This window comes from Adiantum capillus-veneris, chromosome 20 (genome assembly GCF_014529385.1).
Source record: "Adiantum capillus-veneris isolate H3 chromosome 20, ASM1452938v2, whole genome shotgun sequence".
In the NCBI taxonomy this organism is placed as follows: Eukaryota; Viridiplantae; Streptophyta; class Polypodiopsida; order Polypodiales; family Pteridaceae; genus Adiantum; species Adiantum capillus-veneris.
In genome coordinates, this window is record NC_140950.1 from 43118461 (window position 1) to 43190549 (window position 72089).

General features: G+C 42.4%; 1 protein-coding gene across 3 annotated transcripts; it reads left to right on the plus strand.

Moving 5' to 3' along the window:
- The first annotated feature begins 5756 nt into the window (after nucleotides 1-5756).
- Nucleotides 5757-48810, plus strand: MTA (mRNAadenosine methylase). 3 transcript variants are annotated; one of them, XM_086492396.1, is made up of 9 exons: nucleotides 5757-7129; nucleotides 7211-7309; nucleotides 7637-7720; nucleotides 7885-8234; nucleotides 33062-33278; nucleotides 48045-48124; nucleotides 48203-48265; nucleotides 48421-48438; nucleotides 48528-48810. In XM_086492396.1, exons 1-9 carry the CDS (start codon nucleotides 5882-5884, stop codon nucleotides 48637-48639), a joined length of 2271 nt encoding a protein of 756 aa, XP_086348522.1. In that variant the 5' UTR covers nucleotides 5757-5881; the 3' UTR covers nucleotides 48640-48810. The 3 variants fall into 3 exon arrangements, with proteins under 3 accessions (XP_086348522.1, XP_086348521.1, XP_086348520.1); XM_086492395.1 differs by having other exon boundaries at nucleotides 5768-7129; nucleotides 48203-48438; XM_086492394.1 differs by having other exon boundaries at nucleotides 5771-7129; nucleotides 48203-48569.
- The last annotated feature ends 23279 nt before the right edge of the window (nucleotides 48811-72089 follow it).

Here is a 72089-nt window from a genome sequence, read left to right on the forward strand (position 1 = left end):
GAGTGAGATCATTCATTGCCATTTTGTATTCCATCTCTATCTCCTATCCCTTTTACATACCCCTTGCTACAGATGGATGCGTGTTGTGTCATCTCTCTCAAGTCTTTCCTTCTTGCAAACTCTAATCAAGGTATTCTTAACACTTTTGAGAAAGTTTCTCACCCTGCTTAACTCCCATTAGATCTCACGGAGTGAGATCATTCATTACCATTTTGTATTCCATCTCTATCTCCTATCCCTTATACATACCCCTTGCTATAGAAGGATGCGTGGTTGCCCTGCAAAATACCCGAAACAACATACTGCTAATAAATGAACGAATCAGAATATCTGATGCCTTGCATGGCACATAGTCAATGACGCGCGAAAAGGGCGTGACAGCGAGAGAGAGAGAGGAAGAGAACATGTGCATGCGCACCTCCTAGAGCGGAGTGCTACTCCTGGCACGACGAGAGGGAAGAGAGGAGAGGAGAGAGAAGAGCAACACAAACACTGGGTGCAATCTCCCCCTGTGCAAGAGTGAGCATTTCCATCTTGCACGTATTTATTTATAAATTCTTTAATGCTAAAAAATGAATACACATTGGCCGGCCGGACTTAAATGGCCTTAGCTCATAAAGAGCATTTAAATAATGAAATGTCCATAAAGATGATATCCTTTAGCATAATCCTTAGCCTTTTCCACCTGTCACCTGCACTAGATAATAAAATATCAATTCCATTACATACCTCTCCATTGGAAAGCAACTGTCCTCAGTTGCAAAGATAAGAAATTTGCAAACGATACTTGCCAAAAACAGTGATTAGAAATCTTTGTCACAAATATCACAGAGTAAAAGAAAAAAATAAAAGTAAACAACATTGATTTATATGCATGCTGTCATCCACATACTACATATTCTAGTGTCCCATACCACTAGAATAAGGAGTATATGTCATATCTTGATGAATCAGGATATCATTGGTCACACTCATTATTTCTCATCAATCTCAAGTACAATTTCACAAATACTGTCGCGACACAAGAATCATCATATATCCATTCAAATTCCAAATCCAATTCCTATGCAAAATATATGCCAACATATACCCATTTCACATCCAAATCCAAATATCCTTCATTTTGTATACCTGGGTAACAAAATCATACCAGTTGCAGTGGTGGCCAGTCACTGCAGCATGATTTGTGATCGGTGTTGCCTAAATCGGCGAATCGACACCAATAAGACGTGTTGCCTGAATCGGCGAATCTCCATTTGGTATAAGTTTAAAAATCTTGAATCTGCAATTTATCAATGTGCTGCCTAAATCGACGGATCTGCACCGAGATGAGTATCTACACACTGCCTAAATCGATGATTCTGTGTGGACCAATGGACTAGACAAGGCATAACAGACAAAACATTTACTAGTTGTCTGACACAAAATTAGAGTATGCTTTGGTGCCAAAGTACTTACAAAATGCTTTTCACTTTCCAAAAGCATCTCAACTCTTGTATGCGATTGTATGGCAGCTTGATGATAAATCATTCAGATTGTCCAATGGTATTATCATTGTTGGAAACCGCTTGACTTTGTGCTTTGAAATATATATACTCAGAAAGCAACTTACAAGGAAGTGGAGAAGGTAAGTATTATCATAATAGTATATTAAGCCATTGTGTTACAGTATAATCAGATGAGAGACGAATCATAACGACGAGATCTTAAGACTAATGATAACAAGAGATACATTTAGGAACTGACTCATTAAAGGGAATTAAAATGCTTTAGAGAATATTGAGAAATTACGTACGTGGGGGTGGTTCGAAGAAATGGCTAGGAGTCAACAAGTTCTTAAAAATAAAGGTCAACAGCAAAATTATCATTCGGTTAATGTCAATCAAGATAGACAATTGGATTATCTAAAAATCTTTAGATTAAACTAAAGTACAAATGTTAAACCTGGTTTTTTCTTTTTTAATCAACGACACTGAGAAAAATATAAGAATGAGTTATTTAAATATGATAGAATGAATAAAAAGTTGCACAGATTTGTAAATGCCATAAAATTTAAGTCCTATAGATGCATTTCATGATACTTTATACCATCAGCTGAATGAAGGAGTGATGCAAAAACTAGGTAGTGTAGGTCATCATAGATATGAAACTACAAGGAAAGGTCACAAGACCAAGCTTATAGTGGGGGTTTTTGAAGATATGATCAATTACAAATATTTGCTTCTTTGGCCAATTTGTACTTTCAATTGACCCCTTTTTTTTAATCTACATATGATAAAGACAAAGTATGTAGAAATAAATTTTATTTTTCAAAAAGAAAAAAAAACACCCATGAGTTCCATGAGTTAGAAGTGACACAACTTAAGTTTTGTTTATTGATATTGAATTTTGATACATTGATGAAGCTCAACCATGTACAAACGGCAATCTGCAACTCCATGTGAGTTTAATATTTCAAGAGTTGCATCTCAACTTTGCTATGTGAAACAACGATGTGACATTCTTCAGGAGAAGAGAAATTACACAGAGCCACTGGGGCAAACTAGCATGGGGAGACTAACTGCATTCTAAATTACAACTTCTTTGCATACATTAAACTGAACATAAGTAACCCATGTGCAATGGATACGAATAAATACACATCCATGAGCAGTCAACCTACCTCAAACCTATGCAGACGGGCTTCCCATACGACTCCTACTCCCATTTTGTTGGTAGTAAGGTGCGTCTTATACTGCCACATCTCTCTGGAGAATTTCGCAAGAGGGTCCTTATTTCCCATAATATACGGCATATTTCGCTTTCTGTCCTTGCATATGTACCTTAGCCTCTTGAGCAGGACTTGTCACTTGACCAAGCAAGAAGTTTGATTAGGAAGATAGCTACAAGAAGTTTGTGCTTGAGGCTAATCCTGATTTGGGTGGCACTAATTGGTTGATCAGAGCCCCCAATGAAGGGGAGGAAACTTCCACCACCTCTTTGAGTTCCACATTTGAGAATTCAATCTTGTGGAGCTGGCTCCATGGTGTTTCACCCCACATTGCATCACCACAAGAGGGACTTTTTGTTGCCAATTCTACCCCTCTTGCATGAGGTGGCGAGATCAATTTCAGCTTTTTCCAAAGCTTACAGTCCAAGGTTAATGAGATGCAGAGATGGACCATATTAGAAACTAGAGGAGGTGTGGCAAGCCCAAGTCCTACTGAAATGCTCCTATGTGATGTGTTCAGGACTTTTAGGTTAGCAAATGTCCTTGTAGGAGATGGAAAGCTAGGAGGTATTTCCAGTACCATCACAACATATGAAAGCTTGAGAAACAGAGGTTGACGCTATTTTATTTTATTTTGATTGATCACCATCTTGGAGCTGGAGACGATCTTGGCACAGGCTCCCTATTGTGGTCTTTGCAGGTATACCCAAAGATTGAGAGGAGGAGGGAGTGGAATTCAAGGTCCTGTTTGAAACCAAATGTTTGCCCCCTTTCTCCATCGGACCATCTGCCGAAATCAAACCGAGGGGGTGAAAACTCTGGACACTGACTAGCTAGGCATTGCTAGTTGAGAAAGCGAGAGAGAGACTGAAAAAGTGGGTTGATAGTGATGCGCTGACCAGCTGCCGATAAGGGAGATAAAGAGAGAGAAAAAAATGTTCGTTGGCGATGCCACAGGTAAAAGAGAAGTGTATGTGTTTGTGTGAGTGAGCGGCTTGCAATGATTAGAGCCGAAACAAACCCCAGTTAAACGTGAAGAAAAAAGGGTGGCATAGAATTGGCGCCATCATGTCGTCATCATGTCTGGTGAGGTGCGCAACAATTTGCTACATGGCAGCCTATAAGTGGGTGGAAGTTGGTTGCTTGACGGCGCAACCATGCAATGAGTGAGCTCCACTATTTTTATGTTTTCTATTTATTTGGCCATGCGTCGATTACTAGAGATGCTGGCGGCTCTGTCACCTGTGTGCCCTCCCATGCAAGCGAGTGGCTGCATGCGCACTTTTAGTGCAGTTGGTCAAGCGGCTACTCGTTGAAAGGATAGCATGTGAGGGAGAGAGAGGTTGGGAAAGGGCTGAGCAAAGCTGGACGCTCAGGCCAGTGCTCGTGATATGGAGAACGACTTCCAGTAGGCTGCCTGTAGTGCAAACCAAATACAAGCCATAGGAGCTCGAGGGTGGCTTGTGCAGGAAGCCCCTTGTTTTGTGTTAGGGATTTGTCCATAGTCAGTGAGCGGGCATTGCACGATGGAGTAAGTAGAAAGTCACCTGGAGAAGAAAATGAAGGAGCAAAAACAAAACTCGTTGGTTGCAGAGGAGGCGCCATGGTGATAGCGAGCTTTTAGCCGCTGCCCTAAGGTCGGCCCCGGAGGTGCTATACCTAGTTATTTATTTTTAAAACTCGTTCCTGCTGTAAAAACCTACAACCCAAGATCCTTTGCTTTTCAAGTCTTGAGTACAAATTTTATCAAAGAGATCTATGAGGTCTTTTATGATTGTTCTGGCGATGCTGCAATACCCAAGTCCCTCCTGAGTATCAGATCTTCAGTTTTAGACTCATCCAAAAAGTCATTGAGGTCGCCTCAGAATTGTTTATACGATGTGAAAATTCTCTTTTCTTTTCATCTCTCGTTCCCTGAGTGCTATTTCTCCATGTTTATCTCTCTCTCTCTCTCTATATATATATATGTGTGTGTGTATATATATATATATATATATATATATATATATATATATATATATATATATATATATATATATTTGTTCGTATTATATAATTATATCCAAAGCACGCACTTAATATATAATCTCTTATGCATACTGTGGATGAAGCTAAGCAAGTTTAAATTCCCGTCTTAAACAAGAGATTATTTTAGTCTACTAATTCAAGGTATAAATACATAATTAAGGAAACATACATGCACTGGCTACGTAGTACTTACATTAATATTTCTCTATAACAAGACCTCTCTTCTAATATTTCTAACAAAAAAAATAAACAAAAGAAAAAAATAGAATGAACCGTTCATATTCTGCTGCACATGGAGGCCTTTGTTGATATGATAAAAACAACCCCTGCGCTCTGATACCACTGCTACAGACGGATGAATGGTTGCCCTGCAAAATACCCGAAACAACATATTGCTAATCATAAATGAACGAATCAGCATACGTGACACCTCGCATAGCACATAATCAACGACGCGCGAATAGGGAGAGACAGCGTGTGAGAGAGAGGAAGAGAACATGTGCAAGCGCACCTCCTAGAGCGGAGTGCTACGCCTGGCACGACGAGAGGGAAGAGAGGAGAGGAGAGAGAAGAGCAACACAAACACTGGGTGCAATTTCCCCCCGTGCAAGAGTGAGCATTTCCCTCTTGCACGTATTTATTTATAGATTCTTTAATGATAAAAAATGAATACACATTGGCCGACCGGACTTAAATGGCCTTAGCTCATAAAGAGCATTTAAATAATGAAATGTCCATAAAAATGATATCCTTTAGCATAATCCTTAGCTTTTTCCACCTGTCACCCTCCACTAGATAATAAAATATCAATTCCAGTACACCCCTTGCTATGTGCTAGTTTTGATAATAGGAATGTCTTAAACTAAAACTTTTCACCAATAAACTCACAAATAGTGGCATTTGAGTCTATAAACAATGATCACGGGGGCACAATATACCATCAAAGTTCTCGTTCTATCATCTTCTATCAAACAAGAACCAATCTTCCTATGAAGAGCTGCAAAGGTTTTTGCAAGATTGATAAGGGATTTAATCAAATTTTAGGGCATTTTGGGAAATTATGTGAAATTTGTAAAAAATGAGGAACATTTTGAGAATTTGAGTGCAACACTGGTGCTACTTGACAGCGATTCTTCAGCAGCGATGGAGGGAGACGAAGAAACGGAGGAGCTCATTGTGATGCGAGAGCAGAGGAGGCAACTGAGGGAGCAGTTGGCTAGCCAGCGGAAGGCACGCTTGGAGCTTATAAATAGCCTGCAACACCTCGTCCCCGAGCTCGTCTCGTCTCTAGAGCTATCGCTCAAGGTTGTTTCTTCTTTTAGCGGTAAAGAAAGCCATAGTTCTCACAGTTCAGGCAAACAGAGCATCGCTTCCCAACTTGATGGTTTGCCTCTCCCTCCCGATTCCACCCTTCCAGGCCTCGCTGCCTCCCTTTCAACCCCTCGGTCTACCAAACCTGATCCCTCTTCTACTCAGCATGGGCGTGGGGACTCTGAAACCGTGCATATGGCTGCCCCTGCAGGAAAGGCGGAGGAAAAGTGGGAGCTTGACAAGGATTTTGGGAGTGATAACAAAGGACCAGATGCAGCTCTTGCCGTGGTCAAAAAACTTATTGCTAGCTGTCTTCTCTCTCCGTCTACATCTGTGCCTATTGATTCCGCTGGTCTCCATCGTCGTTTGCCCAAGGATCTTAGCTCTGCAGCAAAGAGCGCTCTTTTGGAAATTGGTGGTGACAGAGGCGGGATTGCTGCTGTCGAAGCTGCTCTTCAAGCCTTTGCTGACGAGAATGCTGGTGTTGAACTGGAGGAATTTACTGTCAGCGGTAAAACTAGGTTGATGGTGCTTGGCATTGATAGAAATCGCCTAGCAAAGGAGCTTCCTGCCCCCTCCAGCCAGCCAAAAGCAAGTGATGAGCTTGCTCATAATTCAGGAGCCACAGGTTTGGAAATTAGTGGGGGTTCTTTCGCTATGAGCCCAATGCCTGCTCGATCTGCGGATGTGTGGGGACTTGGTGGCGACATTCATATGCATGCTCCACCTTTACCAGGTTCAGGGCCCCATATTTATCCTGGTGGAGGAGCTCCTCCAATGATGGGTCCCAGAGTGGGGCCTAGGATGATTGGGATGCATGGAATTCCACCCGCTCATCCTGCAATGGGTTTGGGATATGGAGGTATGCCTGGGAACATGCAAAGGCCAGCACTAGGTGCACCGCAGGTTCCTGCGACAGGAGGCAAAGTAAGAGGTAGCAGTGAAGAGGACATAACCAAGGACTTAGAAGCAATGCTTGCAAAGAAGTCATTTAGAGAGCTACAGAAATCTAAAACCGGAGAGGAGTTGCTCGATCTTCTTCACAGACCAACAGCCAAAGAGACTGCAGTCGCAGAAAAGGTTGGCATATTTCTGCTGTTATAAGGTTTTTGATCTATCCTGGTTTGAAATATAATTATTGTGGACCAATTTTGTGTGCAGTTCAAGACAAAAGGAGGGTCTGTCTTGAAGGAATACTGCCCCAATCTTACTAAAGAGGATTGTCGACGTCAGCGGAACTCTTACATAGCTTGTGACAAGGTTGTGTTTTGTTTCATTCACATTCCCAAGAGCAAGTGAGAAAGCTGGTTTAGCTTGCCTGTGCTATAATTCATTGTTCATAGTGTGGGCATTAAAAAAGCCAATCTTTAAAATACTATTTAAAAATTTGCGACATAAATTAGTTCTATTCATCTGTTGACAAGGTTCCATATATATCCAAAAGGTAATACAGGAGGAGTTTGCATAGTTGCTCTAGATTAGTTTAAGGCTTCTTGTATTGTTCATGAATTGTAGCTTTGACTTGTCTAGTATTATGCTTAGAAGTCTGCACTTTTCATTAGGTTTCACACTTGCGATGTTGTGCAGGTTCACTTTCGAAGAATTATTGCTGTTCACACTGATGTCAATCTAGGTGATTGCTCTTTTCTAGACACATGTCGTCACATGAAGGTGATGCCTTTGATTCTTATAAGATGTGATTAGCAGTTGGACTTGAGCTTTTCATATCAAGTAGTGGTGGCTGCCCTTTTATGAAACATTTTGGGCAGCCACTAGTTTTCATATATATGAAGGCAGATTAAAAAAGTTTAATGACTAATTATTTGCTATTTCAGACTTGTAAATATGTACATTATGAGCTAGATCCAACTCCGGATGTTCCTGGCATAGGGCCTGTAATGCCACCACGCAAACCATTATCTAAGACTTCTCGTGTCGAGTATTGTTCAGAGGTGGAACTGGGAGAGCCTCAGTGGATTAATTGTGACATACGAACTTTTCGAATGGACATACTGGGGCAATTTGGTGTTATCATGGCAGACCCTCCATGGGATATTCATATGGAGTTACCTTATGGTACTATGGCAGATGATGAGATGCGCAGCCTCAATGTACCTGCCCTTCAAACGGATGGCCTTATCTTTTTATGGGTTACAGGTCGTGCAATGGAGCTAGGTAGAGAATGGTATCTTTCTTAATTTTTCATTTTATCAATACATTGGCTCTAAAAATTATTTTATTTTCAGGTATTATATTGTGAAGAATCTTGATTGCATTTTTGGGGTTGCCAACTGATTCTCAAGTATTTGATCTTTAACTAGATGAAAATTGCTCTTTATATGAATTTGGGAGCCTTCACGAGGCAATGGTTTATCTTGGCTTAGATGTCTACATACAGACTTCAGTCAGAAGTTGAAATCAGGAGGATGTACCTCTGATTGAACAGATTTGATTTTGGGGATTGTCACCTTTTCTGGGGGGGCGGAAAGAAAGTTCTATCAATATACTGTAGATAGGCGGAAGTCGACGTATCGGACAACCTGATACATCATTTGTAGTACATTCCACTTTGGTGGGCAAAGAAAGTTATACAGTAGTCAAGACTGAGCTATCATTTTCAAAAGAGATATCACATTCTTCTTTTAAGAGAGACAGACATCCTTTGTGATTTGATGTATTGAAAATCTGGCTACTTTGGTGGCCCCTCCGTGATGGAATCTGATATGGTAGGTTGTCCTTCTCTACATATTGCCCACTTCCCTTTCTTCCTTGCTTCTCCAACTTTTGCTAACATTGATGCTCGTTTTTTTAGTGCAATGGTGTGAGCTTGTCTTGCAAATTCTTCTTTCTGATCTTCTTTGTGTATTTCTTCATCTCTTGCTGGTCCATTTGTCCGCCACGTGGACAAGCAATAAGCTGGGTTTAGGTACATCTGAATCTCTCTGGCTCATGTTCGCGGCCTCAGAAGGTGCTACCCTGTTAGGTCCATCATCGCTATCAGTTTTCAGCTCGCAATAGGTGCACGGTTGGCTGCGTTCTTACATCTCAGATCTGCGTTTAGATACCGGATCCACCATCGGACAGGAGTTGGAACTCTTGAACACCCCCTCTTAGCCTTTAAATGTGGAATCAATGTTGGAGCGAAGGGATAAAGTGGCTTGTGGAAGAGGTTTGGTGAATATGCTAGCAAGATTATCAATTATAGATGAGGGTTATCAGAGGTGGATCACTATGCAAGCGAATGATACCATCAAGGGTCTTCTCTCGAACAAAGTGGTAATGTATCTCTATATGCTTGGTCTTGGCATGAAACATGGGGTTTCTTGTAATTGCTATATAACTGTGGTTGAATGTATACATTATGGTGGCCTGCTATAGAAAACCAATTTCCAAAGGTAACCTCCAAAGCCAGACAGACTTGCATGTAGCACTACAAGTACCACGATACTTGGCCTCTATGGAAGACAAGGCAGTGAGCTGCTGCTTATTGCTCCATGGAATCGATCCTAAATGAGACGAAAAGGTGTAACGCATAGTTGATCGTTGTGAAGTTGGATCTCCACCCCAATCTGAATCACTTTATCCTCAAAGAGTAATCTTGGAGTCTGTACCTCAAGCGCCATATCAAATGCCCAACGACTTTCACTGTTTGAGATAGTGCAAGGTCCGAAGAGCTTGTTGAAGTTGTGATTGGGCGGGCTTCTACATAAAGCTTTTGAGTAGTCCCGTAAGGAAATTGTGGTCAGAATGGGTGTTCAACAATCAGATAAGAGAGTCGACTAGTTTTCGATACTTCATAGCATCAACCACATGTTGGATCCATAGGAGTAGAGATAGTTGTACAATGGATCATTCCAAAAGTCTCCAACAATTTTTGGACGTAGTGCGTTAGAGAGAGGAAAATACCTCCCCTCTTTCTACCAAATCCCGAGTTCGACGAGATAATCTCAAACTCCTTGGCTAAGGTCTCCATAGTCAAGCGGTGTCGGGAGTTTTTTGAAGCAAGGAATTGCGCATATGTACATACACATGCATGGTGCATCAAATAAAGGATTGCCCATTTTCCAGAGCTAGGTGGTTACGTGGGGGCCACGTGTACAGGTAGGACATCACGTACATAGTGCACCGATTTTCACTATCACCAGTACCAGTGTGGTTTTTCTATAATAATGAGGAGTTGGTAATGCGTAAAACTTCTCGAGGAAGCTATCCGCGGGCCGACGACATGAGGTAAGCAGGTGTGTCAGATGACATCTAGTGGCGTCAGGAGGTCGAATGGGATCAATACTTGCACGTGGATAAGTACGGGCACAACGCGGGTGTTTTCTTGTGATAATTATACAGAAAGGTCATCATGAGGACCATCTTTTGGGGCCACTTCATGTGGTGCCGGGATGCATTATTGGAAAAAGCTGAGTGCCAGGTGTACGGATGGATGCAGCAGGGTGACAACTATGCACTACGAGGCCACTTTTTGGCCTGTTCGGGGTCCGTTTGAGGTCAACTAAAAGGCCAAGGGTGCCCAAGTAATAAAGCTAAGTGTGGTAACTGAAAAACTTGAGAGAAGACCAGGAAAAAAATGTGGAGAGAAGAGGAGGAACAGCCGCAACTGTGTTTTTGCTGTTTTTGGAGTCTGTTTTGGCCATAAACTGCTCATCGGAGGTCGGATTTGAGCACTTTGACATTGTAGACTGGAGTTTTGGGCCGTTCCGGATGCGATGGGCTGTCCATTTTGCCAAATTGCTCACTATTTTTTTGCTGTTTTGGCTGTGTAAGTTTCTCCTATGAGCGAAGCTTCTGCTTCAATTTGTGATTGTATATGGCATATCTTATCCATATTGTGGGAGCTATTTGCCCCCTTGGTATTGGCCCAAGTTTAATTATATCTAAACATTAGAAATTCTCCTCTTTTGAGCTGAGTTTTTTGGGTGTGTGTGTGCGTCTCTGTGTGGAGTGGATAAATGGGTAGGCTCTCTTCTCTCACTCCATAGGTGTGTTCCTTGTCTCGGCCAGGTGGGTTGTGTAAGCCGAGTGGTGCCCCATAGTGTGTGTGTATATCATCCCAAGAGTGTGTGTCGGGTCATTATAGAGGCGTTGTGTGTGTTTTCATCCCGCTCACATTCTTTTGGCGTCCCTACGGAGGATCTTCTTCGAGTACCTTCTGCTTCGAGATTCGGGATTACAGGTTGCAGATTACAGGTTACAGGTTACAAGGACAGGTACAGGTGAATCACACAGGTACAGGTAGCTGGAGTACACTGATATACTAGCAGTGCGAGTCACTTGTAGTTGCCGTGGGTATGCATCATTTGGCGCCTGTTTGAGCGCATTGTCTGTTGATATTGTACGTTACCTGTGGAAACTGCCATTGTACGCCTTTGTGGAGCCGTACTTGGTTTTATTTGGCAGTCCCAGCCATTTCTGAGACTTGGTCTGGAAGATAGTCATTTCTGAGACTTGACTGTACGAGATTTGCATAAGCCTTCGTGTGAGGGTCGATAGCGTGAGGTTTTATTGAACTGGGGGATTCTTAAATGTGAGATCCTTTCGGTGATACAAGTAGCTGGAGCACCCTTTTCGTGACCTCACCATAGGCTATGTACTAGTGATTCCTACTTGATGCTCGGGTTCTATTGTTGGCAGTTTATGCATATATTTACACTCTATATTTTGGGTTCTTACTGCTCTACTTTTGGGGAAACTCTGTCAAAAATTTTTCAAGTTATGATGGCTGGTTTTTTGGTCTTTTAAGACATTTATGTTGTTATGTTGCTGAAATTTTGGCAAAATAAGAGGATAAGTTAGGTGTGCCTTCTTGAGAGCTGCATGGTTGGCTTTAATGGATGATCAAAATGGACCTCAATTTACTCCTTTTCATTTAACTCAAAGAATCTAGATAAATGTTCATGTGTCCAGAAAGATTTTTTTTTTTTAGCAGTGCATAGTCTTTATGTTCGGGCCAAGAAGATTAAGAGAGATACTGTAATGCCCTTTGCCTGTTGTAATTCCGATGATTAACTATGAAAACCCATCCGATGTGCATGTGTTTGTCTTTATCTAAAGACAAGCTCCATTGAAGTTTCTGGGGATTGAGTCAGTCAAAAGTTTTGGGTTCTTGCACATGTGTTTGAAGGGGTTCTCAAAGCATGGTACCTTGGGTAGCCATGGCTTTCTCTTATCCGGAGTTTCATGGAAGAAGCGATGAAGATGTCGAAGACTTTTTGGAAAAGATGGAGGTTGCTTGTATTAGCAACCAGATTCATGACCTGGCGCAAATGTTACGTCTTCTCCAAGTTTGTTTGAAGAGTGATGCACGAGTTTGGTCCAAAGCATTTGAAGAGGAGTAGCGTGTGGCTGATCCACCTGTAAGATTGAGTTGGGACAATCTAAGACATGGATTGGAAGTGGAGTTTGCGAAGATAGAAGATCCTGACAAAGTATGGCAAGAAGTACAAGGTTTGGTGCAGAAGGAAGGTGAGCCAGTAGATGCTTAAGTTTTCATTGGCATGGGAGCGGATGTGTAAGGCCTTAGCACCACAAGTACCCCCACTTGACATGATGAAGAAGGACAGATTCTTGGCTGGTCTTTGGGAGAATATACGTTGGAGAGTGGAGCTAAAGAAGCTTAGGACATATGAAGATGCACTAGAGGTAGCAAGGAACAAAGAGTGAAAGTTGAGGAAAATGAGCCAGTTAGGGGTGGAGTCTTTTCCCATGAGGTCTGAATTTCAGCCTATGGACTCTTTACAAGGTCGCATGCCAGATGAACCAGTGGTTTCTGTTACTCCTCAAGTTATGCAAGCAGTGGTTACTACAGCTGTGCAAGATGATGGGCCAAGGCAAGACATGAGGCAAGTGGTAGATTCAATGAAGAATCTCAGCCTAAACATGCTAGGTCAAGTGGGAAATAATTGAGGTCGAGGGAGGTTTGCAAATTAGCCAGGAGGTGAAGAAAGACCCAAGAATGGTGTTGGACAAAGCAATGGTAGGTTTTGGAGGCAGACGTCCACATGTTATAATTGCGGAGAGTTGGGTCACATCAGCTCGCTATGGGATAAGCCACCAAGGATGGGTGGAGACATGTATTCATTGCCAAGACAAGTGCTAACTAGGTCAAATGATTATGGCATCGAAATTAAGGGAGAGGAAGGAACCAGTGGATTAACCCAAGAGGAAAAGGGAAAGACAAAAGTGATTAGTGTAGTCACCTTGGAGAAGGCATCAAAGCTAGAGGATACATTAGTGATGCCTATTGGAAAGAGGACAACAGAGGACAAGGAAGGAAGAAGTACCCCAGGTCCTAGTAAGAAGATGGGAAAGAGCCATGAAGGCGAGGATGTCAAGGCCAAGAGGAAAAGAAGGGCTCGTCGCAAGTTTTATGTTTTAGATTTTCCACTAGGGGATGGGCAATTAAGCTATGACTTGATGGAGGATCTGACAAGCAGGAAAGCAGATGTTACTCTTGGGCAGCTTATAGAGATGGTGCCTAAGCTAAAGCGACAGTGGAAGAGGATGGTTAACCCAATGGAGAAAGAGCCAGAGAGAGGTTTAGTAAAGGTGTTGGTGATGGATAAGCTACCAAGACATTTGTCCAATAGTAGATGTGTGGCATAAAAGAAAAAATCTAGAACAAGGTTATATTGATGGCGGAGCCCAAATATGTCATAACACACTCATGCGTTGAGAAGATGGGTCTTACAGTGACTGGGGTGTCAGGCTTTCGGATCAGATTGGCAAACCGTCAAAAAGTAAAATGTTTGGGTGTTGTAAAGAGCTTAGAAGTGGAGGCATATGATGCAAAGGCAGTGGTTGATTTTCATGTGATGCCAGCGGGGTTGGGAGCATATCCTATTATACTGGGAAGACCATGGTTACGTGCAGTGGGAGCTATTCAAGATTAGAGACGTGGTACGATTAGCCTCTATGGAAAGACAGGCGCCAAGAAGCTATATAATATGGACACAAGGAAACAATTGGAGGAGCTTTATGAAGATGAAGATGAGTCTAGTGATGAAGACTATTCCAGAGTGACTGATGAGGACAATGATAGTACTACCAACAGTGATGAGGATGTTGATGTTGCATTTCTTTTGATGGACAAAAGAATCCAGGAGTCTGGTTTAGTTGCAATTGCAAATGAGGTTGAAGATGAAAGTGAAGGGCCTTATGAAGTGATTGAAGGGCTGATGCAAACCAAGGTTGAATCGTCAAAGAAGCAAGAATTGATGACACAAATGATTAGTGGAGACATCTCAGCTATGAAAAAGGAGATATATTTGCACATGCTGGCTAGTTTTCCTGATTTGTTCATTACTTCATATGAAGAGATCAGAGGGTTCAAGGGTGAAGAGATGCATATAGAGCTGAAAGAGGGTGCTAAGCCAGTGAGGCAAAGGCTAAGAAAGATGGGTCAAGAGCAAATGGAAGCCTTGAGGGAAGAGGCGGACAAGTTATTGAAGGCAGGGTTCATAGTCCCTGTGGAGACCACAGAATGGGTGAGTCCAGTAGTAGTCAGTCCAAAGAAGGATGGAAAGTGGAGGATTTGTGTAGATTTTAAACCCTTAAATGCAGCCACTAAGAAGAACCCATATCCTCTTCCATTCATCGATCAGATCTTGGATTCAGTGGCAGGTTATGAGAGGTACAGTGTGTGTGATGGTTTTTCAGGCTATTTTCAATTGAAGATTGCTCTTAAAGACCGAACAAAGACAACTTTCATTACGCCATGGGGCTGCTATTGCTACACGGTATTGCCATTTGGGTTGTCAAATGGACCATCTTTCTATCAAGAGAGAGCAAATTGGGTATTGGCACCGTTCATTGGTAGTTGTGTTAAAGCTTTTATGGACGACTTTTGTGTCTACAGCAGAAGGGCTGAACATCATGAGAAGCTGTAGATGGGTTTTGCTCGATATGATGAATGTGGAGGACAACTAAATCCCAAGAAATGTCATCTAGCGCAGCCAAGGGTGAAGTTATTGGGCTATATGGTGTCAGAAAATGGCATTGAGGCTGATCCAGACAAGGTTAAGTCTATTATTCTTCTTCCATCGCCTACGAGTACAAAGCAATTGGCAACCTTTATACACAAAGTGAAGTACAATGCGAGGTTTATTCCATTGTCTTCACAGCTCCTTTATCCAATTATGTAATGTAAGACGCTTTGTAGATGATCTTTTTGTCCCTGACGTTCCTTCTTTTCAAGATTTTATGTACTTGAATTCGAGTTCTTTAGGCGGAGGAATTTATCCCAAGGAGTTTTGTGAACTTAACTGTACCGCAAATAGTGATTGTTGTGCCTTTTTAGACCTTAAGATTTTTCAGACTCCCTTGGGATTAGAAGTAGATATCTATGATAAGCGCCTTGAACCAGAATATGCCAATCTAAAAATCATCCGTATGCCTCACATTTCTTCGAACATTTCTCTTTTAGCTAAGTACGGTGTCATTTGCTCTCAACTATTTAGATTTTCTCGTCTTTGTTCTAGTAAATCTACTTTTGTTGCTCAATCTTGCCATCTTATTTCTTTACTAGTTGAAAAAGGATACTCATTCAAAAGAATAATGAAAAACGTTCGTTCATTTTTGTATCGTAGTAACTTTATTTTTAATGTTTCTTCCTTTGGAATGTTCAAGATAATCAATAGTAAATTCAATAGAAGTGGGGAGCTAAAAAGCCCACTTATTGTTTGACTTAATAACACCTTATGTTGTTGTTTTGATCTTTAGCGCTTCTAGTATTTTTAATATAGCTTGACAAATGCTAGCCTTTATCATGGCTGAGTATGCCCATCACCTCTGGAGGGTGATAGAAACTCAGCTCGTTGGTTTTGTAGAGTACGTTCAAAGCATGAATGACCTCTATATAAACCTGCACCTACTCTTGGGCATTGACGACGTGAGTAGGGATGTCATAGCTGTTGTCCAAGCTATGCATGATAAAGGTGATAATCTTATTCTTCCTGTTTGGATAAGCAGCGAAGCTGAGATCACATATTGTCAAGTTTGGTTCTTTGCTCTTCGTAGGTTTGTAGTAGTATTCATTTTTCGATTTCGTATTTAGCTTACGTGAGGACTTAAGAATGTGTTTCGTTAGAAGTTGTTGTGTGAAGTTTGATTTCTAGGATTAAGTTTTTAAAATGTCTTATTCTTTTTTTGCTTAAAGTTTAGTACTTGTTTGAAACCAAATACGTTGCGTCAACTTATTTTACACATGCCTTTTCTAAAAACATTTTTAAGTTAACAGTGTTTTGTTTTATCTAGTTTTGTTTCGTAGCAAACAAAGTGATTTAGTTTGTTTGTTTCTTTGTTTTTGTTTTTCTTTTCTTTTCTTGTGTCCCTTGCTTTTATAGTTTTGTGAGTGCTTTATTCTCTCTTATAATTCGTGAGTTCAGACTATTCTGAACTTATGAAGGTATATGTTAGAGAAGTTGCTTGGGCCGCCTAGTGATGCATTCAAAGAGAGGCTCTTACAATTACAAGAAGTTCAGCTGGATAGGATGCGTGCATTGGAACATTATGGGCAGATGCATGATAAGGCTTTGGCAAAGATAAATGAAAAGGTCAAAAGTAAGGGTATCAAGAAGAATGACTTGGTTTTGCGCTACAACAGTAAGCTGGACAATACCTTCCAAAAGAAGTTTCAAATTAAGTGGGAAGGCCCTTTCAAGGTAGTGGAGTGTTTTTCGAATAGTACATATCAGTTGGCTAACCTGGATGGGATTCTACATAAGTCAAGGGTAAATGGATTGCGTCTTAAATTATATCATGTCAGGTTAATGATGGTGGAGCAAGATGAGCTGTCTGCAGAACAAGTAAAGTCTGTGAGCAATGAGAAGACTTGTGACGCGGCGAGTCTCATATCTCTTTTTGTTGCTGTTGATCATGAATGATCTAGCAGGCTAGGGGATGGACAAATTATGTCAGGAGTTTTTTAGAGCAAGGGATTGTGCATATGTACATACACATGCATGGTGCATCAAATAAAGGATAGCCCATTTTCCAGAGCTAGGTGGTTACGTGGGTCCCACATGTGTACAAGTAGGACAACATGTACAAAGTGCATCGATTTTCACTATCACCAGTACCAGTGTGGTTTTTCTATAATAACGAGGAGTTGGTAGCGCGTAAAATTTCTCGAGAAAGCTATCCACGGGTCGACGACATGAGGTAAGCAGGTGTGTCAGATGGCATCTAGTGGCGTTAGGAGGTCGAATGGGGTCAATACTTGCACGTGGATAAGTACGGGCACAACATGGGTGTTTTCTTGTGATAATTATGCAGAAAGGTCATCATGAGGACCATCTTTTGGGGCCACTTCACGCGGTGGCGGGATGCATTATTGGAAAAAGCTGAGTGCCAGGTGTGCGGATGGATGCAGCAGGGTGACAACTATGCACTGCGAGGCCACTTTTTGGCCTGTTCGGGGTCCGTTTGAGGTCAACTAAAAGGCCAAGGGTGCCCAAGTAATAAAGCTAAGTGTGGCAACTGAAAAACCTGAGAGAAGACCAGAAAAAAAGTGGAGAGAAGAGAAGGAACAGCCGCAACTGTGTTTTTGCTGTTTTTGGAGCCTGTTTTGGCCATAAACTGTTCATCTGAGGTCGGATTTGAGCACTTTGACATTGCAGACTGGGGTTTTGGGCCGTTCTGGACGCGATGGCGTTGTCCATTTTGCCAAATTCCTCACTATTTTTCTGCTGTTTTGGTTGTGTAAATTCTCCTATGAGCGAAGCTTCTGCTCCAATTTGTGATGGTATCTGGCATATCTTACCCATATTGTGGGAGCTATTTGCCCCCTTGGTGTTGGCCCAAGCTCAATTATAACTAAACATAAGAAATTCTTCTCTTTTGAGTTGAGTTTTTTGGGTGTGTGTGTGTGTCTCTCTGTGTGGAGTGGGTAAATGGGTAGTCTCTCTTCTCTCACTCCATTGGTGTGTTCCCTGTCTCGGCCAGGTGGGTTGTGTAAGCCGAGTGGTGCCCCATAGTGTGTGTATATCATCCCAAGAGTGTGTCGGGTCATTATAGAGGCGTTCTGTGTGTTTTCATCCCGCTCACAGCGGATATGCTTGACATGGTTGCTTGTGATAACAAGATCATCCACATAGAGGATAACAAGTGTCATTAAGCTTCCCTCTCTGAAAAGGTATCAAGGTATGCAAAAAAACAATGAAAAGTATGTTGCATCTATCCTCTAGTACCAAGGATGATGAACTTGCTGAGAGCGGTTACTTTGCCAAATGCCACTATTTCTAATTTTCCACCAGAATGGCATTCTCTATGTACCATGAGGCGGTCTTGACGATTGCAAAAAGTTGAGACAAGTGGAACACTTTTATAAGTGAGCTATGCCTTGATGTCTTGCCAAAGATAGAGAATCCGGCTCGAAACCCTAAAAGACAGAAGCTTGAACCCTGAGGGAGATTTTGGTAAAATGTGCCGACATGCTGACGTGGCAGTTTGTACGAATGATGACATGGCAAGATTTACGGATTTTCCGTTGCTATGCTGACTTGGCAGTTTGTACGGATTTCCAGAAATTACGTTTGGCTGCTTTTGGGAGTCCCCAGCTTAACTTTTAAGAGCAGATGCCTTTAAGGGAAAGTGCTTTTGAACCGATTGTTTTGGTAATAGAAGAGGAAAGTTTCAGAAAAAGAGAACTTCAGGCCCTCAGATGTCACTAGAACAACTAGCTGAGTATTGCAAAGAGGGAAAGAGTTTCGGTTGTGAAGAGCACGAACGTGTGCTGGCCCGGTGTCCACACAAGGCACCCAGAGGACAACTAGATGACAAGCCAGAGAGTTCCTGAGCAGCAGACAAGCGCGCACGAAAAGGGAAGACGAAAGCAGGACTGGTACCAGATTTTGTGGGGACCGACCCTGACCAAATGGACAAGCATGGGGCAAAGTGCGAGACCAAGAAGCCCTTATTTTCTTGGACGGAGGAGCCAAGGCCAACTTCATCTCAACGGAATTGGTGGCTCGATTCGGAATTACATTCGAGGAAATGAGACTACCGGCTGAGGCAGTTATAGCGGCACTCGGACGAGATGTTGCCATCACACGTATCATTGGCAAACTACGGTTACATTGTCAGAGGTATTTAGGGCACGATGTCACAAAGTGATGACGAGAGAAATGGCTGAGTGGACAAGAGAAATTGAAGTGACAAACTTGAAGAACCTATGAGCATCGGTTGTGGGGCCTTGAACCCTAAAAGACAAAAGCTTGCACTCTGAAAGAGATTTTCGTAAATCGCGCTGATATGCTGACGTGGCAAATCGTACGGATGCCGACGTGGGAGGGTTGAACGGAATTCTGCGATTTGCGCTATCTTTTGGGAGGAGATGCTTTTGGGGTTCAGTGCTTTTGAACTTGATGCTTTTGGGACTCTGCTTTTGGGCATCCCTTGTACTGTTTATAAGAGCCACTGGAGCCTCACTCTGCAGAGTATTTGGATGCAGAGTCTTAGAGCAGAGGACCCTCGGGAGTTGTACTTTGCAGAGATCAATAATAAAGAAATACTGAAAGGTGCGCCAGTCTTTGGGGCCAGTGCTTCTGGGCGCGGAACTCCGCTGTGCTCTCTCTCTCTCTCTCTCTCTCTCTCTTATAAAGTTCAATGATTTTGAAGTTTCCGTCCGTGTGTTGCTATTGATTTCTCGCTTGGAGTGTCCAAGCCTGTAACAGTGGTATCAGAGCTTAGAACGATTCTTCTTCTACAAAGGATTCGATCCCTTCTGTAGCACACGCATGTTCTCGAGGAGAATCTAACAGAGCGGACAAGATTTTTATTTGTGAAAGAATCCTTGTGTCTTGACCCCGGACTTAATAGCCACTCCCACCCTTTGTCCATCGTGCATCGCGCGCGCTCCTGTCTTAATCTCTCTGTCTTAAAGGGCATAAGCCTTAAAGAACCTCAGATTACACATGGGCTCTTGCGGAGAATCTGACAGAGACCACCTCTCAGGGGGGAGGCGAAGAAGAGTTGAAATCCGACGCGGGAAATGAAGAAAAGAACGAAGATTTGGGCAAATTTTGTAAGGGCAGAGTACAAACGTCGACACACGTGTGAAAAGACTGATCAAGTACTCTAGAGACCCGAGATTTGCAAAACACCTGAGAATCACCCGATCGATGAGATTCACTCGAGATGGCGTGAGGCCATTGATTCTCCTCTCAGGTAGGGAAGAAAGCTGAAAGGACTGGAAACTATACTCGCAGAAAGAGCTAGACATAGCTCTTGAATCCAAGAAGAGTGCTTGTTTCGAGGATGACTTAGATTTTTCTTCGTCTTGAGAGAGTTTTAACACTTTGTCATCCTCTAGTTCCAAAGAGGATGAGAAAAGGCGGAAGAAGCGGAGAAAAAGTAAGAAAAGCAGATTTTTGAAAAAGTCTAGAAGGCAAGGGAGGCCATCTAGCAGTTTAGAGGAGGAGAGCTCCTCCTTTTCTGACAATCAACAGATGAGCATGAAGACCAATGAGTTCAAGGAAGGGGGTAAGCCGTCAGGTTCGAGACATTTTCAGGCTACCAGAACACCCACCGAGCCCTTGAGTTGGTACAACAATTTGACGTTGCCTTCTCTGGAGGTCGGTCCATAGAACACTTCAAGTACGAAGGGCGGCATCTTACTTGATAAGAACGGCACAGACAATGTGGTCTACTTTGTTGTTACGTAGAGAAGCACCTGCTACGTGGTTAAAATTGAAGGAAATTTTCACATCAACTTGGATATTAGATATTAGACTAATATGAAAGAGATGTCATCACGGCTTGGCATCACTTCAGAATGACTAAGAAAGATACATTGGATGACTACTACCAGAGGTTTTGAGATACTTATTTGCTAGTGTCTTCGTTTCGGAAGATTACATTGAGAGACGAGATTGAGCGGTTTTGCTGTGAATTGCCAAAAGAGATCTGAGACTATTGTCTAAACCAAAAGTCTGACTCTATTCAGAGACTTATGGGACGTGCTAAGCAAGGATTTGGAATGCATGCCGGCTCATTGACTTATCCTAGAGACCGGATAGTATCCACCTCACTAGGGCAAGAGTCTTCCAATGAAGAGAATGAATCAAGGGAAACGGATGACAGCTCATCACAGTATTCTGGAGCAGTGAGAGAATTAGATGGTAGCACATCCGAGGGTTCCGACGAACTAAGGGAACCAGATACAAGTCCATCAGAGGATTCCGGAGAAGGAAGGGGATCAGATGATAGTGCGTCTCAGGGTTTCGATGATTGAGACTGACGCGCCAACGGATATGGGAGGCTAGTGAGGCTACCCACAGGTCCCAATACACAAGGAAAGAAAAGTGAAAGGTAAAGTGATAAGATGGTTCTTAGTTTTAAGGACTATCCGACATTGGATGCGAAGTGGATGGAGGGAGTCTCAGATTTTGGAACTTTACCTTGAGGCTTTTGGTCTTGCTTCGACCATTCGAAGAGTTCCCGATGATCAACGGGTTGAATCTGTGTCACAGATTACCTAGATGGAATAAAGTCAGTGACTTTCTTTGTGATTTCAGGGATATTGATGGGCTGACAGTATTTTGTAGGATGACTTTATGAAAGTACTTCGAAATGGAAATTTTTGAAATGATTTGTTATCTGTGCTCTCATGTGAGTAGTGTTTTGAGTGCATGTTTGAAAGACGAAATGAGTGCAACCTTTTGGTCTTGTTCTCTTGAGAGATGAGGTGGACATAATAGTAACAAGTTTCAGTCAATCAAGACATCCGCGAGCGATCAATCAGATCTAGATGTGATTACAATAGATCATGATTCTCATCCAAGATCTCGATGGGGATAGTGATGTGAATGTTTAGTAACTATTGTCTTTGTGCTAGTGCTGGATATGTGTTGTGACTTGTCTAGTGCGTCGGTACTTAAAGTCAATATCTATCGAACTAGTTTTTTGGCTGATGTTGGTTTTGCAGGCGTAGTCGAGGGCAAATGTCACGAAGTGATAATGTGGCATGCCCAACTGGAAGAGAAATGGCCCAGTGGACAATAGAATTTTAATCGACAAACTTGAAGAACTTACGAGCACCGGTCGTGGGGCCCAAAACCCTAAAAGACAAAAGCTTGCACTCTAAGCGAGATTTTCATAAATCGCATTGACATGCTGACGTGGTAGGGCTGTACGGATTTTCCGTGCTTTGCGTTGACTGTGCCACGTGGCAGGTTGTACGGAATTCTATGATTTGTGCTAGCTTTTGGGATCAGAGGCTTTTGATGTTCAGTGCTTTTAAACTTGATGCTTTTGGGACTCTGCTTTTGCCATTTGGGCAATCCTTGTACTGTTTATAAGAGCCCTTGGGGCCTCACTCTGTAGAGCATCTGGACTTTTGAGTTTGAGAGCAGAGGACTCTCGGGAGTTGTACTTTGTTTACGTGATCTTCTTGAAAGAATTGAATGACAATCAAAGGTCAAATATGTCCGACCTAGAAAAGGAATAATAAGATTTTTTTGCAAGCTTAGACTGACTGTTCTTTGAAGGCTTATCGAGAGAGTTACCTCCTTCACGTCCCGAAGATCACACGATTGACTTGATTCCAGGCATTATACCATCGAATTGGCCACCCTACCGAGTTAGCCGAGCCTAAGATGAAGAAATAATGAACTAGGTAAGAGAACTTCTTGATAAGGGTCTCATCCAACCCAGTACTTCACCATTCTGTTTGCTTGTGTTGTTGGTTTTAGAGAAAGATGGATCTTGGAGAATGTGCATTGACTATAGAGCTCTCAATAAAATCACCATCAAGAATAGATTCCCTATTTCGAGGATCGATGATATACTAGACAGACTTTAGGGCTCTACTTGCTGTAGCAGAATTGATCCAAAGAGTGGCTATCATTAAATCCGAATTGCTCCTAGAGATGTCTACAAGACAGCTTTCAGGACGTCTTTTGGTTTGTACAAGTATTTGGTGATTCTTTTTGGTCTCACGAATGCTCCGGCTACAGACATATTGTCTCAACGGAAGGTGTAAAGATGGACCTCGCCAAAGTTGAGACCATTCGTGATTGGCTAGATTTGAAAATTTTTCATGAAGCTTTTTGGATTTGTGCTCTTATTATCGGCGGTTTATTCGAAAGTTTGCAGAGATAGCTTCTTCTTTGCAAGTGTTGACTCAAAAAGGGGTACCTTTACCTTGGGGACTGTCGGAGATTGTAGCCTTCTAGATTCTCAAGGAAAAGTTGACAACGGTTTGAGTGTTGGCTTTGCCAGACTTGCAAAAGCCCTTTGAGGTTTATTGTGATGCTTGTGGTCGCAGCTTGGGAGCAGTCTTGATGCAAGAGGGCCATGTTATAGCTTATGAGAGTAGGATGTTCTCACGTCCTGAATGGGTTGCATAGATTTATGAGAAAGAGCTTTTGGTAGTTATTCATGCTTTTACTCAGTGGTGACATTTTCTACTTGGAGCCGATTTTACTGTGTTCACCGATCATCAGAGTTTAAACTACTTCCTGTTCATAAGCAACTTTCAGAAAAGCAGATGCAGTGGGCTAATATTTTGTCATTGTTGCATTTCTAGATTGTTTATGTCTAGAGACAAAAGAAGTTAGTGGGAGGGGTGTTGTCTAGCCATTGGTTTTGGCTATTTTGGCGGCTCATCATAGAAGCTTCGAGGATATGGTAGATCAGTACACCACCAATCTTGATTTTGCAGACATCTTTAATCGGATACAGAGTGGGGAGACGTTTGTAGGCTATTCCATAGGGAGGTTATCTCATGTGGAAAACGATGTTGTGTGTTACACAGCCATTGAGGGTAAAGGTTATGACACAGTGCGATTGTCCGCCTTTTTCAGGTCACCGTGGCATAGATACCATCTAGAAAGGTGTCTAGTGTTATTTCTATTGGCCGAGACTCAAGACGGCTGTGAATGAGTGAGTTTGCAGTTGTTTAGTATGTCAATAGGGCAAGTTTGACAGGCATGAGGCACCTGGTCTCCTTCAGCCTCTATCCATATCCTCCTGACCTTGGGAAACCATAGCAATGGACTTTATTTTTGTCTACCCAAGATTGAGAGTGGGCATGATGCCATTTGGACGGTCATCCACAAATTCAATAAGGAGGCTGTCTTCACTTCGGTAAAGAAGATAGTTAAGCCCGATCATTTGGCAAAACTGTTTGTCTCGCAGATTTTCCGATTACATGGTAGAGTCTATTGTTTCGAGCAGAGATCCCCGATTCACTAGTTTGTTTTGGAGGGCAATCTGAGAGAACATTGGCATACGATTGTAGTTCTCGTCCTCATTCCACCCACAAATAGAAAGGCAATCTGAGATAGCCAATTGAGTGGTTTTGGGTTTGTTGAAGTCTTATATTTTGGATCAGAAGACTCAATGGGAAAAGTATTTGCCCTTGGTGGAGTTTGCCTACAACAACACATTTCATTCGTTGGCGGAGAAGGCACCATTTGAGGTAATCGAGGGTGCTAAGAAGATTCCACCATTTCTAAGCACCAAAGATAAGATTTTTGAAGCAGATCAGTACATTCAAGGTTTGGACACTGCTTTTGCTAGGGTGCATGAGGCTCTTGAGAAGTCCCAAGCACGGCATAAGAAGCAGACAAGCATTGACACGACTTGCAGCTGAAGGAGAATGATTGGATGCTTTTATGGTTTGAGAAGGCACGCCTACGAAATCAAAGGGTAAGGAGCGTCTTTTTCCAAAGCTAAGTATGTGATACTAAGGCGCTTTCCAGATTCAAGAGAAGATCAATGATATATCCTTAAGATTGAAGCTGCCAGATACTTGGAAGATTCATACTGCATTTCTTGTGAGTCTGTTGAAACCTTTCAAAGGTGAGGTGCTCCCTGAGGAGCAACCTGAAGTTGAAGAGACCGAGAAGATTCTCGTTTAGAATACAGGCTCACAACGAAAAGAGTCTGGAAGGTAAAGTGATACGGCGGTTCTTAGTTAAGTTAAAGAACTATCCGACATTGGATGCGAACTGGATGCGAACTGGATGGAGGAGGACCTAGCAGATTCTCCTGAGATATTGGAACTTTACCTTGAGTCTTTCGGTCTAGCTTTGACTATTTTGGGAGTTCCCGGAGATGAGCGGGTTGAGTATGGTGTTGTCGAGATTACACAAGAGGGGAGTTACTCCGCTCCTTTGTCATAGGTTACCTAGATGGAATAAAGTTACTGACTTCCTTTGTGATTTAAGGCATACCAATGGGGTTGACAATATTCTACTGTATGACTTTATGAAAGAAGTAGTTCGAAATGGGAATTCCTGAAATGAATCTGTTAGATGTGCTCTCTCATGTAAGTAGTGTTGCATGTTTGAAAGACGAAATGACTGCAGCATTTTGGTCTTGTTCTCCGGAGACATGCGGAACCACTTAATGTACAAAAGTTTAGAGACTACAAAACGACGAGTAAATTGAGATTGTTGAATGAACAAATTGCTATCATTAACTTCTTGAGAGATCGAATTGTCCATGCCTTTAAAAAACCTCTACACCCGGAGGGTGCGAATAGGAGAAGTTTGAAGACGTGCACGTTTCTTATGACATCATGAGAACTTCCAAAATCAAACAACACAAGTTTTGACGATTCACATGCCCATAACATTTTATGAGTTCATCCTCTTCAAAAGTGTCCTCATGCTTTGCTTCTTGCTCTACCATACTCATAGCATTCACTTGAGGGGTAGAGTTAGAAGTTGACGCAGTAGAGGTTTCCTTTTTAGATTCTTTCTTAGGACACTCCTTTTTCATGTGACCTACGACTGAACAATGGAAGCACCTACGTTCCTTTGCATACAATGCATGTTCTTCTCTACTTGATTGACCACCTAAAACTCCTTGAGCAATCTTTTTATCAGGTGTGAGTTGAGGTTTATCAGATTTTCCTTTATCCTTATCCTTAGATTTATCGCTCTTTGCTTGAGATTGAGATGGAGAATTAGATTGAGAAGAAGAACTGGAAGAGTTCTTTTTATTATTACCAATCCCATTAGAATTCTTGTCCTTTTCCTTAGAGGAGTCATGAGAGGAAGAGTTACTATTACCTGAGGCTGTTTTGAGCTTACCCTTGTTGTGCTTCATCTCTTGGAGTTGAGCCTAGCGTATAGCTTCTTGCAATGTTTTCGGATCACTAGCTTCCACATCAAACTTGATCTAGTGGTCCAATCCAAGAGAAAGGCTTTGATTTCTGCAATTGTCGACCTAACTGAGAGGCATGGTTAGCATACGACATCATAGGTTTACCTTGTTTAGACAAAGCTTGAAAATCCTCCTTCAATCGCTTCAGGTACTATGGAGGCAAGAAGTGAGTCTTTAGATCCTCCTTGAACTCCGCTCGAGAGGGGGAATGAGGAGAGACTTGGAATGGGCCCCCTTGTGGGCTTCTTCCTTCTTCTCCATCCACTCATCCATCCAGGTGATGGCATCATGCGTGAGATGCATGGAAGCCAAGAGAACTTTGTTATTATCATACTTTTCAGCAATTGCAAAATAGGATGTGAATTGATGCAACCAAGAATAAATGACAATAGCATCCATCTTACCGTTATACTTAGTGAATGTGATCTTCTCGGGAATTGGTTCATTAGTCATCCATGTAGCATTGGTCGCCTCTGCAATGGTCTTGGAAAGCTTTTCATAATCGGGCATTGAAGAAGAGGTATTGGATCGCACCGCCAAAGTGGTGATGAGATAACGCACAGTTTCCCTTTCTTGTCGACGCGCCTCGGCTTCAGCCTTGCGCTTCTGTCTACGGGCCTCGACTTCAGCTGCCAATCGACATTCTTGGCTCTGCCGCTTTCGCACGCTTGATGCAACGTGCTACTTCTTGTTGCATCATCTCCATCATCATCTGCATCATAGAATCCATGGGATTTGGTGTTGAGGGAGGGGTAGGGGGAGGGCTAATGGATCGGTGGGTGGAACTTGCTCGCCTTCTTGATTGGTGGAGGTCTCCATATCTCTATGAGTCTTGACCATGGAAGGATTCCCGCTCTTGGTTCAAGAAAGGTTGCAGACTAATCGTCGGGGGTCTATCTACCCCCTTGTCGGCGGCCTTGGTGCACCTTGCATGCAACATGTCACGTGACACATCCAACCCTATGTGCGCGTGGACAAGCTACAGCATGATCAGGGTTCAGTCAGTCCAGTCAGTCTAGATTAGAAGTGATCTGGCACTTTTGTGAGTCTATTCGTAGACCGTGCATGCCCAGTCACTTAGTGTAGATGCATATCCTCTGGTTGCACACAACATGATCATCAGTATTCCCTTCAGAATCCATCAGATTCAGTCAGGGGAATTTTCCAGTGCATTTAGCCTATTTTCCCTATTTTTGGTATTTTTCACTTATTATTTTTAAGTGACTTCCCAAAAAAAGTAGGTAGGGCAATTTTGCTAAGTTAATATATAAGCAAACCCAAGTTAGCACTAAATGGCAGAAGAGGCAGCAGGAGCACATGCTTAACAGGCACCTTCTTAGCAGAACCCCAACAGTACCCCCAGCGTTTTGGGTTTGCCATCGCTAGACTCCACCTCTGCCTGGCGTTTTCAGCAGTCCTTGACCGCAGCAGATCCCTATCCTCTAGCGTTTCTGGATTGCCATCAAGCCTTGCAGATTTGCTTATCAGCACTCAACCCTAGCGTTTTTCCAGACCATCGCCAACAGTACCAGGTTTGCAGCATTTTTACTAACGCTAGGGAAAGCAGCAGCGTTTTTGGTTTTCAGCCCAATTTGCAGCAGAAGACTCAATGTTTTCAGCATGCATAGGAGGTAGCAGATTCAGCCCCATTGGTTGTAGATACACCCCCATTTTCAGCCCTCGAAAACGCAGCCAAAACAGTCATTTTCAGCCACCGAAACAGTCCCGAAATTCAGCAGATAGAAGACCACAGATTTCAGCCCTAAGGTCGTCGTCGTCATCACCGTCGTCGTCACCGGCATAGTCCCAAGTTGCATCAGTCCATTGCATCCGCATTGTACCATTTTGTGCAATAAAAAAGTAGACCACTCTCGACGACGAGAGTGGGGCCTTCGGAGGAGGGTTCTACAACGTCTCTAGTGTCGTATCTCTCTTCTCTCTCTATCTCTCAGTCTCATACACTTGCACACACAGTGTCCATTCATTATAGCATTCTCTCATTAAGAACGGAAGGCTCTACCTTCCATAAGAACAAAAGGAACCTTGAGCACAGTTCGGAGCACTCATCTTGAGCAAAGCGCAAACAATCATTCCGCTGCACCTAACACAACACCCGATATACAATTGGTTGCTATTTTCTGACGCTCAAGGCGCACGGTCCTACGCACAGTGGCAAGCCTGCAGTTCCAAGAGAGGGAGGAGTATACACTGAAGGGTTGCCAACACAACCTAAAACACAAGAGGAAAAAAAACTTTTTGGGGATTAGCGGATCAGTGCAAAATCTTCAAATCTTGATACCAATGTCAGGTGCAGCGGAATTGAAATGGTGAAGATCTAGGTTTTATAATTCTACAAATCTCTTACCTCTTTCCTTGCGTTAATGATTGCTTTTAGCTTGAATGATGGTTTCCTTTACTTTTCTTTGAAGAGTGGGAATGAGAGACTGCGGTGGAGATGTGTAGAGGGAGAGAGGAAGAGAGAGGAGGAGAATCACACCCGATGGGGTCCCAACCAACTCTCTCAAGGGCCCCCCGCACCGTTGCCGATGTGGTATTTGCTTTTGATTGCGTAAATGGAATGTACACACATGCAATACTTCAAGTGCAGACTCTATTGACTTGAATGGTGAATGTCCCTACGGTAACTCCTCAAGACGAGGCACTTCCGGGGCTGATTTGATGCACCTTTGGTTTCTTCTCGATGTGGGGTTACGGATGGCCACCAAGGGGAAGATCTGGGGCTGAATTGCTCTGGGGCTGAAGGTTGCAGACTGGTAGCGCTAGGCTTGGAAATGACTAACGTTGGCTGATGTGCTGCTCGGAAGAAAACGCTCGGCTCCTGTGGAAGGAAACGCCAGGGATGGTTTTGGAACTGCTGGCGCTATGTGCAACTTGTCCCAATGGTTAGTTGAAGTTCTCCCTTTATAGGCATGATTTTTGACTTATAAATCTCCTTAGGCTTAGGTAGGGCAAACTATCCACGACACCCAACAAAATAAATCATAAAAATGATTCATAAATAAATTGGACAAGGGGGACAATTTCTGCGTGAGACTGTCGCACATCTGTCCACCCCAGAATTTGATCGAGACGGGGAATGGCTCGTTGGATTCCTCTAACCTAAAACTTTATGCACGTCATGCCAGATGCCCACGGTAGTGTAATAACATTTGTCAAACCGCGTGTCCAAACCATTCATGCAAGAGGGTTCCAAAACTGGAAAACCTAATCTAATGGACTCATCCGGACATGCAAGTCGTACGAACAGTCTCCCAAAATTGCTGATACTATTCCTCCTAGGATTCTAGATACTCCTATCTAGGAAGAGGGGAAAACTGGCTCTGGAAGTTGATGAAGCATGTTCACGTGGCACAACCTCCGAGCACCTTTACCTTTCATCTTCACCTGCAATGTTTTCACGACAGGACTATTGGAGTGGTAGTACTTGCTCGCAAGGCAGAGTTAGCATCAAGGTTGTTATTTTGCGACAATAGTAAGGCTACCCAGTAACTGGTATGGTCGGTTTTTACATCACAGCAGCATCACCTACATCCACAAGTTTGGAGGAGTATTCATCGGCTTATGCATCCACAAGCATCAAAAGCATCAACATCAGAAGTACAGAAAGGAAGAAGTTCGGCAGTTGTGTCTCACCTTTAACGGGGGGGGGGGGGGATGTCACGTGCGCATTGCACTTACGCCACGTTGACAAGGTTCTGCTACAGTCTAGCGTCAATGTAGTCTAGCTTAGGATCTAGCCTGGCACTTTGTGAGCCTCTAGCAGGATGTGCATGCCCAGGCAGGTCGTAGTTGCATGCCCTCTCTTGCACAATACATTCAGTTCAGCACGTGAATCACCTCATATTAGTAGACTCTCAACTTATTATTAGGTGACATTTTAACCCATTTTTATCAAGGTCATGAGTGTCAGAATTGGCTGCTCGACCCAGATTTGCTTGCATATATAGGTGGCGTGGGGGTGTTTCTCTCAAGGCAAGGAGGAAGAAGCAGAGGAAGTAGAAGTCAGCACCGCAGCGCAAGTACCTTAGGTCCTCAACGTTTTCAGCAATCAGAAAATCGCCATGTAGCAGCAAGCACTCTAGCGTTTTCCACTTCAGTACCTCAGCGTTTCCAGCCCATAGTAGACCAACGTTTTGAAGCATGAAGCCTTAGTACATTCAGCCAGCAGATCAGTATTTGAAGATTTCAGCCTTCATCGCCAAGTAACTTCCAGATTCCAGCCTAAGGACCACTAGCGTTTACAGCATTCAGCACTTAGTCTCGCAGTACCAAGCATCTTCACCAAGTACCCACAAGCATCTACAACAATATCCTCATCTTCGTCGTACGAAGCATCTCTAGCAAGTACCCATCAGCATGTCAGCATCTAGGATCATTGTAACAGCATTGCGCAAGTAAATAAAGCAAGTACTTGATCTGGCAACAGAGCAAGGGGGCCCTTGAGGGTGGTTGGGACCCGACATGCCGTCTCTCTCTCTCTCTCTCTCTCTCTCTCTCTCTCTCTCTCTCTCTCTCTCTCTCTCTCTCTCCCCCCTTCATTGTCTTCAGTTCAGTTTCTCTTTTCAAGTGAAGTAAAGTAACCTTGTGTTTGTGCGGAGTACTTGATCCGAGCTTAATACTTAAACACTTCTGCTGCACTTGACACATATATAATCTGTTGTACATCCTCCTTATAGTTTTTGGCCTGAAAAGAGTCATCAGCATAGGCTTGTCCTATAAATTTATTCCCAGAAGTTAGAGGCAGACCATGCAAACGGCATGAGGAATTGAGAGCCTCAAGATGCAACAGCAAGGGGTACGAAGCAATTGCATAAAGCGAAGCACTAAGAGGACAGACACCCTTGTCTGACTGAATGTCCTAGAGCCCAAGCACTTGTGAGAGAACCACCCAGCAAACCTGCAGAAGTGCTCTGAGCATATAGGAGAAAGACCACCTGTGAGATTTTCGGTCCAAAACCTAGCCTCTTCATTGTTTCTGCAATATAATCCCAAAACACAGTATCAAAGGCCTTTTCAATGTCAACTTGCATGACCAATTTATCTTCCTTAGTGTATTTCCATATTCCATGCCAAAGATGACATTGCCAAATTGTTAGTAATGTGCCGTCGAGGTATAAAACCATATTGCGATTGATGAAGTCCTTGATGCAGGTAATCTTCAATACGGTTGACTTTCATTTCCATCAATTTGTAAACCACCGGCATAAGAGTGACGTGCTGCGAGTGGGAAAACTGCTCTCTCTCTCTCTCTCTCTCTCTCTCTCTCTCACACACCCCCCCCCCCCCCCAAAAGGTTTTAGGAGCATATATTAGTTGTACACCCACGACATGTGGAGCTTCCCAGACTAACTGGTGACCACATCACCAGGACAGCTCAGAAGCTGAACCCCCATCCACAACTTGAGTAACTGATACTGAAGATATTGTGGACAGAGGAGAGAGAAGCCTTCCACCATCTCCAGCAGCAATGTAGAGCTATGGTAACTGCAACCTGTAAGATATGTTAAGGAGGATGGGGCAAAAAGTTGCAAGGTGATGCTGAAACCCCTCCAAATCCACCACCCAACCCAATGAAAAACAAGCAGAACAAGCAACCACAACACACACCACACATGCACACAAGCAGCGCGCACAACCTGCAAGCACAAAAAATCTCCACCATGCAGACATGCAAGGCAAATAAAGGAAACATAAGCCACATGCAAGAAACTTCCAGAAACCAAAGAGAACGAAGGATAAACACGTGCAAAGAAAAACAAAGAAACAATAGAAGCAAACGAAAATTGCAGGCACACGTGCAGCAAGGAAAAAAGGCGGGGGGGGGGGGGGGAACGGCATTGTGGAGCACAGAGCAGTCAGAACAGAGGCGCCCGACGACAGCAAGGAGACCCCTGACGGAGCAGGGGGAGGATCATCTGGCGAGAGGAAGCCCACCATGCCAGTGATGGGCATGACAGGTTCAGCGCATCAGGAGCAGTCTCCCCCCCCTCTGTGTGTGTGTGCATTCCCACCATGCCAGTGATGGGCATGACAGGTTCAGCGCGTCAGGAGCAGTTCCCCCCCTCTGTGTGTGTGTGTGTGTGTGTGTGTGTGTTAACTTTTAAGGCTGACGAGGTCATGTTAGCATACAAAGTAACATCTGGTTTTCAAAATGATGGCCCTTGGGACCTTTCTTTTTGTCTTTTGTGCCATTGTCATCACCAAGCATGACTTTTTTGCTTTCACTAGCCATTTTGACCACACATCCACAAACTGAGCAGATCTTTGTCTTTATCCATTTTTCAAAGATCTTCATAATCACAAGAAACAAACGTCACTCGTCATAAAACTGACACGTTCTGGGTTGAAGATATACACCCAGTAATAGCATTCAACTGCTCTCTGTCAACTTCAAACCTTGCAAGGCATCTTCAATGCCTATCATTTTCACCTTTGTGTGTGCATGCGTATGTATAAGATTTCTAAAAGTTTGGAGGTGTGAGTCATGAAGACCTCATAGAAACTAGATGAATGTAGGAAATTAGAAACCATTGGTAAATCAGGAGATGGAGGCGTGGTAGTCTTTATGCCTTATTATTGCTTGTTCCCGGTAAGGTTGCCAGGTGGTAAGCGGAAGTGGATACTTTATCAAAGTATGAAAGTTTTATGCCCATCTTCCTGACATATCTGCATCTGTATGCTGGATCTTGCATGTATTTCATGTACACAGGTAAGAATATATTTTTTCTGATTTCTGAACACAGCCTTCACTTTAGCACGTCAACAATAATTTTTGGTCTTTTTGGGCCCTAAACGCATAGCTATATGTAAAATTCATGGAATTATTTCTCTCCGTCGTGCTGAATTACACTTTTTTCTCTCTTGTAGTCTTGAGCTATGGGGCTATCGGAGAGTAGAAGAGCTTATTTGGGTTAAGACCAATCAGCTTCAGCGCATTATCAGAACGGGTCGAACAGGTCATTGGCTAAATCATAGCAAGGAACACTGCCTAGTGGGCATCAAAGGACAGCCAGAAGTGAACCGCAATATTGACACTGATGTTCTTGTGGCTGAGGTTCGAGAGACAAGCCGAAAGCCTGATGAGGTAAACGTCATTGGCTTTAGAATGTTCTCCTTTTCTTGTGCTTTTCTTTCCAGTTGATTGTCTTTGGCATGTTTCATATTGTTCTTTGCATATGTTGCTGCAATGCAGCAGTTTTGTATGGTCATGTGCCATTTGTGGCCCTTTGAACTCACTGCAGCGGGAAGTCAAAACCAGGAAATCTTAGATTGCAGTCTACCTTTATTTTGCAGAAAAATTGGTGGAGCATGTGCATTTAAATCTTGAACAATCTGGAGGGCTCAAATGCTTTTATGTCAGCCTCTTCTGAATCTGGTCCATGCAAGAGAAACATTTGGATATACTAGCACAGCATTTGCGTTAAGTTACTCCATGCAAACTGGTCGAGGGTCCATCACCCCCAAAAGAAGAAAAGAAAAAAGAAACCCCAAAGAAAACATTGAAGGTCTGTTCACCACAGGGTTTTGGGCTTTCCCACCCTTTTCTAGTGAAATCAGAACATGTATTGATCTGTATAATCACGGGAAACAGCTCTACACACACACACACACATACCAAAAGGGGCGCCAGTCTTTGGAGCCAATCTCTCTAGGCACGGAACTATGCTGGGCCGTGTCGATCAAATTGAACTGTGATTTTAAAGTTGTGAAGTATTTTAAGTGATTCTCTCTCGTGTCGCAATAGAATCTAGACTTGGGGTCCCCAAGTTTGTTACAGTGGTATCAGAGCACGACCGATTTCTCTTCTACCGATCCTTTTCTCGCGACACTTATGGATTCCAACAGAGATCAGTCGACTTCTTCTGCATCTGGAAATGCGGGAGGAGATCACAGAGAAGATTCTTTTCCTTGAAATCCTTGAAAAGGTGCAAGTGGACATTGCATGGCTAGTGCGAAATGGTTGCAGCTAAATGGGTTTCTCACATCGGGAATCTAGGTCGGTCAGTTGGTGAGTGGTCGGTTCAGTTAGCACCAAATTTTGATGAGTATGCCAGCATGTGTGTGCCTAAATGGAATTTGGGCCATGCGGCAAGTCACTGACAACTTTATAAGTTGGTAGGCGTTAGGAAACTAAACCATAAGGGGCATAATGGACACATGTCAATACGAGAGCCACCCGTTGGACAACTCACCACCCGCAAGCTCAAGCCCAACTTGGGGGCGCCCAGATTGAGAGAGGGGGTTGTTTTTTGGCTTTTGTGAGTGGATTTTCAGGATCACAGCTTTAGTGGAAAGCTTGCCTTCTCCCTTGTCTCATGTAGCACGATGATTCCGCTCTCGTGCATCTCTTTCCCCCTTACAAATATGGTAATGTCCCACTAGTTGGGCTCCTCCGATGGCTATGTACAGTCTTGTGGGTTTTATGCACGTTTGCCAAGGCAAGAGCCTTCTGAATAGAAACCGGATTAGGTACGCACAATTCCATTGCGACAGATTGCGAAACAAGAGAGTTTTCTCGCTTGTTGAACTCTCGTCCAAATTAAAGGGGAAGTGTCCCATTGTGTGGGGGAGCTCATACTCATAGACGTGTTTGCTCTGCTCAAAACAATCCAAAACATAGAATTTCGGCTTGTTGCGTTTATTTGCAAGTTTAGGGTTTCGCTCCTAACTGCAAGTTAACACCTGAGAAGCTTCGGGGAAGCCTTGGGTTGGTTAACAAGAGTTTGGGTACCTGTCAATGACCAAAACAAGAAATTACAGCATGCTGAAATCTACTTATAGCTCACCGGAAAGCTTCTAAATTGCAAGGAAATCCGTCCTAGACTTGTATTTTTGACATAGGAGATTTTGGTGCCGTTATGTTGCCAAAATTGGCTCGGAAACCTGCAATTTCAGCCCTTGACAAGTTTGAACAGCTTGGTGGGACTTTGGTCCAAGTGTTCGGGTCGTTTGTTTTCAATTAGATAAAGAAATACCGAAAGGGGTGCGAGTCTTTGGGGCCTACAGAGTATTGGTCTTGGTGTGCGTAGTGACAATCTAGTTGCTGGACACGTTTGTGTTCTCTCTTCTTCTCAATCATTAACAAGTAATTGAATTAGTACCGCCCTCTACTGTGTACTGGCAGTTTCAGGTCTTACTATGCCTTTGATCGACTCACCAGATGATATTATGCTCTATATACAATATGACACATCCACCTTAGACAGTCTACGAGATACTCTTGCTACCTTTTGCGTGGCCAATGGTGCTCTCATAAATTGACACAAGTTTTTGGTTTTCTTGTAGGAGTGGATGATGATTGTCTGCGGGGTGCGCAGGATAATTTCACTTCGCTACCTAGAGGGCAGACTTGCAGATATTTGGGTTTCCATGTTGGCATTGATATGTCTGTTGAGTAGCAGTTTGTGCCTGTACTACAGTCTATCAGGAAGAACCTTGCCTTTGGTCATCCTTTATCTTTGGCTGGTAGAGCCCTTGTGGTGAATCAGGTTCTTCTACGACCGCTTGGTTCACCACATCTTGCATGACTCTTCACTCTGGTAATTGGCGCATTTGAAATGCCTCGTACGTAACTTTTTGTGGACCAAGGTTGTATCAAAACGTATGTTTGGATCCATGCCGTACCGCACATTCGTACCATACAATAATCTGTATGTACGGAGCATACCTTACGTTTTTTTTTGGTTTTTGATTATTTTATTTTATTTTATAAATGGGCGTTTTTCAGCCGCACTCATGCGGAAGAGTTTGCGACTCTGGGCGCTACCCGGCGCCTTATAATATAGGCAATTTGTCTGCAGAGCTCTTTGGATTTTCATAGAGAGCAGTACACAAAGGAAGAGAAGGCCGTTGCAAGGAATTGGAGGAGCTTCCGAGAGCGTGTGAAGGAAGGTAATGCACTTCCCTACTGTTTTGCACGCATTGCTCGTAGTCTCTTGCATACTCAAGTCTCTCGTGTAGATTTACATGTTAGGCAATCTCTCTCCCTCCTGCCTAGCGCCCCCCCCCCCCCCCCCCCCCCCCCCCCCCCCCCCCCAAAAAAAAAAACCCCGCTCGTGCCCTCTCTGCACTCCTGCCCTCTCTTCCTTCGCGCCCCTCCCGTAGCAGCGCCCGTCCCCCAACCCTTCGTTGTTTCATTACGCTAGGACATGGCAGATTTTTCAAAGATTTTTGCAGTAAATTCAGATTGGCAGAGAATGTAGTTGGGTGTGGCAAGCATGCATGTGCGATGTGGGAACACGATACGAATGTATACATAATGTGGAAACACGTATGTGCATAGTGCGGTCCCCCCCTCCCGCCCCCCTCCCAACACACACACACACACACACACACACACACACACACACACACTCTTTTCCCCTATCCCCCACCTGGCTTCTCAAACATGAAGAAGCTTGCTGACAAGGACGACCCTTTGGAGCAAGCCATTCAAAATGCAAAGAAGAGATGGGCGAGTTCATCAACAAAATTAATCACAATCTCCTAGGCACAAAAAAGGTGCTCGAAGAGCGCATGTCGACCCAAGAAAGCAAGATAAACGCACTTGAGAGTCGTGTGATCGTCCCAAGAGGCGGAGATTGCATTACTCAAGGAGCTGACAAAGGTGCAATCACGAAACACGCTCAAAGAGCAAGTGCGGGCCATCAAAGAGGGGGAGGAACAACACAAAGAAATGACAACTTCGTGGGTGGATGTTATCACAAAGACCCAACAGAAAGTGGATGAGGCCGAGAAATGGATCGAGGTTGCCAAGAAAGGGAAAGGCAATGAAACAACGTCCACACCTACCGTTATGAATTTGACACTTTAAGAGGAGCAAAGAAGATGTGTGTGTGCCTTACGTTCGAGAATATGTGGCCTTAAAGGCAAATAATGTGGAGGAGGAAGTAAAAGAACGATGGGGGTTAATGAGCCGACGCATACAAGAGCTTGGAGAGTGGGCAATAAGAAAATGGCAGCAATGGGGAAACCTTGAAAGAAAGGGCACTCCTCCATGGAAGCGAAGGACTTCTTGAAGAAGAGACCGACTCTTAAGAAGACGGGCATCTTCCTCGGAGATGATCTCACCCTTTCGCAAATCGCCCATATGCAGGAGGTAATGCTGGATATTAGAGCGGCAAGAGAAAAGGGAAAGTTTTCTTTTTATCGAGACAGAAGAGTGGTGATATTGGAACGACGTTCCGCATGATGGTGCGAGACCTATGGGACCATACTCAAAGTTCCTACTTGGAAATGTAATGGATCCCTATGCCTTGATGTGGGGTGCCTTTGAGGATACTTTCACTTGGAGGGACATCATCTTCTACTCCGAAACACATCAGGCCCCTGGTCAGTCTATGCCACATGTCAACGGATACAAGTGGGAGACAGCCTGCAGACAGGAGGTCGATCAGAGCACAGAGGAGGGGGCTCAGGGGGAGTGGCAATTCTCTTTAGGGAGGAGTTGCAGCCATTGGTACATATAGCTCGCAGGGATGAGCAGGCTAGGTACATGTGGGCAGAGATGGGCATATATCTCTACATTGCTATTTGCTACTTTCCCCCGAGTACATCAATATGTGCACCACCTAGAGGACAATCCCCCTTTTCTATTTTGGATGATGACATATGGGAGCTCTCACGGGATCGTGACATTATCATCCTGGGGGACTTCAATGCTAGGATTGCCCAACACGAGACAATATTTTATGATACGTCAAAGGAGATGCTGAGGGAGTTGGATATTGCGGAGATGGGCCTATCTAGACTATCACAGGATGTGGAGCATACCGAGTATGGACGGTACTTGATAGACATGGGAACTGCACATGGCCTCGCCATCTTGAATGGCCTACTCGCTACGGGAGGTTTTACATGCTTTCGACACAGACATGGAGCCAGCAGTGGATTATGTCATGGCACAACCGAGCTTTATCTCGAGTGTCCAGGACCTCACAATTGGGCCTAGACCTGTTGGGGTGGCAGTAGATCATGCCCTTGTATCGATGACCATTTGTTTCTAGTTTAGTGTAGCACACATGCCACGGGCTGTAGCCCCTAGTCGCTACACCTTTATGCGGGAGACCGACTTTGTCTACATAGATGGGATCTATAGACGCCTGTGGACTCAGGAACTCGGCTACCCCTTAAGCAGCTTACTACTGTACTGACACAAGCTCTACATGATGCAGCAGTAGAGGCATACCCACACGCCCAGCCTGAGCAGAGACGATGCTCTGGGAGCATGCCCCAGAATAATTGGTATGATGAGGAGTGCCGCGAGATGAGAGCCAGACTTCAAAGGGAGGTTCTTTTGGGGGACCTCACTCACAGAAAATCTCAGATTGCCTTCTGACCTCTAGTGTGACGAAAGAAGAGGGCTTTTTCGGCCCGGCTAGGGTAGGATCTATATCAGCTATTCTTGAGTCAGGACTCAGATGAGGCATGGCGACTCTTTCACGAGCATTCACCCCCTCCTGCCATCACCTCTACAGAGGCCTGGGGCCAGTATGCATCATCTCTGTACACAGTTCCAGCCACCTCTTCCCAATCTCCTCGAGCCATGCCCACACACGTGTGCTTTTGTCACCGCTGAGATGGTGAAGAAGGCCATTGATAGGATGAGAACTGGGAGAGCATATGATCATGATGGCCTAGTGGATGAGCATTTTTTACATGCCATGGACTTGCTCGCAGAGCTTCTAGCAGTAATGTTCAACCGTGCCTTGTGTGAGGGCTTGGCTGATACTTGGAGTCTATCTACTATTGTACCCATCTTCAAGTCAGGAGACCCGATGGAACTTGGGAACTATCGCACTATCATGATCGGACACACATTGGTATGGCTGTATGCATCCATTCTTGAGCAACAACGGAGTAGATGGGTAGAGAGGGAGGGCATACACGCAACTGGGCAAGCAGGGTTCAAGAGAGGTTTCTCTATTCTTGACCACATTCCGACACTAAGAGCCATAGAGGGCAGATCACATGGGAGACGGATCTATTGCAGCTTTGTGGATTTCCACACAGCTTTTGACACAGTGTCCAGAGCTAGATTAATGCATAGACTACAGGAGATGGCAATACCCACATAGTTGGTTTGGGGAATCATGGTATTATACAGATCAGTAATGGGGCATGTACGCACTCCAGAAGGGCCATCTACATTGGTTCACTCCAGTATCGGGGTGAAACAGGGCTGCCCGCTCTCCCTTACTCTCTTTGGTATATATGTGGATGGGGCTTTTGATTATATTGAGAGAGATGGTGATAGCATATCTGGCAAGGACATGGATTCCACTATTGCTATATGCTCATGATATTGTGTTGATCTCCTACTCTCTAGAGGGGATGCAACGTCACTTGGACTCATTGCATAGGTTTGCCCACGACAATGGTTTGTCTGTCAACCTTGGTAAAACCAAGGTTATCGTGTTTAACACCACCCCACAGCGGATCGGGAGAGCAGTACCCACATTCACCTATGGCCATGAGACAGTGGAGTATATAGATGCGTACACCTACCTGAGGGTGGTCTTTAGTGTTAGATTCTTCATCTCCAGATGCTTCGCACATTGTCTACAGGCTTCACATCACGTTCACTGGCCTTTGGTTGTGGGTTGGGCACCCGTACACCTGTTGGACAGGGGTCTCAGGCACACTCAGGGTTGTTCAGCACATTTGCCACTTTAGACGTGTTTTGGTCACATATTCCCCCATTTATATTGTAGGGTCATATCTTTAGGTCATTGGGCTATATTGAGGATTATTGCCCGACCAACCCCTATTCTCCTATATGTAGGAGGGGGGGCACCCTCATTTGTATTGTATCATCACCATGTAGCCATCTAGAGTTATTGGGTTGCCAGCCTTTCCACCATCTCTCTCTCTCTCTCTCTCTCTCTCTCTCTCTCTCTCTCTCTCTGTCGTGCCATTGTCTCTTTCTCTCCCTCACCTTCCGTTGCACACTCTGACATGGTATCAGAGCTCTAGGCTTGGATCTGCCATCGCCTACACCTGGGAGGACTCTGCGAAGGATTTCATTGTGAAGAAGTACTTCTTCCCCATCATCGTTTTTTTGGGATCTGGCGTTTTTGCTGCAGACCTGCAGTTTTTTTGGTGGACGACATCTTCTTGTGCACCCTTTGCTAGCGCACCTCCCTCCCTCTGCCTCATCTCCACCACCTGCCCTCTCCTCTGCCTGGCGTTTTTCAGCCAGATCTGGACCAGCGTTTTTGCAGGTGGGCAGCGTGTTGACCTTGGGTTTTCAGCCCCTTGCATCAGCGTTTTTCAGCCAGCTTCTGGTCTAGCGTTTTTTGCAGGAAGGCAGCCCGCTGATCTGTGTTTTTCAGCCCTATGCCCTAGCGTTTTTGGGCAGGACAGCAGCCAGCATTCCTAGCGTTTTTTGGGCAGGACAGTAGCCTTTAGACGAGCGTTTTTTTTAACCTCTGCTTCAGCCCTTCCTCCTTGTCGATCTTGGACAGCCGGAGCCCCGCTCCTTGCCCCTTGGTCTTCCTGCTTGGAAGCTGATCAATCCTGTGACTTTACCGGCGACTCTCCGACTTCTACCTTGCTGATTTTCAGCCTGTTTTGGTGCATTTACAGCCCTCACCTTACCTTCTCGACATCCGGTGATTCCATCACCTGGCGTTTTGCTCAAACCCCTGCGTTCTCGCGGTGTTTCGAGCTCCCTTTTGCTGCGATTTCAGGTTTAGACAGCACCTTGATTTTACCGTTTCAGCATTCCTTTGGGTTTCCCTTGCCTCTCCCGTCACTTACACCCTACTTCGCGGTCATTTGGCATTTCATCTGGCGCGGTTATTCAGATCCTCTTCTCACCTTTGCTCCCTTTCGTTTGACATTGAGACGTGGACTCAGATATAGGTTTTGGCACAACGGACGGATCTCCCTTGACATGACAGATCTTCCCTTCTCGAGGCTCTCTTGCCCTCGGGAAGATGCAAGATGACATCATGGTTTCAGGACATGGGTTCATCATGGATAGATTTCCCCCTTTCCAGTGCATCCAATACTCATTGGATGCACCCTCTCTGACTCTTACACAGTCCGAGATCACCAGGCTCATCCGCCAGAGCCTGACTCAGCTTGACACCAGGAGGACATGGATAGAGCCGGCACATGAACATGGCACGAAGATGGCTTTCTATAGAGAGCATCTTCTCCAGCTCACTGAGGATGGTTTTGTGACGAGGCCCAGATACATGGACACCCACTTATCTCATGGGATACGATGCGCTATTGGCGAGATACCCACATCTTCACACTAGCTTCGGATCGAGACTAGTAGGTACAACGGAGTACTGGCAAAGGCCAGGATATGTCCCCTATGTCACATGGAGTTGGAGACATAGTTGCAGTATACATGCCACTGCCCAATTTACTATGAGATACGAGGACTTTCTAGAGTCATGGGATATGAGGATCAGAGATGTCTGGGATTGTTTTTACTTGAGCTGCACAGACACAGAGAGAGCCTGATGAGAGGAGAGGCTAGCCAGTCTCAGAGACTAATCACAGACTTCTTTAGAGCGGACATTGGGCGGCAGGAGGAGCAACTACCACAGGAGAGCTCACATTCTCCGTATACTAGAGGCTTGCTGATCGATCGAGCGACCGAGCTTGGGAGATCCAGATGCCCACGACGGTGGAAGACTACACAATACCGTCGGAGACTGCAGCAGAGGATCCGGGTCACTTTGGCCCGACATGCACACCGCCCTGTCAGACTACTGACCATGGAGGAGATTGATGATGTAAGGTGCAACGGAAGTGAATGTTGAACTTTGCTCAAGATGAGTGCTCCGAACTGTGCTCAAGGGTTCCTTTTACTTACGGAAGGGAGAGCCTTCCGTTCCTTTAGTGAGAGAGTGCATTGGACACAAATAAAGTGGTGAACACTATGAATGAAGGTGTTGAGACTGAGAGATAGAGAGGGAAGAATACGACACTAGAATGTTGTCAAACCCTCCTCCGAAGGCCCCACTCTCTATGGCGAGAGCGCTCTACTATTGATTGCACAAATCTCTACAATGCTTTGGACTTGCTGACAATGTCGACGACGATGAGGATGACGACAAGACGGGCTGAGATCTGAAAACGCTAAGGGCTGAAATCTGCAAATCTTTATCTACTGAATTCTGACTCTATGTCGGTGACGATGTCGATGACGACGATGCGATGACGGGCTGAAAATGCAGATGCTGAAATCTGCGTTTTTCGGGCTGAAACTGCAAACTTCGATGGATCTGACCGTGCGACGAGGATCTGCTGTGGGAAGGTGAGATCTGCGAGGTTTGAGACTTCTACTGCGGTGTCTGACTGCTGAAAACTGATAATGCTGGTCCTTCTTGAGGTCTTGTCGCGACGGAACTGCAAAACGCTGGTTGTTATGCTGCTCCAAAAACGATAGGGCTGATCTGTTCTGCTAATGCTAGGGCTGATCTATTGTGTCTTGTTGTCGCCGAGGCTGATCTGCCATGCAAAAACGCCAGGGCTGGTCTGTGGATGCAAAAACGCTAGTGTCTCTGATGCAGAAAACGCTAGGCCTGTTGGGGGTCTTGCTGAGAAGGTGCTTGTTGAATCAAAGTTCCTGCTGCCTCTTCTGCCAGAATTGCTAGCGCTAGGTTTTTCTTATGTAGTCACTTATTGAATTTGCCCTATCTAGTTCCCAACAAAAGTCACTTAAAAATAATAATTGAAAATTGACTAAAATAGGGAAATTAGGTCTATGCACTGTAAAAATGCTCTTGATGGGTTATGATGGAAATCTGATGATCATGCTGTGTCCAACCAGAGGATATGCATCTAATCTAAGTGTCTAGACATGCATGGTCTACAAACAGACTCACAAAAGTGCCAGATCACTTCCTATTCTAGACTGATTGAACTGAACAGATCACTTCCTATTCTAGACTGATTGAACTGAACTGAACCCTTGTCATGAAGTAGCTTGTCCACGTACACATAGGGTTAGAAGCGCACATGACAGATGAGATCCGCCAACAACCGATGATGGATCTCCTTTGATTTAGCTCTTTTGAGGACTGTCCACCTTGCTCATCTTGTACCAAACACATACCCACATTGTGTCATATTAGCCCTCACTCACTACTCCCACCCCACCCCACCCCACCCCACCCCACCCGTGCTCGTATCATACGTAGTTCCCTTTTTAGTACCTTTTCTTTTTATTTTCTGTACTCAGACATTGTATCAACCGCATTGTAACTTTTTGGTCTCATAGGTCATTTTGGCCTTCTGAAAACTTTAATATAACATTTCATTTTCATCTCTCTCTCTCTCTCTCTCTCTCTCTAGCCCCAGACATCTCTGATCCTCATAACTCATAGAGGCCCAAAACCTTCTTTGAATAGACATGAAAACGGCCTCGTATCTCATAGTACATTGCAATGACATATGTAATGTACCTCTGTCTCTGGCTCTAGATGGCATAAGCGGCATATCCTGCTATCTGCTTGTGTCCATCTGAATCTGCCAGTCTCAATCTCGAGCTTATGTGAGGACGTGCATATTTGGCCAATGGCACAACGCAAACCATGAGAAAGATGCGTGTCCATATAGCTAGGTCGAATCACAAACCCATCCCCCATGAGGTGGAGAAGATGCTCTCTATAAAAAGCCATCTTTGTGTCCAACTCCTGTAAAGGCTCTATCCATCTCCTCCTCGTGTCCAGCTGGATCAGATCCTGACGAATGAGTGTATTAATCTCTACCCGCGTCAGAGACCTCAAGGGTGCCTGTAGAGAGTATTGAAAAGGAGGCAACCTGTCCATGGTCAAACCATGTGTCTGCAACCATGATGCCATCTGTGCATACCAGCATAATGTATCCCCATTAAGAGATAATTGTCTGGAGGACTCTAGAGCCACCTTGGCATATCTGTCTGTGGCAGTATCCCACAGACTGTGTACAAAGGAGACTGATATGGTAAGCGCCTCAATTTCCATGGGGGGGAAGGTAATTCCGCTCGAATGATATCATGCGGTACGGAAGCCTTGGCTCTAATCAGCCGAGAGATCATAGATACTTGAGTTACACAGGCATAGAGAAACTTTACTGAGGAGAGCTGAAGAGAGACAACCCCAGAGACAGATCACCGATTTCTTTACACTAGATATTGTACACCCAGAAGAACAGACAGAGGAGCAGCCAACAATGGAGAGGCCTACCCGCACTACTGGCATTCTCATAGACCGAGCATTGGAGCTAGGGAGATCTAGACTACTCCGATGGAGAAGAGGAGCTACACAGTTTCGAAGGAGGCTACAACAAAGGATTTGAGCCATACTTTTTCGTCGTCCAGAGTGCAGATGAGGATGGATCTCTATGAAGATGGATCTCTACTTCCCTCCCATATTGTCTACACTTTGTACTGCTTAGTTCACACATTTCACGCCTTTCACCTTTCACACCTATCAGCTTAGTTTAGGATTCCGCAATATTTATATTTTGTTATCCTAGTTTAATTTATTTTGTTAATCTGACTTTGTATCAGATACACCGCATTGTAACTTCTGGCCTCATAGGTCACTTTGGCCTTTTGAAGATGTTAACATAACATTTCATTTCATTTCATTTCTCTCTCTCTCTCTCTCTCTCTCTCTCTCTCTCTCTCTCTCTCTCTCTCTCTGTTCTGGTCAGCATGTTTGCAATGTTTCTTGCATCTTGATGGCTCATGCGTGCAACTCGCATTGGATCAACGTCATTCACATTGTCGTACCCCTAGGCAGGCTAGCTCTGGCTCTCGGCAATGGCAGTGCAAGTATTGCAATTTCATGCTCACTAGCACGATCGCACGTGTTGTCAAGCATCTCACAGGCATTGGCACAACAAACAATTGTGGAGGGTGCAGGAAAGTGCCTCTTTCTCTTAGAGATCAATTGATTGTAGAGAACTTTCCGGCAATGGGCGTAGAGAAGGCTAAAGGGACACAACACACGCAGGATGCTCTTCATGATGCACTTCTTGGGGAGTTGGGGGGATCATCCACACATGGGGGATACGAGTTTTATGGCTACCCAGGAGGAGTGATCTGCAGGTAGGAACAGGGCTCGTGTCATGGAGGATGAGTTGAATGAGGAGCAGGGTATGCATGCGCCAAGACAGACCACATTGCCTTCGTGTGAATGCTCTTGCTTGGGTAAAGGAGCGCCAGAAAGTGGCTGAGATGAGATTGCACGCACTCTCATTGAGTGTAATATCTCTTGCAATGTGTTGAGGACTGACCAATGGAAAAGGATGGTCAAAGCCATTGCTCAGGTTGGTGCTAGTGTGTCTTGGATAGGGTTGGATTATTAAAAGATGCGCACCACAATGTTGATGAGGAAATGTATTGATAGACAAGGCATTGATCCTTGTGAAAGCAGGTTGGCAGCAGTTTGGGTGCACCATTATCTCAGATGGGTGGAGTGATATTCGAAGACGGCAGATCATCAATATACTTGTGTCTCTTGCTCGGGCACACACTTCTTGCGTGCTGTAGATGCAGGAAAGGCTGGAGAGCGCAACCAGTAACCACGATTTGGTAGTGTAGCACACCTTTAATGGTGTTTGGAAACTGTGTGCCACCATAATGGATGGCACAAATGTCTCAGTCTGTACTGGACACCTGAAAGGTATGCCAAAGATAGCTTCCATGTGCATCAACATATCAGGCAGCCAGAATTGTGCAGCAGGTGGCTCTAGAAAAGCAATTTTTACATGATGCTTCGGGACCTGACATCTGCCCTTAAAAGAAGCTAATGTAACGGTACTTGAAAAATCAGTGTCTCTAAAACAATGAGAGGAGAACGAGTGTAGAGGCAAGCTCTTGTGAAGAGAGAATATCAATGAATACCGGTAAACTCAATGCTGTAGGATAAGGCTGTAGCTGCAACCGGCCATGGTCAACTCCTTACAGACGGACTTCTCTTTGGATATGGCTTGAAATGCAAATTTCTTTAAACACAATCCCACTAATCAGCCCCAGCCCTCTGTGTGCAAGTGCATGGTGCAAGTGAAATTTGAATGTAAGTGTGTGTGTGAGCCTAAAAGATGAAGCGCAGTGATATGTGTGTGCGTAAAATATGAGGTGCAGTGATATGTGTGTGGTGAAAAGAAACTAGCGGCTGAGGGGATTGGCTTAAGCAGCAGGAAGGAGTACGTGTCCAGTAAACAGTTTCAAAAACTCTGCCCAAAACCTAATCACACAGCCTGAAACCCTAAACACACATGGCTGCTACATCGTGCAGCTACACAGCCCACAGTGGCTTCCACACGACCTGCTACAGGACAAGTTCGCGACAGTACCTCTTGGAGGAAGTGCACAGCCTGATAAGCCCTCGATTTGCAGCCACAGCCTGCTCATGTTGATGACAGCAATTCAGTGAGTTGATTTAGGGTTTCGACAGCGCATAGGTCGCCCTTAGGGTTTCGTCACGCTACGTCCTGTAACCTCTCTCTCTCTCTCTCTCTCTCTCTCTCTCTCTCGCCCTCTCTCTCACCACACTACACGCGCGCGCGCGCGCGCACACACACACACACACACACACACACACACACACACACACACACACACACACACACACACACACATCACTCAAGAAGGTAGGAGTAGCCAATTTCACTTTCACTCAAGAAGGATTTCTTCCAATTGAAAACGTATGACAAGACATGTACTACAATACTGACTCACAAAGCCTTAAAACTCCTATTGGAGTACAATGTTCATAGAAACCATACTTACAAGGAATGGCGCGCACACACACACACACACACACACATCACTCAAGAAGGTAGGAGTAGCCAATTTCACTTTCACTCAAGAAGGATTTCTTCCAATTGAAAACGTATGACAAGACATGTACTACAATATTGACTTACAAAGCCTTAAAACTCCTATTGGAGTACAATGTTCATAGAAACCATACTTACAAGGAATGGCCGTTTTCAGGCGTCTGTTCGCTGTTCCCATTCCTACTTCCTGTTCTGAATCCCCATTCTGTGTTTTAGGCATGAGTATCCATAACAAGGAACGGTAATTCATACCCATTTCTGCTCCCCTTTTCCCGTTCCAATTTTCCGTTCCTGGTGACTAGGATAGAAACATCGTCTAATACTGGCTCACAAAGCGTTAAAACTCTTATTGGAGAACAATGTTCACAGAAACGTTGTCTAATACTGGCTCACAAAGCGTTAAAACTCTTATTGGAGAACAATGTTCACAGAAACGTTGTCTAATACTGGCTCACAAAGCCTTGAAACTCCTCTTGGAGTACAATGTTCATGGAGCCATTGTTTGTTCTTATACAAGTTTCAGGAGAAGGTAAGCAACACTCTTGCTAAGGTGGTTATTAGAGATAACCACTTCAGGCTTTACTTCCATACTCATCATATTGATGAGGTAGTGGGCCCATACTCAATGGTGCCACTACCTCGTATCGTATGCTGCCTCGGAAGGGGAGTTGCGTGAGTCATACATGTGTGCGCACGCGTGTGCGTTGGAAATTTGAAGGGGCTGTGAACAGAAATTCACATTACTGGATTTTTATGATGTAAATGTGGAGGTATTGTAATCAAGTCATGGGAGAGGGCTCCTTTTCCCTTCTCAATTGCAGTTGTCTACTAACAGACTTCAATATATCAGCCTTTTGCTAATAATTTGGATTTTCCTTGCTGTAAGCATGGTTTACTGTTCAGGGAAATTTGTTGTCTGCTGATGTCTTCTTTTAATCAAGGACCAAGCTGGGTGATGCCTTGAAATGTTCAAACAGAAAATTGCACACTTGAAGTTCTGATAAATTTTAATCATGGTGTGTGCCTCTAATATCTGGCTTTTGGCATGTGTCAGATGTACCCTATGTTAGAGAGAATAAGTCCTCGAACACGAAAGCTGGAACTTTTTGCACGAATGCATAACACACATGCAGGGTACGTTGTCCAATTTTTCAAGCCTTACCTCTTTTGTTACAGAAATTATATCTGATGTTGCTTTTACCTTTTTCTTAGGTGGATTTCCTTGGGGAATCAACTGAATGGTGTTCGCTTAGTGGACGAAGGCCTAAGAGCAAGGTTCAAAGCTGCGTATCCGGATGTAGAGTTTCAGCCTCCTGATCCCCCAACGAAATCTGAACAAGATCAAGTCGCAGTTTCAAGTCAGGCAGGGGGGACCACCGAGAATCCTTCTGGAGTGCCAGCAGAGATTAATGATAGCAATGTGGCTAAAGACACATAATCAATGCTAGGTTTGTGAAGGTGTAAAGCATGAAGTGTTTGGTTTTATGTGATGTGCTTTGCTTAACAAAAGGCGTTTTTATTGACGTGGGACAAGCAGACAGGTATTACGGCCTTCAGTTCAAGTAGTTGCAGGTTGGTATCCTCTGTTTTTAACATACTTGGGACGGGTAAAGAAAGCAACAAGGGGCGTGCAAACCAGATGCTCTTGATTCCAAACTGAGGTTTCTTGAGAAATCAATGGACATGAACAAGCCCTATGTAGTGGTGTCAGCTTAAAACTAACATGTACTTTCCAATACGGCGAGAATCGAAGCTTGTATGTCAAACAATACTTTCATTGCCAGGGTAGAGGAGCAATATTAGAGACACTTACTTAAAAAGTAGTAATTGGGGGGTTTTGTGTGTGTGGGGGGGGGGGGGGGGGGGGGGGGGGGTAGGTAATTATTGTATGTCAAACAATACTTTCATTGCCAGGGTAGAGGAGCAATATTAGAGACACTTAGTTAAAAAGTAGTAATTGGGGGGTTTTGTTGGGGGGGGGGGGGGGGGGGGGGGGGGTGGCGAGGGGTAGGTAATTTTGCAACTTTAGTCATTTCCTGATGTGAAAAATCGCATCGCATTCAGCATGAGATGTCGAATTAAACAATACAAAGATTGATATTTGCAAAAATTTATCTCGATGCTCCAGTCAAGAAAATTAACCTGTTGAGGCCTTTAAGGCATAAGAGATAGTCAAGGCCTAGTAATGGTATGCTTTTTGGCAAATCATTTAAGGGGACAAACAAGATTCCAAGTATATTCCAAAGTGGGTCTCTTAATAGGGGGTGGATGTGTCCCCACCGGAGCATGTCTCATAATTGGCTCCTTCACCCTAGTGTCATTTTTTTTTGAAGGTTTCTCTCTCCGTCCCTCGAGGATTTCCACACATGGCTATTGTTTTGTTCAGTGATAGAAAACCTTTGGTTTTGTTTCTTTCTCGCTGGCTCTTGGTGTTTTAGACTACACTGTATTATGCTTATTTGCACTAACAGGAGTTTGACACAGCAGAAAATGTACCATAAAAAATAGTTAAATTTGCATCAAAGTATCAAGTACTTTCTCACGCAGGCCAAGCTTTTCGACAAAGAATGAGGTCGCCCCCAAGGAAACTATGAATAAGCTCAGCTGCCTCAAGGAAATTATGAATAAGGTCCAAAGTTTTGTATTTGCCAGCTTTGATGGTAGAGTGAAAATTATAAGTTAAACGTGAAGAAAGTTGATAGTTGCTTAGAGGAGGTTCTTGACTCAATAGTTTGTACTCCTCACAATTCTGTGTTTGAGGGAAACATGGTGCTTCCCATGTGTATTCACTATAGAGTACTCGCGATTGCATGTCTTTACTATGTGGATTGTTTGCTGTGTAAAATGTCTCTTCCTCTATTTCTATTCAATGGATTAGAATAATAATATCACTAATTGTCAAGGTATCAAGAGATTTGTGCTTCGCCATAAGTAGATGCTTTTTGTAACGACTTATTCTCCTGCGACTTTGTCAAGACTAATGTATCAAAGTTTGGTGAAGAAACATCATCAGGTGTTTGTTTTCCCTCAATGTTTAGTGAAAGTTGTCATGGATGAAATGGTTATCTTTATTTCCTCAAATTCCAAGAAGAATATGATCTTCGTATCAATTTGTTAAATATCTAGTTACTTGATGAGCCTAATGTCCTATTTTGTGTTCTTGAGCTTGGAAGCAGCCACTTGGAGCGATTTAGACCATCGGCCTTGATCAAAATTGGATGGTGTCAAATCACGAGCGCATTTGTTAATTTAGTGAATTTTTAAGTGATCGCACGGAACGAGTCTCATGTTGAACATCGGTGACGCTTTAAAAAAAAGCACCGCGTGCTCTTATTGCCTACCTTGATTGTCGACCGGGTAAACAAAGGGGCTAGTGTGCAAAGGCATGAAAGCAAGGCAATGTTCTTTTCCTGCGGTGGTATTCTACTGCCCCACGAGGGCTGTTGTACTCCTTGAGGAGCTCCTCCAACTGCCATCTTTGCCACTTTACTATAGAGCAAAGAGGCCTTTCAAATTTGTAGCCTCTCCTTCCCTTCTTCCTGTCTAATGTCAATCCCCCAAACACGATGCTAAAATAGTGATTCTTGTTGTGGGTTGTTCGTCTGCACTCAACCAAAGAGAGGACCCTATGGAGTAGGGGCAATTTCTTGACACGTTGCTCGTATAGACGGGAGAGTATCGGATGGTTGAATCAAAGCAAGAAGTAATTGCGTTAGTCTTGTTGGTCACGTTTCTGCACATCGACGTGTTGCAGAAGAGTGATGATGGGTTGAAAGCTTCAAGTTCTTGCCCCTTGTTTCAAAAGCATACAAAAGGGTGACGATGGGTTGAAAGCTTGGAGTACTTGCCCCTCATTTCAAAGGTATGCACAAGGCTAGAAGCCAACATTTTGAGTATCCTAACAAAGTGTTAGGAGAGTTCATTATGCAAAGAGTTGGAAGTCAACATCAGGTTTTTCAATCGGTAGAAGGAACATTGCATGAGATAGATTGCCCTTCATTCTAATCACATGGTTAGGAGCTCAGACTGAAGAGGGTGATAATAATGTTAAGCAAATGGTACTTGCAATTGTTCACCCTTGAGTGTCAGCTCAAGAATTTTGCCATCCTAATCTTGGACAGCTTTGTATGTCAACATCCATGGAACTCCTAGTACTATATCTTTATTCATATGTTTGTCAGGAATGCAGACATACATGTTTGAGCACATAAATCTATGCACAAATATAGTAAGATCTATATGAGGGTCATGTGAGGGACCGTCGATTGCACTATCTCCAAATGGATACACCACGATTTCTAACATCCTTCTCGTTTGAGACCGACACAAAGACATGACTCCTCTTGCTCTGCAATGCCAACTTAAGGAGGTGATAACATCCACTTTTTCTCATATGGAACCCTTAATACCGAAACATCTTTCTTTATCGGTTCAACTTTTCAATCGAAGTTATCGTACTAAATTTGAACTCAACCTTTTAGGGTTAATTGGTGGGAGTTCTCTAATTCACTCGTGGTTCAAGGTCACTGATATTTTTTTCGCGGTTATGACTGAGCATAGTCGTCAGTGCATTCCCCTAAGATGAGTGTATTTACTAACTACATGAATCTCTTGTTTTCAAGTTTGATCCCCACTCCGTAGATTGGAATTACTTTCCTCCTTGACTTAACTTAATGGACAACATTAAATTGGGTTCAACTTTTTGGCCAATAAGTTAACTCTCTAGAATCTACTCTCCCATCGAACCATTTGATAAATGTACCTTTTCAAAGTAGTACTATGATATTAGAAAACAATATTCCAATCATGTTGAAAATTAATCTACTTTAAATTCTTTTTAGATAAATATTTTGAGAAGCATAGGTTGATGAGGATAATTGCGGGATAGTCCATGTAGATTCCTAGCCTTCTAAGGTTTCTCTTTACCTAAAAGTTAGAAGTGTTTGTTAATTAAATCACATCTTCCCTCTGTATCCGATCCTTTTGTGGATCCTTTTTCCTTTCTCCTTTTTCGTCGCCATCAGCCCTATACGAACTCAACCAATTTTCAGGCACATCCGTGGGTCCTCCCACCCGGTCGGGACTCACTCCCATCCAATTCCAATTCTTGGAGATTGACCAATGGTTATCAGTCATAGCCAGAAAGGGCCATCTCCCATTGCATCCTACAGATAAACACATGCGTTGACCTTTTTCCAAACATTTAAGACAAATTTCACACTTAAAACTTTTATGTTATGCTAGGGCTATCCATGTTTCTCGGTAAGTTTTTAATCTTAATTGAAATTTAGATTAGGTTCATACAGTTATAATCCCTTACTTCCTATTTCTTTTTAATGGCTACTGAAACAAGACCTTAAGAAAACAATGAGTCTCTTGGGAGTTTTAAGGTTTTGTATCAGCGTAAGTTTCAAGTTAAAACACCATATTAGTGAATTTGGAAATTTTTTAGTTCTCACTTTTAAAAGAAACTTAAGATTTGACCACATAGCCAAATCTTAGCAAACATTTTGAGAGCATGACTCGGGAGATCTTTTCAAGTACTACCTTGTGGAAAACTTTGTCCTTGAAAAGAAATTTGAAATTTATCCATGTGTCCAAATCTTCAAGAAATTGGTGATTCCTAAATTGGCTATAAAGTCTCAAACTCTCTAATGTGATGTGTTAGGACAAACCCCATTTATTTTCTTTGCATCATTTACTATCTATGGCGTATCTCTTTGGAAGTGATAGGAGTTTTATGTTCAAGCAACATGGTTGTCACTTCCATGAAGCAATCGTCTTACTCCGCATCGTAAAGCAAACTTGAAAGTAGACAAACTTGAAATGAGCAATGCATATGCTCTCTACAATGACCTTTTCTTTTGTGTGAACGATGAGTTGTAAACTCAAAACTTTAGAATGCACCAACTTGTAATCCTAATGCAAATATCATCAAAACTTCTTTAGATTGATTATGCAATGTGCAATGAAGTATGACTGATTTTTAAGATGAAATTTAGATATACCTCTGTCTTGGAGATGATTAATTGCGTAGCTAGGACAGGCTTAAGGAATTGGGGTTTTCAAATGACAAGAGAGGATAATCTTACTTGGAAGGAAGATCTTATGTCACTAAAAATCTTACACGCGTATGATTCATAGAGAGAAAACAGAGAGTTTATTTCTTTATTTGACTTGAATGCATAATCAAGAAAAAGTTGTGAGCCTTTCATGAGAGCATTTGTTTTGGAGAAATCATAATGTCGCTTTTGGGAAAAATAAGGTTAGTTTCAAGTTTAGCATAATGTTTTTTCCAATACTTAATTGCTTTGATTCATGACATTTATCTTTATTAAAGTAATTTAGGTAAGAGAAAAATAGTAACATAAAATCAATAAGAAATATTTGTGGGGATTTAGGAGGTAAGTATAGATATTAGTCATCGTTCATCATGACTACTATTTATATAAGTATGATCTCCACGCACCTATGGATAAATAGAGTGCTTTATACTTTCTCTAGGCCATACTAGTATGGTACTTAAAGAACTTAAAAAAAAGGAATTTGAAATAGCATTGTAGTTAGTGGTTTGTAACATTGTAAGTTAACATGAATTTGTTTTTATTCTAAGTAAGAGGAAAGCTTGTTTATGGAAACATGAGAGCTTAAGAATGAGTTAACTTAGAATGAAAAGTAATCCAATCTTTAAGATGTGCAATAGCATGAAGAGTCAGTCCTCTTCTTTTTTGACTTCACTTGAAGCACCACAAATTGTGCTCCTTGGAATGAGAGAATGGAATGAAGCAAGGGAGATTCAAGCTATGGAAAGCTTGGGGGTTAGACATTGTGGATTCTCTGAATCATATCAAACCAAGAATGCATTTCAAGCATTTGAAAGCAACATGCAAACTGTTGCATACCCTTGCAAGTATGCATTGATCAGGTCGTTCCTATCTTTTTCTCCTTTTTAGAAAATTTTAATTTCTTTTTCCTTTAGTATTATTAAAGTTATCTAGTTATCTTTCAAGCAATCACATATGTTTCTCCAAGCATATCCTTATCCTTGTCCTAGAACTCGGGTATCCTGTTTTCTTTGTCACTTGTGGAGGCGATACCTTTGCATAATTTGCAACTCTTATTTTTCTTTATCTTATTTGGGGAAGGCTTACAAACTTAATCTACCTTAAATTTTTAAAGATAAATATTTGGAGAAGTAGAGCAAAGGTCCAGGTGATGAGGACAATTGCGAGATAGCCCATTTAAGTTTCTATCCTTTTCAAGCTTCCTTTTTACCAAGCAATTAGAAGAGTTTCTTAATTAAATCACATCTTTCTCCCTTATTTGATGCCTTCCTTGATCCTTTTTCCTTTCCCATTGGCATCAAGCCTACCTATACTACGTCAATTTCCAGGCGCATCCACGATTTCTCTCACCCGATCGGGACTCACTCCCATCCAATCCCAATTCCAAGGCATTGAGTGAACCCGAGGTTAAAATATAGACCAACAATTATCAGTCCTAGCTAGAAAATACCATCGCCCGTTGCATCTCATAGGTAAACACTTGTGCTGGTCTTTTTCCAAACATTTAAGACAAATTTCACACTTAAAAACTTTTATGTCATGCTATGGATATCCACGTCAAATCTTCTCGATAAGGTTTTTAATCCTAGTTGAAATTTAGATTAGTTGCATTGAGTTATAATACCTTAGTTTCTATTTCCTTTTAATATCTACTCAAATAAGATCTTAAGAAAACAACGAGTCTCTGATGAGCTTAAGGTTTTGTCTCGACATAAGTTTTAAGTTAACCCCGCTTTGAACAATCCTTTTTGTTGCATCATTTGCCATCCATGGGACATCTTCATGGAAGCGATAGGAGTTTTATGTTTAAACAACACGTTCATCACTTCCATGAAGCTATCCCCTTACTCCCTTGTAAGGACATGGGTCCTATGGGCAACGCCACCGGCACGGCCGGGCAATGTGTACGCTAGGGGGAGGCTATAAGATAGCACGGTTGGGTGGAGACTAGCACACGCATTAACACCGCCCTTTCACTGGTATCCGAGCTATTTTGCGGAGGAGGCTAAAAGCGGCTTGCATGTGTGTGCGAGGACATGCTTCTCTTCCACGTTCCGCAGACAGTGATGTCTCCACTGTGCAGCAAAAAGAAGACATGCACATTTTCTGTGCGAGTAGCACGTGGATAGATAGCGACAACCGACCGCGGCCGCCCCCTCTACGCCCTCCACAACGGGCAACCAAGGCAAACCCGACCGGCAACTCGATGACACCGAGGCTCCGAAGGCTTCCGTTGGCTGCGCGCGTAGGAAGGCCCGCTTAACCCTTGCATGAAGGATGGTTGAACCATCCCATGAGGGTAAGAGGCCAACACTTTACCATCAAGCTATTGGCCTTTGTTGTGTATAACAAGGAAAGATAGTTTACTTGTGCTGAAAGAAAAACTAGAAGGAAAGGGAAAGCTTCAAACTTCAAGATAGTAGCTTTACCCTTGCTTTTCACTTCTTGGAGGAAGGCACGTTTTCCTCCAAAAATTATTTTTTCCTCAAGGAGGTAGCTTCAAAGTGAAGAAAAGCCTTCACAAAAACGACGAGTGTTTGTGAAGAATCATCAAAGGTGTTTTTACAAGGAACGACAAGTGAAGCGCTCAAATTCTAGCAAGGCGAGGTTCGCATGCAACGCAAATCGCGGAACATACAAAACACAAAGACTTCAATTTCTCAAGGTACAAGTTGTTGTTTCTTTTTCTATCTTTGCATTAGTGTGTGTTTACCATGGCCAATGAGGATATCCCACCTACACACACGTTTGATTTTGAGCACGTAGATCAAAATCAGTGCACCACGGGTGCTGTTGACACTAATATGCATGATGATGATGATCTAGGAGATCATGGGCTTGTAGATATGGATTCTTTCAAGACTTTGGAACATCGCCAAAGCGTACTTGAAAGAAACCTCTCTGCACTCAATGCAAATGTTACTAATCTTACAGAGTTACTTGTGAAATTTATGAATTCACAGACAACTGAAGGAGCCACAAGTGGCACGGTTCAAGGGAACCAAGCTCGCACGACTCAAGGAGTCCAAGAGATAAGTGCTGCAGAAGATGCAGAAGGTAGCAATGCATTACTTAAGAATATCACCATTCCTGAGTTTCACGGGGAAGAGCATGATTGCAACAAGGATGCTATCAATACGTTCTTACGCAAATGGAGTGATATTCATAGATTGAGACACACCCCGGATATAAAGACGACTGTGGAAACAAGTCTATCTCTTAAAGACAAGGCCTATAAGTGGTGGATGACATTTCCAATAGATGCTCGTCCTTCGTCTTGGGCTGCGTTTCAAGCTTCATTCTCCAAAGAGTTTTTGGACTCCAAAGAAGAAGATAAGAATTGGTTAGCATGGGATGCATGCCGCATGCCTGACCTCTCTCTCACACGGTACCTTTCAAAGTATCGGAAAATCATATTAAAACCAGAAGGTCTAGATGAATTCCAAAAGATACGGGGTTTTAATAGGGGTCTTGACAAAGACTATCGTCTTCATGTCAAGACCCAACATCCAAAAACTTTGGAAGAAGCCATTAGTCATGCACAAAGATATGATGATGACCAAGAGAGGAAAGGAAATGTTCCCTACTCTAAGAATAATTTTGCTAAGAGCAATGTGGCTAAGAGACAATGGCGAGGTAGATCTCCTACACGTTCTAAGGGGAATAAAAGACAATCTACCTCTCCACGCCCACAAGAGGCTAAGAAGCTTAAGCAATCACGAGATACTCCGTGTGGGTCTCTCAGCACTGCTGATTTTGAGCGTGCAAAGAAACACAATTTGTGTTTTAGATGTCTTTCGGACCAACATAACAAGAAAGATTGTCCTCTTTTGCAAGGCAAAGAAAAGGCCATGCACACGGTGCAAGGCCTCACATTAGTTTCATCTCCTAAATATTGTGCTATAGAGGTTCTTCATATGGAAGAAAAGCACAAGTGTTGTGTGCCTGCTTCAATGTGGCAGCCCACCTTTGGCCCCTATGGTTTGATTTGCATGCATGGAACTATTAACGGACAACGTGTTCGTATTTTAGTGGATGATGGTGCAACTCATAACTTCTTGAACTATAAGCTAGTCAAAAAATTGAAGCTTACACAGACTCCCTGCTCTCACAAGTATGTGGTGGAGCAGATTTCTGGGAATGATAAAGAAGTATGGGACACAATAGTTCAAGGGGTTGAGCTCCAAGTTATGAACATGGACCGTGCTGATGTAGTTTTAGGACGGGAGTGGCTGCATGGTTTAGGAAACACATTGCACACTAGTATGAACACAACTCCTTGTCCTTTATGGCCAATGGTAAACATGTGCTTTTGCTTGGTGAGAAAAATATACCATCTGCACCTCTTATATGTACAACCGAGCTTTCTATTTTGCAGAAAGCAAATTTAATAGATGAAGTCTTTTTGTGTTACTGCTTGTCTCCAAGTCTTGTGAATTCTCAAGAGCAAAGTGCAATGAATTCTAGTAATGGTATGCAAAGTGCAATGAATTCTATTGATAAACAAAGTGTTAACAGATCTAACGAGCAAAGTGCTCTCAATTTTAATCCTATAGAGCAACGTGCAACTGTTGTAAAACAAACATTACAGGAATTACAAGATTCTCCATCCCATCATAAATGTAGTTTAATTTCTTCTTTTGCACGGCAAAAGCTAACTCACCTACTCACATAGTATAGTGATGTGTTCTCAAGTGATTTACCACCGGGTTTACCCCCTACACGTGATGTGCAGCATGGCATAGATGTCTTTCCAGGCACTAAACCGGTGAGTAAACCACCTTATCGTATGAGTGCTAAAGAAGCCAAGGAGGTTGAGAGTCAGTTGGCTGACTACCTCGCTCGAGGTTTCATCAGACCTAGCACTTCGCCTTGGGCATCACCAATTCTATTGGTAAAAAAGAAAGATGGTACTATGCGCATGTGCGTAGATTATCGCGGATTAAATGCGATAACCATCAAGAACAAGTATCCTCTGCCTCGAGTGGATGAGTTGTTTGATCAACTCCACGGGGCAAGATACTATACAAAGATAGATCTTTGTTCAGGATACCACCAAGTACGTATTCTACTGCAAGATATCTCCAAAACTGCCTTTAGAACACGGTTCAGACATTTTGAATTTTTGGTTATGCCTTTTGGTCTAACCAATGCTCCAACTACATTTATGACACTCATGGATAGTGTCTTACGTCCCTATCTTGGAAAATTTGTTGTGGTTTTCCTTTATGATATTCTCATTTACAGTAAGACTGAAGATGAACACGTAGAACACTTACGATTACTGTTTGAACAGCTATGAGCTCACGTGCTGTATGCTAAGCAAAGCAAGTGCGATTTCTTTAAAACAGAGATACGTTACCTCGATCATGTGATCTCTTATTCTGGCATCAAGATGGACACTGACAAGGTCACTGCCATTCTTTGATGGCCACATCGCAACACAGTTGAGGAGCTTCAAATATTTTTAGGCATGGCTAGATTTTATCGAGAGTATATTCGTGACTATGCCAAAATATCTGTTCCTATGATGGATCAACTTAAAGCAAAAGGTAAGACCTTTTCTTGGGAAGAAGCCCAAAAACATAGTTTCGAACAGCTCAAGGTAGCTATAGCCACTGCTCCCATCCTAGCAATCGTCGACCCACTTAAGCCGTTCATGGTAGAGACTGATGCTAGTGATAAAGCCATTGGTGCGGTACTTCTCCAGGAGGGAAGACCTATAGCCTTTGAAAGTAAAAAGTTAGATAGAGCTCAACAAAATTATTCTGTCTATGAGAGAGAGCTCTATGCGGTGCCGAGTTTGAAGTAGTTTTTGACCATGCGAGTATCAAATGGTTTACTACTCAAACAGACTTGAAGGGCCGTAAAGCTAGATGGGCAGAAATCCTTCAAGATTATGATTGTAAGCTACGATATCGCAAGGGGCGATATAATGTAGTAGCGGATGTACTAAGTCGAATGCCTCAGATTAATTCACTTGCTTTTACGGAACTAAAGAGTGGATTTTTGGAGTCATTACGTGGCGTGCACAAGATCAATCATATGCTAAAGTGTGGAGTGCAGTTTTAAAAAAGGGATCCCTCACACTCACATGTCTCTGAACAGCCAGATCAACATGTCTCTGCACGCGTAGATAAAAACTCCAACACATAGAGCTCCACCCCTACTCAGGAAGAGCTTAAGCGATGGAAGAATTTTTACATTGATGATGGTGGCTACTTACTCCACAAAGGTAGAGTATGTGTGCTAAAGGACTCACACACTAGGCGCCAAATCTTATTTGAGTGTCATGATAGTCCAAGTGCTGGTCATCCAGGTATCCATAAGACGTATACCTTAGTTCGATGGCAATTTTATTGGCCGAGCTTACATCATGATGTTCAAGAGTACATACTAAACTGCCAACGGTGCCAAGTTAATAAGGCAGAGCGCCTCAAGGTAGGTGGCCTTTTACATCCTTTAGAGATTCCACAAGGTAAGTGGGAGAGTATCTCTATGGATTTTGTAGTAGGACTACCTACTACAAATTGTGGCCATGATGCCATTTGGGTAATTGTAGACCTCTCACAAAGATGGGTCGATTCATTCCCACTAAGACTACGGTTAAGACACAAGAATTAGCATGGCTATTTGTAGAGTATATATATAAAATCTACGGTCTTCCAGCTAGTATCATTAGTGACAGAGATTGAAAGTTCGATAATCACTTCTTGAGAGCTGTGTTCCAAAAGTTGGAAACTAAACTTAATCTAAGTACGGCTTATCATCCAGAAACGGATGGTCAAACAGAAAGAGTTAATCAAGTGGTAGAGGATATGCTACAAGCATACGTTAGCAAGAAGCAAACCAATTGGGAAGACTACTTACCTATATTGGAATTTTCTTATAATAGTTCAAAGCATGTGACTATAGGGTTTAGTCCATTTATGCTTTTGTATGGATTTCAACCTAGATCACCTGTTACGGTGGGATTGGCTAAGGAGAAGATACAACAAGCGAATGATTTTCTCCAAGACCATTTTGACATGCTTGGAGTTGCTCGACAGAATGTTAAGCAAGCTCAAGATCGATATAAGAAGTACGCAGATGAGCATTGACGTCTGGTTACTTTTGAAGAAGGAGACAAGGTTTTCCTCAAAGTTTTGGAGCATTCAGAAAGTCTGAAGATGGGAAAAGTTGCTAAACTTTCACCACACTATTGTGGACCGTTTACCATTCTCAAACGTATAGGTCAAGTGGCCTATAAGTTAGCTCTTCCAGAGCACTCACGAGTTCATCTTGTTTTTCATGTTAGCCGTTTACGAAAACAACTAAGACAGAATGATAATGTCATTGACACAGGCGTGTTGGTTGACCTTATTGCACAACCAAGCATTCCTCATGAGACCGGAAAGATTTTGGATTCTCATGAGCTTCGCACCTGACATCATGTCAGATGACAGGTGTTGGTAAAATGGCTAGATAGACTTGAAGAAGGTTCTACATGGGAGAATGTCTCCACACTTAAGAAACGTTTTCCTACGTTCGTTTTTGAGGACGAAAACTATTCTCCAAGGGGGGGGTAATGTAAGGACATGGGTCCTATGTGCAAGGCCACCGACGCAGCCGGACAGTGTGTACGCTAGGGGGAGGCTATAAGATAGCACAGTTGGGTGAAGACTAGCACACGCATTACCACCGCTCTTTCATCCCCACTTTGTAATCACTAAGCAAACTTGAAAGTAGACAAACTAGAAATGAACAATGCATATGCTCTCTACAATGACCTTTTCTTTTGTGTGAACCATGAGTTGTAAACTCAAAACTTTAGAATGCATTAACTTTTAATCCTAAGGCAAATAATCTTGAAACCTCCTTTGATTGATTATGCAAAGTGAGATGATTGATTATGCATGAGTGGATTCCTCCAATGAATAGTAGTGTAAGAGTAAAATGCAAAATTTTTAAGAGTGGACATGCTAGTGTAGTGAAAAATGCTTATGCAATGGAGTATGAATGATTAATAAACTCTTCTTTAAGATGAAATTTAGACATACTTCTGTTATCTTGTAGAGAATTAATTGCATGTATAATATCATGAAGATGAAAAGAGACCATTACCTTGGTGTATGTATGGTAGAGTCGTCTCCTTGCTTTGGAGATTATTGAAAAAGCTCGGTGATGTAGTTGTTCCTTTTATTTTTTGCCTTCACTTGAAGCACCACAAATTATGGAACTTGGAATCAAACAAGGGAGATTCAAGCTATGAAAATCTTGGGGGTTAGGAGAGAGGAGAGGGAGAGTGTAATGAGAAGAAGAAGATCAAGTTATGGCAAGCTTGAATATGGTTTTGGCCATGACTTCTCTTGAAGTGGGTATGTGTGTAGGAGGTGTGTGTAAAAGAGGCTTAGCTATGCTTTCACAAGCTTTCTCTACAAATTATTCTCTAGTTTACACCTTGAAAATGGAGGAGAGAAGTGTTGAACGAGAGGATAAGCTATCTTTTCATGTACATTTTTTATAAAGGCTTTTCTTATTTATTAATAAGTTCTTTTGAATTATCTTGATAATTTATCTTCCTTTTCAAAACTTTCTCAGCAACTCACTTATTCACCTTATCCTTATCATATCTTTCCTTTTCTTTATCTGCTCTTTCTACTTTTTCGTGCTGATTTTCTTGAGATAAAAAGCTAATTTCTCATGCATTGGTTATGTCCATGTTCCCATGGTGTAAACCTAAATTGTCTCATGAGTAAACTTTGGTGCTTGGATTTAGCCCGAGTTTACTGGAACATTGTTTTTTGTTTTTGTTTTTTCTAGTACTTGGCTTAGATGCGTTGGTCAAGAGTAAGGGCTAGGAGGAGGACCTTACAACTGATCAATCCCAATGATGGATTGAACTATTTATGGTAGGCTTTGAATTTATCTTTGCAATACTACAATGGTTGGTTAGTCACATTGAATAGCTTACTGTATTTATCTTGGCACCTATGTTGGCTAATGATTTGACTTTGCATCCATATTTTAGTGTTACTTTTATTCTCATGTCCAACCATCTAACCATTCATCATTGTTATCTACTTCATCTTCTGCTAAAGATTGAGTAAAATATAGAGGTTGAGCTTCTTCAATAACCTGTTGTCATTTGAGCTTGTGCTTCTTGGCTACATGCATTCTTTGTGAGAGATCATTAGTCAATGGAATATGGTACTTTCTTAGTCGACATATCCACTAATCCAATTTTCCATTGTTTCCTCGTCTAAGGTGTCTAGTTTAACCACCCCACTTGGTGAATTTTGACACTAAAGTATTTTGTAAAGTTTTTGCTTACTCATAAAATGCTTATTTAGATTGTCCTTAGTCGGGGATTCTACTTGATCGAGTTATGCTAAGTCCGATGTTGCTTAGTAGGATATTGCTGTGTTTGATATAGGGTCATGCTAGGAATCAAGTAGTTGTAACCACCTTTAGGTCAAGTAGTTTAAAAGTGATATCTATGAGTCTCTTGGGCAAGCAAAAATCTGTGTTTTTGGGATGTTTTCATGAGGAGTAATTCATATAAGTTTACTTCTGGAATCAAATTATGTATTGCCATGTCTACTTCTCTAGTTCTCCGCTGTCTCTGATGTTTTCTGTGTTAATTCTTGCTTTGCGTGAAGTTCATGACTCAAGTGTTTACTATGTTTCACTTCCTATCTTGTGAGTTTCATTATGTGTTGTTGAACCCCGATACATTTGACCATCCCATTGTGTCTAATGTGCTTTATTGAGAGATGATGCATGTTAGAGAGGACAAGGAGATTTTCTAGGGTATATTATACTAGGGCTCAAACTCATGCAAGAAATATAGATCCATTCAATTATGCACAAGGCAATGATAATTTTGATCTTGAATCAATTTCCTGAAGAAAGACTGCTGGTAGACCAAGGAGTAGAGAGTATTGGAGCAGCAGAGGGAAGGCCAGTGAGGCAACTTTTAGGAGTTTATGTCTTGACATGAGGATTTGCAAGGAGAGACTAATCCAATTTGACCCACTTCAGGAATCTACCACGCAAAGACATAGGATAGTAACTCAACCTATTCCCATGGTAAAACAACCTCCTAACCCAAATATCAAAGCATAAAAATTTAGAGGCAGGTCCAAAGAAGATACTGACTATCATGTGGCTCAATTTGAGGCCAAAAAGCAAGTAAGTGGATACTATATCTTGATCCTATCAAATTGCAGAAGTTCACAACAACAATGGAAGGTAAATCTATGAGTTGGTTTAGCCAATATGGTCTTGCTCATTTTCCAACCTATGGCGCACTCATAGTAGAATTTTTTCAAAGATTTAAAAAGGGAAAGAATACTATAGATGTTTTGAAATAAATCAAACACATTAATCACGGTAACATGCTGGTTGAAGATTTGCTTATATCGCAATTATAGCCTCATGTGACACAACTCTATCATGGTCATGTGCGTCAACAATCTCCTCAAATGTAGGATCTGGTGGAACATCTACCTCTATGGTAAGTGCACTAGAATCATCAATAAGTGTAGGATTAGGTACACTATCTATCTCTACTGGGTCAGCTCTCGTCTTTGTACGAGAAATCTCACTAGGATGCACCTCCTTTGTAGAACAAGTAGCAACCTCTAGAATAGTCACTCTAGAGGGCTCTATGGTGTACTTGTCCTATCCTCAATTTGGGCATTTGTCTCCTTCATCTCAATCACTCTAGACCTCAACTGATCAACTGTGCTCTGAGGCAAAATTTGTCTCTGTGATGGAGATTTGGGAGGTGAATTGGCAGAAGAAGTCTATCTACCAGGTGTCTATGGACTCTGTGTGGTCATCACTATAGGATCATGGCCATGCCATGGAGAGTAAGACAATCCAATCATTAGGGAATAGCGGATACCATCTGTGTTCTTATAAATTTTATCACAAGGATCTCCAACAAAATATGCCATAATGCTCATGGCTGGCTCAAAATGTCTTGTGGTCTCCTCTCATCGATATCTACATCCACAATCATCAGCATAGGTCAATGTGTGCTTCAGTCTATGTAACTACACTATCCTAGGATGTATTTGGGTATCTAAACAATCATTTGGATGTCTGTTGTCCACAACATCCTATGTGTTGATCAACAGGGACATGCATGTGACCGTGAGCTCATGAGTAAAGAACTCAGTTGAGCCAAGGTAACTACTTGTCGTAGCAATGGGTCAGTGTCATCCGAGAAGGTGCCTCTAGTGTTGACATCTCTATGCTTGGTAACTCTCGTGATGCACTGGTGAGGCTTTGGCTCCTATGCTCCATATCCGCCCTTGTCTTTGCCATGATCTCAAGAGATGTGTGTGCTAGATGGTGTGGATGATGTAAATCCTGGAGATGATCTAAGTCGTGTCAGTTGTGTAGAGGGTACAATCATCAGGTCTAATGTAGCCTCAATTGCATTACACTGAGAAGGAAAATAGAGTTGTCCACATAACAATGTATATGTAGCCCCATTGTAAACACTTCTATAGGTACCTCCTAAAGAAGCTAGTGGGATAGCACTGACCGTATCGTAGGGAGTGTACTCCCCATATTTGACTCTAGTACTCATGTACATCCTCTGCTCGCATAAAAGGGTTCACCATCAAACAAGTATAAAGATACAGTTTGGGGTAGCTCAAGGGTGTTTGGGCGATCCTCACAAAGGGCTAGCATGAAATCCTTTAGAATATTCTCCGTTGTGTTTCTATATGATGTACCAAAACCATCAAGAATGTGATATGACAAGGTCGGGTGTGGTCAGCGGGCTCTAAGCACCTTGAAACTAGGTGTTTGACGGTCTATAAGATGAACCTGGACATACCATTGCCTGGGTGTCTGCATGTGTGTATATAGGCACTCCGTCTAACTCACCATAAATCTACAATAATCTATCAAACAAGGCCTCAATATCCATGATCGCCAAAGTTGGTCAATTCAAGTCAAATTTGGTGTCAATGAGGTCAATCAGCAAGTGCAATAGCTACGATGCGTAGCCTAGCAATCAAAGGCTAGCCAAGAGCTAATTTGGGATTGTTGCGTGTCAACAAGCTCTAAAAATGGTCTCTAGGTCCAAGTCGCGATCAAGAATCAATCAACATAAAAAATCCGGCTCTAATAATGTACAAGCATAGGACTCACGGCTAAAATTAGGCCAAGTCGATCTCGCGTGTGAATGGGCTCTAACTAGCATAATCTGGTCCATATAAAGGCCACAAACAAATCTTTACAACAGATCGCGGTCAAATGTGGTCAAGCGTGGAATCACTTTCAAATCAAGCCAACATGGTGAATGCATGAACTGGCTCTAAAGCTCATCAACTGGCTAAATGTAGACCAAAATCGAAATCTGTATAAGAACATGGTCTATGGGTGCAGTTTGTGTCAAATCTAGTCAAATTTAGCATAATCGAACAAAATCTGGTAAAAGTTGACTCTTTGGATGTATCTAGCCTAAACAAGGCGTGTACGAGGTGTGGGATGCATGTGGGAAGCAAGGAGAAGAGTTTTCTTATATTTTTGTTTTTTAAATAATTTTTATTTATTTTTTGATTTTATTTGAATTTGTTTACTTTTTAAGAAATTTTTCCACTTCTTTGGTGAATTTTTTGGTTTTTATTTGAATTTTCAAAAATTTTGAGGGTTTTTGGTGAATTTTGTTGATTTTTTGGTTTTTCATTTTGTTTTGTTTTTTTTGAATTTTCTAGCCTATTTTTGAATTTGTGGATTTTTTTGGGTTAAAAACTAAACTAAAGTAAAATAAAATAAGAAATAAAATATAATTAAATGAAATTAAATTAAAGTTAAAAAGAAATAGAGTAAAGTTGACACAAAATGAAAAGAAATTTAAAAAAGAAAAGGAATAAAATGAAATAAAATTACTTGAAGAGTTTCAATTGAGTAAAAGTCAATGGGGTACTCTACAGGCCACGTGCCGCAATTGTTGGCTCAAAGTGAAAGGAAATGAAGGAGGGGCGAGGTCTGCACTGGTGCGCTCAGAGCTTCAAAAAGAAAGAGAGAGAGAGTAAGAGAGAGAGAGAGAGAGAGAGAGAGAGAGAGAGAGAGAGAGAGAGAGAGAGAGAGAGAGAGAGAGAGAGAGAGAGAGAGAGAGAGAGAGAGAGAGAGAGAGAGAGAGGGGGGCGAAAATTGCATAACGCCTTTGTTCGGCGCGCACGAGAGAGTGACTTGTCTTTTGTGTGTGTGTGTGGTGTGTGTGCGTGCGCATGTGGGTGTATGTGTGTGTGATTATGTGCGCATGTGTGTGTGTGTGCGACAACGTGGGTGGGTGGGTGTGAGTAGGAGTGTGTGCGTGTTGTGTGTTTAATTGTTTTTTTCTAGTTTTTCTTGGTCTATTTTTAATAAAAAATTCTCTTTTTATTAAATTTTGTTTTTTTTTAAATTCCCCTTTTTGTTTTCTCTTTGTGCTTTTTTTTGGTTTGTTTTTATTTTTTCACTATGAAAAAGGATTTTTAGAGGGATTTTTTTTTGGGTTTTTTTGAAACAAAAGAAAATACAAAAGCTCAAAAAATCAATGTACAAAATGAGAATAAAATAAAAAACAAAAAATTTAGCAAAAAAAGAAAATGAGTTGAAAATTTACAAAAAAAATAAAAAGAAAAGCAAAGAGATGGGTCCTGTTGTTTTTGTGTGTGCGTGCTTTGTTTTTTTTTCAAAAAGACAAACAGTGCAAAAAATTAAAAAAATTTGCTCGAGGTTCAAAAAATGCGATAAAAATACCCAAAAATAGTAAAAATACCCAAGAAATTTGTGAAAATTTACAAATTTGCAATGTACAGTTTGGATGGATAATTACCATCAATGTTTTCCATTTTCATTATTTTTTGATATTAATTAGCACTTTTAGGTAAAAAATAAGCAAAAAATTGTAAGAAATAGCAAAAAAATGACCAATACATTTTTGAACAATATGCAACCAATTCTATTCAAATTGCAGCACTTATCAATGTAACACCATTCAATCATTTATTCATCATATTGCTAATCAAAATTGTTTTGTTTTGGATTGATTTTTTATCGTTTTTGACTCAATTTTGATCCAAAAATTAGTCTAATTAATAGCTTTATTAAAAAATGCATGCACATTGGCCAAATACAATATCAAATCAACGTTTGAATCAATACATTTTGCACATGAATTCACTCATTCAAATCAATTTTCAAGTGTGTGAATATGCACAATTAGCACGCACACACACACACACACACACACACACACACACACACACACACACACACACACACACACACACACACACACACACACACACACACACACACACACAATTTTAGTCAGTTTTGACGGCATAACGATGGAATTTGAACACTCAAAACCATATACCATGATCAATTCCACAATCACGAACATCTGATTGCTTCACATCAATTGATTGGAATCAAAATTGCCATATATTTGCACTCAAATGTGTGCACTTTGCCTACACATAGACACACAGTAATGCACATAAAATTGCAGCAATTTTGATACACTTAATCTTGATTTAAAACCTGCACTTAAAATAGCAAATCAATGGGTTAGTACACTCACAGTTGCATCAAGAATCGCATGGATTTCCAACTCCAATGATGCCTACACACGTGTGTGTACTTAGCAACTGCTTCACCGCAGTTCACCTACAAACGACCAGTCACCAAAGACTTATGTGTAGCATCAAATCCATGGACATTAAATGCATTTTATCAATGGACACACATCAAATTCTCGATATGTCCATGCATAACCTTAAAATCAAAAGCAATTAGTGAGTAATTAAAGAGGATAATTAGTGAAAAGTTCTTATTTACACACTCAAAATCACTCAAATTCGCTTGAATTTTTTTGTAAATTTCTCACAAAAGGGAAATATTCATGGCTCTAAACAGGCATATAAGCATGTGTAGCATGTTATCTCTTAAATGATGAATATACTATACACACAGAGAGAGAGAGAGAGAGAGAGAGAGAGAGAGAGAGAGAGAGAGAGAGAGAGAGAGAGAGAGAATATCCCTACAATCATATAGGTTTTTGTCAAAAAATAGCAGTAGCCTCTACTTATTTACTTACGCCTTCAATTAGCACATATAGCATCTTCAAACATTGTACCTCCACAATAATGTTTTGAAATTGTGGCTTAAACAAGAAAGAATCAATTTGTACCTTCAGAGATTGTGCCTCATGAACGATTTCCAAAATTATACCTCCACTATCAATTTCCAAAATTTTACCTCCACAATGATTCTCCAAAATTGTGGCTTCAAAAAAAAAAAAGCATCAATTTGTTTCAAGATTTCCAGATTTATAGTGACTTAAAATCATGGAAACAAAAGTCATGGCAACCCTTTGCTCGCCACCTACTCATGGTCATTTGTAGCTTCTCAGGCTTAGTGCTGCCCTCTTTGGCTCCTCTACATATAGCTGTCTACACAATCTTGGCATGCTAGAGCACCTCCATCAATAGATGTAGATGTTTCACCACATCCTACATTTGAGGATCAGATTGTTGATGCACATGACCATGACAGACTTGTGTCACACGAAGCTATAATTTTGACGAGAAACACAAGTCCTCCAACAAGAGGTGAGTTACACTTGCTAGCCACTACTCTGTAGACAGATAGACCCATGCTAGTCTTGTGTGGTGAGAGGATGGGATTGTGCATATTTCATGATTTGAGCCGGTTGAATTTATTTGAGAAACTCAAGTGCTTTGTTCAGGATCCTCCCACACACCAGCTAGTGCAAGTTATGCCTAGCCCACTCATGCCAGGATCCTTTAGAGATGAGTATGATGGGATGTACTTACCGATGTTAGAAAGAGACTTACATACTATAGAGCCTTTATCTTACGATGACTCCCTAGATACACATACTCATTTGACATTGGTAGAGTTGTATAGACTTGAGCAGACACAGACATATATCGACAACTGTGGATGTTGGTACACACGAGAGTCTAGCACATCTGACAAGTTACCTTGAGTGTGTTGTGTCATGATTATGTTTAATCAAAATCCTCGAGAGCAAGTATATAAAGGCACTGATCATGCCATCTCTGTGCTGACTACTAGATTCAGATACACACCCAGACCATTGATCAATCAAGCACGTTATAGACATAGAGTACCTACGACAGCTCCAACCTAGTCAGGTCATAAATCACCTCCTAGACCCATAAGTGATTGTGATCCTCCATGAGAAATTCTTAGAATTATGCCACCCCCAGATGTAGCTCTAGAGCTTAGCCTCACAAAGTGAGATTCATACACTAGATCAATATGAGATTGATGACATAGATCCGACATGTGTTGCTCACCATCTTGACACGCAACAGAGTGACACAATATTAAGCGATTCACCTACAAAGCAACCATATCATACATATGTTTCCATAGAGACATCTATTTTTGTGGAGACACGACCAAATTCCCCAATCATAGAGTGGGCATATACGACTTGTGAGACATTGTCACATCAGGTTTCCATATAGCACGTTGAGGAGACCAAAACAGATGCCACACCATAGATATCAGAGCCATTGGAGCATAGTTTGTCCTCTACACCCAAGTGTAGTGCTACTTTAACAAGGCACATGAGGGAATCTAGCCATATCTCATCAACTCATAGAGCTTACCATAGAACTAGACATGTTTATGTCCTGTAGCGAGATTCATGATAGATGTTTGTGTAGTGATGACAACACACTTGTGTGGATAGCAAGCCATAAATCACATGATGGTGCATCACAGGGATGACTAGCTTCTACACGGTCACTAGAGGCACAAGGATCTTATGAGGGACATAGATAGGTTTGGGTTCTTAGAGGTCCCGTAGTAGCACACTCCATGATGAGTGCTCATAGATCTTTTATGCTTCCTAGAGCAGATACATAAGAACAGATCTGTCTAGTAGAGGGACCATGATAGTATACAAGACATTCATGATGACGACAATGGCCATCTACTACAAGACATTCTAGACCCAGAGCACAATGAGCTAGACAATCGCGACCACATGTGAGGAGAGCTCAACATACATTTGTTGAGACATTGCGGACGTTGAAAATCTAATTATTGAAGAGCTGACCACCTATCACAACACAGATTGACACTAGCGATAGATCACCTAAGATTTTTAGTGACCATGCCATTGACTTAGAGCTATGTAGAGTCAGCCATTGAGGGATCTTGAGCCACAAAGTTCATTGACCAGATAGTCATAGGCTGATGTCATCCCTATACCCATCAATTGTGCTACAAATTCCACTCTCCATATGGAGCTAGCTGCTAGCCAGTCAATGACTATTAGACAAAGAGCTAGGAGATTGTAGATTTTATTGTTTGGAGAGAGTTCCCTTATCCCTCCCAGTTGCAACCCTTGACTTCTGTAGATTGACTATGGTGCACTAGACACATGCACATATACTAGAGGTACTTTTTTCCCTTTGGGTTTTTTTCCTCTAGGCATCTAGGTATGAGACCATAGTATATGATTTCTTTTTATTTGTATTTAGGTAATAAAACCCTCATTTCTATGCTGACCCCCCTTTCCAAATGTTGGTGCTTTGTTTATGATTTTACAGCATAGATGGACTTCAACGTTCCCACAACATGGATATCTTGAGCTCTAGCAGTGCATGCTTGCCTCCAAAACTATCAAGAGATTCATCACATATCTCCAGGTGTACTACTTTCCATGCTTCATGTTTGTGGATATTTATCTCATATTTATATTTGTTGATTGTGCTTCTTCATGGTTTGATTGAGTTCATTTAATTATGTTTTGTTAGCTGCCATTGAAGATGCATAGATTTGTCTTTGCATGAGTTAATTGATGTAGAGTGAGCCTTGAGGTTAAGAGGCCGTGACTTTAAGTTAGCTCATTTACTTGAATGCTAGTCCTAGTTGGTAAGAATATTTGAATGTTTGAGACCTTAGGAGTGTTTTAGGCATAGAGAGGCTTGCTCACATAAACAACAAAGAACACTAGTAAAAATTCAAACCAAACGGAAGCAAAAAAAAAAACTACCACAAGTGTAAAAGCCTGAAAGAGAAATCTCGGCTTGATTTTGGTACTTCATACACATGTATTGCTTATGATACTAGAGTCCTAGAAGTTCCTAATGTGGGCGCTTTTTTTTGAGAAGCAAAAAGCCTCGGACATACAAAATAAGCACACACGTCAAATGAATTTGAATCAATGTGAGGAAAAAAAATGAAGAAAGAGAAAAAGGAAAAGCAAGAAAAATGAAATGAAAAGATTTCCATTGAGCTTCAAGTGAAAATTTCAAGCTTTTTTTTGGTGTTGTGAAAGTCAATTAGCTAATCAAAACTGAAAAACACAATTAGAGAATCTTACATTTATATAATTTTCCTAACTTAGCTAGTATTAGATGACCGCTTTAACCCTTTGTTGTAGCGAACTAATTGATAGACTCATCCATAAGCTCAAAATTATTGATTATAATTTCAACAAATCCAACATGATTTTCCTTAACGACAATGTGGCATTTCATAACTCTTTGCATTTACTCATTACCACACATGTGCTTTACCTTCGGCTTATGATTTATTGCCATATGATTGAGCTTGCTACCTCATTGACGTTTTCTTCTGCAGACACATTCTTCTTTAAGAGTCTACCACGACATTTGTTAGGGAGGACAAATCTTAGGAAGGGGGAATGTTAGCAGCACCAATGGAAAGCAGTGGTGGACGACCTTCAATGATGCTAATTTTAGCATATAGTGCTTATTTTTTGATAGAAATATCATTTGTATATACACATTTGATGTATTTACGGGCTCTATATGAGTTCTAGATTGTACATTTGACGCTGCCAGGATGCCTAGGAGCTATAGAGTTGCACAAAATTTATGCATCTCATGGGCGATCGTACATATTTTCGATGGCCTAGGTAGAAAAGTGAAAATTAGCTCACTTTTCACTTATCCTCATGAGAGTAGAGCTTTCATGAAAATCTTGCAAAGAAGGTGGAGATGGTGATT

What these genes read in the sequence shown, in the direction of transcription:
- MTA (XM_086492395.1), top strand. Translation starts at nt 5,882, where the DNA reads ATGGAGGGAGACGAAGAAACGGAGGAGCTCATTGTGATGCGAGAGCAG. An exon ending in CTTACATAGCTTGTGACAAG is followed by an intron (nt 7,310 to 7,636) that starts GTTGTGTTTTGT and finishes GATGTTGTGCAG; the next exon opens with GTTCACTTTCGAAGAATTAT. An exon ending in CAAGCCGAAAGCCTGATGAG is followed by an intron (nt 33,279 to 48,044) that starts GTAAACGTCATT and finishes GGCATGTGTCAG; the next exon opens with ATGTACCCTATGTTAGAGAG.